This window comes from Epinephelus lanceolatus, chromosome 16, assembly GCF_041903045.1.
Source record: "Epinephelus lanceolatus isolate andai-2023 chromosome 16, ASM4190304v1, whole genome shotgun sequence".
NCBI classification, from domain to species: Eukaryota; Metazoa; Chordata; class Actinopteri; order Perciformes; family Serranidae; genus Epinephelus; species Epinephelus lanceolatus.
Genome location: NC_135749.1, coordinates 34,131,369 through 34,203,457, shown reverse-complemented (window position 1 = coordinate 34,203,457; position 72,089 = coordinate 34,131,369). Strand labels below are relative to the sequence as shown.

Sequence of the window (72,089 nt, the reverse complement as noted above, 5' to 3'; positions counted from 1 at the left end):
AAAGGGCAACTTGGAAATGGGCCGGTAGTTACTAATAACATCGGGGTCCAGATTGGGCTTTTTGAGAAGCGGCTGAACAACCGCTTGCTTGAAATGGGACGGGACACGACCAGAGACCAGTGAGCTATTGATTATGGAGAGCAGAGATGGACCAATAGTGCTGAAAACATTTTTCAGCAAAGTTGTGGGCAGGATATCCAGCGGACTAGAAGAGATCTTCATAGTGCACACAAGATCTGCTAAGTCTTGTAAGGACACAGGTGAGAAATTGTCAATAATTGACTGTTGTTTGGGAGGATCAGGAAGGGAGGAGGAGGGTGTTATACTGGCCTTGACACTGGCAACCTTATTCACAAAATACATTAAAAAATTGCTACAGTCCTCATCAGAGGACACAGGTAGAGCAGGCGGTTGCGCACCAGTAATGCTACTTATAGTGTCAAAAATGACACTGGGATTTCTCTTGTTGGAGATGATGAGATTTTTAAAATAAGAGGCTCTGGCTACCCTAACAACAGAATTGAATTCAGCTAACAGTTCTTTAAAATAAAGACGATGTACATGAAGCTTGCTTGATTTCCACAAGCACTCAACTCTCCGACATTTACGACGAAGGCAGCGGATGTCGTCGTTCAGCCAGGGAGTGGGATTAGCTGTGGGGATAGTTCGAGGCTTTAAAGGAGCAATCTTATCAAGAATAGCAGAGCAGTGTGAGTTAAAAGTTAAAACTTGGGAGTCAGCGTCAACATTAATACTAACAGGCTGCGCCACACTGTTAAAAGCGAATGACAATTTCTCAGCAGAGAGGTTATTTAACATACAGGTGAGTTTTGTACGCTTGCTGGTTGAACAATCAGAAATAACAGACAAATTAAACAGAATGCAGTTGTGATCAGTGACGGGCAGCTCCTCAGAGACGATACAACCAATGTCCAAACCAAGTGTAAAAACAAGGCCCAGCGTGTTTCCCTTAATGTGTGTCGGGCCATTGACATGTTGCACAAAATGAAAAGATTCGGTGAGATTTATAAAATTATTAGCAAAGGAGTTTGTGGTGTCATTTACAGGCACATTAAAATCCCCAAGCATTAAAATTCCTTGAAATTTAGTGATGGAAGCCAAAAAGTCACTGAATTCAGCCAGGAAGGCGCCATTAATACCAGGAGGGCGATAAATTAAAATACAATAAAACGGGTTAGAGCGGCCAACTTTAGAAATAAGCAGTTCAAATGAGGTAAAAGTTCCACAATTCACTCTCCTTGAGGAGAAACTGTCTTTGTACAACAAAGCAAGGCCACCACCGCGGCCAGTGGTCCTTGGGGCACAAATGAATGCGCAATCAGGCGGGCATAGCTCCTTCATGGACACATAATCTTCATCCCTTTGCCAGGTCTCGGTGAAAAACATGAAATCTAAATCTCTAGCGATGAAAAAATCATTCAGCGTGAATGATTTGTTATTGATCGAGTGAGCATTCAACAATGCCAGCTTAAGAGACTTGGGACCAGCTTTGCAGACAGATTGTGATTGTGACAGTGGTTGCAGATACCGGAAATTGTGGGTTGTGTGGTTTTGATGTTTGTGATGTCTGTTGTTCATTACTACGGGTATGAAGGTGGGAGATTGTGGGACAGTAGAGACTAGCCCAGTAGTTGGGGCAATAGGAAAGCAGGAGGGATTGTCTGTAGAGGTTAGTGGCAGCTGGAGCCTGTAGGGGGAGCTACGGGAGGCAATGTCTATAGAATGCTCCGTAGAAGAAGAGGCAGGCACTGAGAAGGGGGTGTGGCACGTAAACAGTCACGCATGTGTGAGTGGCGTTGTGTGTACGGTATGCTGTGTGTTGGCTGCTAACACGCAGCTTCCGCGGGTGAAGTCCGTCATGTCGATAAAAGGAGGGGCGATTCCAAAATAAGTTAAAATTGTCTACAAAATAAAAACTGTGGATAGTACAGGCAGCCCGGAGCCAAGAATGGAGCTGGAGGAGCCGACTGAACTGCTCTGCGCCGAGGCCGAGTGTGGGAAGAGGGCCGCTGATGAAGATTGACATCCCGCAGTCTTTTAAGACTGACTCTCAGACTGACCCCGGACCACGTCGTTGGTTCCGATGTGCAAGATCAGACGTTTAATGGAGTGTGGAAATGTTTGCAGTAGGTCCGGGAGTTTACCTCTGATTTTTGTGACGGTGGCTCCTGGAAAACAGTGGGTGGTGGAATTAAAAAAGCGAATGTTCCTGGTTATGGAGTCACCCACTATGGCGGTGGTTGGGGGGAACAGTGGCCGAGGATGAGGGGGCGAGCGCCGCTGCTCTGTGGGGACTGTTTGCAGAGGTTGCGGAGAGGTCACAACCTCAGCAGTGGCTGGGGGCTCACACGACCCTTCACGGCATGGAAGACCGCCGGAACGTCTCGCCCTGAGAGCAGCCTCCTTCACGATCCTGCGCCTGGAGGAGGAGGTCGCGGACCTGAACGGGGGTCCCGAAACAGACCCCACAACCCCCCGGGCTGCTGGCAGTGAATCAGTCGAAGGGCAAACAGGAGGAGAATGGACAGTTTGCAGCAGAGGGAATTCCTCAACACTCAACCTGCCTCTCTGCTCCCAGCTGTTAAGAGACCAGTGTTGATCAGTGGCTGTCCAGGCCTTTCAGAGCCACTGACACGCTGACAGCACAATGATGATGTCACTGATTCTACTGCTGGCCACCCTGGGGCTCCTTGTTCAGGGTGAGACTCTCTTCTGAAAACTTTGCTTCAGGATGCAACCAGGTTCACCTCAATGATGTTCTGCTATGACGGAGAAACACTGAAACAAGCAGCATTTACCTTCTTCCATCTGTTCTCCATGTTAAAGAAATGATACTCTTCTATCTGGATGTTGATCATCTTTCTCCAAACTGGATTTGTCTCAATAACCCTTCTGCTCTTTTTCATGTTTTCCAGATTCATCAGGAGAAATCATCCTGACTCAGTCTCCTGGATCTCAGTCTGTTGTTCCAGGACAGACTGTCTCTATCAGATGTAAAAGCAGTACACTTATAGGTGATGATATTAACCGGTACCTTCAGAAACCTGGAGAAGCTCCTAAACTCTTAATTTATGATACAACAGCCCGCCAGTCCAGAGTTTCAGATCGTTTTAGTGCAACGGCACGTCAGACTGACTTCACTCTGACCATCAGAGAAGTTAAGACTGAAGATGCAGGAGTTTATTACTGTCAGCAGCATAACAGTTGCCCGTTCACACAGTGATACAACGGCGTACATAAACCTCCGACAGCTAAAGAGGAACTGATCTGACTGACAATCTTCTTTGTCAAAGTTTTACTCAAACACGGTCAGAGGTTGATGTCAGCTCTTCAACAGGCAGGTTAATATAGATGATCTTACATCAATACATTTTTTCCCCAATTATTTGCTCAGGGTTTTGTGAGATTATTTTCTTGATGTGTCTGAAAAACATAAACAGTGTTGAACTGTATTGCTGAATTTATACTCAATTGTGACTCTTTTATAGGGTTAGGAAAATGGATCCTGACATTTTCTTTCAAGTTTCTTGCAAAATGTTTCCATCCAGTTTATAAACAGTAACCAATGAGGTCTCCACCTTTGTCATCTTCTTGTTTTTCCTCTCAGCCTCAGGTTTTGCAAAAACACTTGAATGTGAATATTTTCTATATTAAAGTTAATCAAAAGCATTTAAGATGGCATTGATGCTCTAAAAGAATGTTCAGGCTGCTGTAGATTCATCAAAGGTCATTTTAACATGAACTCCACTGAATCTTATTGCTCACATTAAGTCAGTCAGAGCATTTCCATAGAGAGCCACTTTGCATCAGCAGCACCATGCTCCAGTGCTCTGGGAGAGTTGGATGACTGACAGCTGTCCTTCATGACAACAGAAGCCACAGAAATCCTCCTCATCAAAAACATGACTTTGATCTCCGTCCTCATCTGGACTCTCCTCTGCTGCTGCTTCACAGGTAAAGTCCAGAGAATCAAACTCCTCTCCTCTATCAACATCTGTCCCTCTGAAATGAAGCTGACAAAACCATGATGCTGCTTTATGTTTGTGTCTCTGTATCCTCAGAGTCCAGAGGTCAGGTCACAGTGACTCAGCCTGGAGCAGTGAGCTCTGCTGTGGGAGGCTCCGTCACCATCACATGTAGGACCAGTCAGGATGTTTATGAGTCTCACTTAGCCTGGTACCAACAGAGAGATGGAGAAACTCCTAAACTGCTCATATACTATGCCAGCACTCAAGAATCAGGGATTCCAGGTCGTTTTACAGGCAGTGGATCAAACTCTGACTTCACTCTGACCATCAGTGGAGTCCAGACTGAAGATGCAGCAGTTTACTACTGTCAGAGTGAACACTACATCAACAGTCAGTGGTTGTTCACACAGTGAAAAAGCGCTGTACAAAAACCTCCCTCAGTCAGACTGAACAGAAACTGAACTGACTGCTGCAGCTGGAAGCTACTGCAGAGACTGATACACTTCACTGAGGACACACACACACACACAGACAGAGAGAGAGAGAGAGAGAGAAAGAGAAAGACACAATGTCAAGTGAAACAAAAAATGATCTTGGTGGAAATCAAATTAATTTCTCGATCACAGCTTCTAACCCAGTATAATCTCCTGACAGTTAATGAGAAGAGACTTGGTCATGACCTTTGACCTCAGCTTCATACTGCATCACAGCTATTTGAACTTTATCAAATTAAAAGGAATCACAAATACACAGATCAGCATCAGAAACATTCATGATCAAAAGTCATCCAAATTGGAAAATTCATTTTTTTCACTCTGTTGTTATTTTACAGATTTCACACACACACACACACACACACACACACACACATACACACACACACACACATACATTAATGGAGAGATGTCACATCGAGGGGGTTGCCCATGGACAGGCATTCCTAGCAGTTAAAGGTTTTGTGCCTTGCTCACAACAGCTCTTCAGCTCCCAGTCCCCACTCCTTGTTCAGTCCGTAGAGGACTTCAGCTGGGGACCCTCTGGTTCCCAAGCCAAGTCCCCACAGACTGAGTGACTAACTCTCATGTAAATGTAAACATATGTTATGAAAAAAAGCTTTATATCACCTAGAATCATAAAAATACAAAAGACATAAATGACCCACTTAATGTAACCACATTCATACAAGTGTATGTGTGTTACATAAGTGTTAAATCGGCTGGCAGACAGCAAGAGACAGAGACTGTCCTCTCATCTCTTTCATGTCATTGGTGACACAGGCATGCATCAACGTGTTGCTTGCCTGCCAGAAAAGCTCTGTCAAAATTGACATTTTATCCTCTTATAAGACATACTTTTATGTTGCATTTTTAGACATTTGTCGATTTTACCTGCTTATCTGACCCGGTTAAACAATTTCAGTCATCGGACGTCTAGATTTGGTATAAATAGAGTCATTGAAACATTTCTATGCCTGGCGGACACCATCATCACTGAAAACTTGTCCAATTCCCATTCATCTCAGTGGGCCAAGTCTTGGGCTCCTGCCAGTAAGTTTCACTCTTTGGAGGACCTAAATCTGCTCTGATCTCTGCCCAAGCCAGGATATATGATAATGAAGATAACGCTGTGGAGTCCTCACATGTAAGCTTTTATCCTGTGCCTCTGCTAATCAATAGCTAAACCTGGAGTAGCTTGATTTCAACACACACTACGTCTTTGCTGCTGTAGCCATTTCTCTCTGTTTCCCCAGCTTCCATCTGAACCCAGCATGCCACCACTCACCATGCCATCCGGGTGTGACCGCTGCCTTCATCTGAGTCAAAAAGTTGCCAAGCTGGAAGGACACATTTCCAACCTTTACCAACTCTATTTTCCCAGCTGCCCAGGGAAATAGGCTCCCCTGCATCCTCCTCCTCCCAGTGAAATTCAGTTCACAAACCGGTTCAATATCCTGGATGAAGAGAACTTCCCCCTGCTTTCAGAACACCATCGCAGCTCGTCCCTGATGCCATTACCCCGACGTGCACCAGTGTCCCCTGTTCCAGGTGCTCTGTCAGGCTGTCAGGTTACTTCCTACAGCCACTGACCCAACCTGGCTGCCACTCCCCCAAAATCAGCTGTCTATAGACTTGTCTAAGGTATTTGACACAGTTGACTATTTGTTACTTTTAAATAAACTGTCCCAAATTGGTTTTGATTTTGTCAGCTGCCTGTCTTTTGAAAACTACCTCTCCAATAGACTGCAATGTGTAAAGATGTGTGATGTTCATTCCAATTTTTTAAATATTAAAGGTGTCCCACAGAGCTCAGTGTTTGGGCCAATATTGTTTTGAATCATGTAAATGTTAGCTGTATGCAGACGACACAAATTTATATTGTATTGCAATATCTGCTCAATCAGCCATTCAAAGTCTACAATTGTCTTTTGATTCACTTCAATTTCAGTTACGTAACTATAAGTTAGTACTTAACCTAGACTAAACCAAATGGATGCTATTCACCAAGGCTACTCGTACTGAGTCTTTCAATATTCATTCTGCAAACGGCTCATCCATAGAGGGAGTCAAACACTACAAATACTTTGGTATCTGGCTGGATGACAGTCCTAATTTTAAGCACCATACCGAAATTTTGACTGCCAAATTGAAGATAATACTTGGCTTTCTGTACAGAAACAAGAGCCATTTTCCTTTAGTACATAGGAAAAGAATTGTAGAGTGTATTTTGGTCTGTTTTGGATGTTATATATGGAAAAGCTGCTGTCTGTACACTAAAATCACTAGACGTTGCCTACCACTCAGCCCTAAGGTTCATATCAGGTGATTGTTACAGCACCTACCACTGCCAAGTTTACCAGAAGGTTGGCTGGCCACATTTGGCTGTGAGGCGGTAACAGTTCTGGTATTTGTTCATTTATAAAGCTTGGTTTCAGATGTTTCCACCCTACGAGTCATCACTCTTAACTCTGTCCTCACAAATTCTTGGTACTCATTCAGAGAATAGGTTGTTGTCTCACACTCCTTTAATCAGAACAGAACTAGAAAGAATGTTATTTTCTTACAGTTCACCTTATACATGGAATAATCTACAAAAGACCTTAAACTTGGACACTCTGCCACCTTTTGACTGTATAAGTGCCTTATTTCTGATCTTGTTTTAATTGAGCGCACATGCTTTTATCTACGCCTTAGCAGGTCATCACCCTGTATTTCTACTTTACGAGCTCATTCATTATTGTTGTTTTGAATGATTTCATTTCTGTTTTAATTGATATGCATGATAGTTATGTGTTTGCTTATTGATTGTTTTATGTCTTTATTCATGCTCAGCATCATTGAAAATATGGGTCTCCATCAATTCATCTCCTGAATCTTGAATAAAGGCTTAAATGATTGAATGAATGAATGTCCTTTGCTGAAGTTGATCAGTCTCACTTAAATTTATTTTGGTGGAAAATCTTTAATTGGATTCATGTTGTGTCACTTTATGCAGCTGATAGACTGCTTGTTATTTCTAATCCCCAATACTTTCTTACTATTAAGACTTTTGAATTTAAATCAGAATAATTTCCAGGTAGAATTTAACAACACACAAACTTAACAGGTGAAATTTCTTCAAGTACAGACATCAGTAATAACAGAGAGCTTTGTGTTTTACTATTAAAATGGTGTTACCATGTGTATTGTCACCAAAATAAATGAACTGATCTATAATGGGAACTCATATCCACAGTGTGAAGCCCATTAAAAAATACTTATTACTGTTGTGGCTTCAGTGCATTACTTTGAGTAATGTTCCTAATATATAACATATGATAAAATCTTTATTGCTTTGAGATATTGAAACCATCAACACAAGCAAGAACATGTTCACACTGAAACGTCATGAGAGAGACAGAGAGCAGACTGAGAGCAGTAGCAGAGTAAAACCAGCACTGGTCTCTCCTCAGTGTCTCTGAGAGTGGAGTCTGGGAGCCCTGGGTGGCCTCACAGGTCACAGAGCCCACCTTCCTCCACTGGTCTGCAGGGAGCCTCAGGGTGCTGCTCCAGCTGTAGAGGCCGTCCTTCTCCAGCACCCCAGGGCTCCTGCTCTCCTCCCAGCTGCTGCTGCTGCTGCTGCTGCTGCCGTCCACCTTCCAGGCCAGACTCCAGTCTGAGGGGAAGCCCTTGTTGGCCAGACACATGAGCGTGGCCTTCCCCTGCTGCAGCTCCTCACTGGAGGGGGGCAGCACCGTCAGGGTGGGACGGACATCACCTAGGAGACACCAATCAGCTTAGAGGACAGGGACCACACAGCTGTCAATCAACCATCAGACACTTGGACACCTTTACTGTGTGAGAGTTGATTTTCTCCTTTAAGGAGTTTCTGTCAGATGGTTTTTCTGCTCCATCAGTCACTCACTCACACATTGTTTCACTTCCCTTTAAGAAGCCTCTCATGCAAATCAGCACAGAGAGAATCATCATACAGAATGACCTCAAATATATCAAACTACACTGGACAGAAAATATCAGAATTTAGACAAATTATTAAATGTTTTTCTTCCAAACATTGACAATACATTACTTTAGTAAAATGCATTTTACTTTTTTTTTGTGCTTAAAAAATGCATATATTACTGCACTTCCTACAATCAAATGTTCTTTATGTTGATGTCAGTTCTCATTAAAACTGTTCAAAAGATTTTCAAAATTTGAAACCACATGAATCAATCAATTAAGAATATAATCTTGATAAACATTTGTAAAACTGGTTTGCAGTTTTATCTCTTTTTGACATTTCAATCTGTTTGACTTCAAGTATGATGAAAATGTACAAAGAAATGTTGATTAAAGCTGCTCTGACTTAGTCTCCATGATAAAGAAGTAGAGACAAAAAAAATTAAGTTTTACAATTAAAACATTTTTATCGACTGCAGACATTACAAAACAGACTTCTAAACAAAACTTTAAAACAGTTTATCTGGTGTTTGTGCAGAAACTTACTTCCAACATCCAGTCTGGTTCCTCCACCAAAAGTCCACCACAGTGATACAAACTCATTGAGCCGCCGTACAAAAACCTCTCACTGTAGAGAGACACGGCTCTCTGACTTTGACACACTGAAGTAAACCTACAAGCCCTCAAGATGAAACTTAACCATTAAAGTAAGAAATAAAGATTTATCTTCTAGCTTCATGTTTTATTTTCATTACAATGGACTTTTGATTTTCTCATTCAAAAGCTAACTTTGTCCTTTAATGCAAAATATGTCTAAAAACAAAATGGAAAGGCGACTACTATTTCTTGCCTGTTAAATATATAATATATAGAAAACATGGCTGCTGAAAAAATAAACATTTTAAACATTTGACGTACTTCCAACTGACTGACAAACTTTGAATATATACACAGCATTTTCTATGTGAAACTTCAAACATCTACAAGCAGTATTAATTTCTCCTCCAGTAAAACAAATTCAAATAAATGTTAAAATTCCAAAGGAAAACTGTCCTATAAATCCTGCCATTAATAATCCTGATATATATAATTATCATGAACCTATGTTTATCGTAGATTATGATAAATGAAAATACATTTTGTCTGAATACATCCCACAGTGATGGTGATTTGTGTGGCTGTGAATAAGTGGGAATTCACAATAATATTCTGCAAGTAAATCAGCTCATCCAACTCGAACCAAAGCTTTTTATAAAAAGGAAGTAACACATTCCTAATCAATACTCTGGTAAAGTGATTGATAGTCAGCATCATCAGAGTAATCCAAGTCCCTGTTGGAGTCAGTCAGAGCATTTCCATAGAGAGCCACTTTGCATCAGCAGCACCATGCTCCAGTGCTCTGGGAGAGTTTATAGTCCTGAGAGTTGAACACTGGATGACTGACAGCTGTCCTTCATGACAACAGAAGCCACAGAAATCCTCCTCATCAAAAACATGACTTTGATCTCCGTCCTCATCTGGACTCTCCTCTGCTGCTGCTTCACAGGTAAAGTCCAGAGAATCAAACTCCTCTCCTCTATCAACATCTGTCCCTCTGAAATGAAGCTGACAAAACCATGATGCTGCTTTATGTTTGTGTCTCTGTATCCTCAGAGTCCAGAGGTCAGGTCACAGTGACTCAGTCTGGAGCAGTGAGCTCTGCTGTGGGAGGCTCTGTCACCATCACATGTAGGACCAGTCAGAATGTTTATAACTCTAACTACTTAGGCTGGTACCAACAGAGAGATGGAGAAACTGCTAAACTGCTCATATACTCTGCCAGCACTCGAGAATCAGGGATTCCAGGTCGTTTTACAGGCAGTGGATCAAAGTCTGACTTCACTCTGACCATCAGTGGAGTCCAGACTGAAGATGCAGCAGTTTACTACTGTCAGAGTGCACATTACATCAGCAGTCAGTGGTTGTTCACACAGTGAAAAAGCATCGTACAAAAACCTCCCTCAGTCAGACTGAACAGAAACTGAACTGACTGCTGCAGCTGGAAGCTACTGCAGAGACTGATACACTTCACTGAGGACACACACACACACACACACAGGCCCAAAATACACACACATACACAAACAGGACCCATACATATGCATTAATCGGGAGATGAGGGGACTGTCCATGGATAAGTGCCCGAAGCAGTCGAGGCTTTGGTGCCTTGCTCAATGACAGCTCTTCAGCTCCCAATCCCCACTCTGTGTTCAGTCAGTACAGGCACTTGAACTGGGGACCCTCTGGTTCCCAAGCCAAGTCCCAACAAACTGAGCTCCTGCCACTCATGTAAATATAAACAGGCTTTATATGACCTGGAATTATAAAAATACAAAAGACGTCATTGACACTTTAACTATATCTACACATATAAGTGTGTTACATAAGTGTCAAATCTGCTGGCAGACACTAAGAGACAGAGACTGTCCTTTGATCTCTCTCATGTCATGTCCTTTGTTGAAGTTACTCTGTCTCATTTAAATGTGATTTGGTGGAAAATCTCAAATTAGATTCATGTTATGTGACTTTTTGCAGATGATACACTGTTCCTCTTATTATTAAGAGTTTTGAATTAAAATCTGCACAATAATTTATAGGCAGAATTTAACAACACACAAACTTAACTGGAGAAATTTCTTCCAGGACAGACATCAGTAATAACAGAGAGCTTTGGGTTTTACTATTAGAAATGTCTTACCATGTGTATTCTTACCAAAATAAATTGATTGATCTATCATGGGAACTGCAGTAGAACATTATCCACAGTCTGAAACCCATTAAAATTAGTCTGAAAAAAAGAGTCACTGCTGTTGTGGCTTTTGTGCATTAGTTTGAGTAATGCTCCTGATATATTACATATGTCCTAGAAATGAAGTCACATGAAACTCATATGATACATTTGATCAAATCTTTATTGCTTTGAGATATTGAAACCATCAACACAAGCAAGAACATGTTCACACTGAAACGTCATGAGAGAGACAGAGAGCAGACTGAGAGCAGTAGCAGAGTAAAACCAGCAGCAGAGTCCCAGTGAGTCAGGTCAGGACTGGGAACACTGGTCTCTCCTCAGTGTCTCTGAGAGTGGAGTCTGGGAGCCCTGGGTGGCCTCACAGGTCACAGAGCCCACCTTCCTCCACTGGTCTGCAGGGAGCCTCAGGGTGCTGCTCCAGCTGTAGAGGCCGTCCTTCTCCAGCACCCCAGGGCTCCTGCTCTCCTCCCAGCTGCTGCTGCTGCTGCTGCTGCTGCCGTCCACCTTCCAGGCCAGACTCCAGTCTGAGGGGAAGCCCTTGTTGGCCAGACACATGAGCGTGGCCTTCCCCTGCTGCAGCTCCTCACTGGAGGGGGGCAGCACCGTCAGGGTGGGACGGACATCACCTAGGAGACACCAATCAGCTTAGAGGACAGGGACCACACAGCTGTCAATCAACCATCAGACACTTGGACACCTTTACTGTGTGAGAGTTGATTTTCTCCTTTAAGGAGTTTCTGTCAGATGTTTTTTCTGCTCCATCAGTCACTCACTCACACATTGTTTCACTTCCCTTTAAGAAGCCTCTCATGCAAATCAGCACAGAGAGAATCATCATACAGAATGACCTCAAATATATCAAACTACACTGGACAGAAAATATCAGAATTTAGACAAATTATTAAACATTTTCCTCCCAAACATTGACGATACATTACTTTAGTAAAATGCATTTTACATTTTTTTCTTTGTGCATAAAAAATGCATATATTACTGCACTTCCTACAATCAAATGTTCTTTATGTTGATGTCAGTTCTCATTAAAACTGTTCAAAAGATTTTCAAAATTTGAAACCACATGAATCAGTCACCGTTAGTTTATTCCTAAAAAGTTGATGCTGAAGTTATTAGAAAAAAATAGTTATCACTGAGGTGGAACATTAAGAAAATACTCTTGATAAACATTTGTAAAACTGGTTTGCAGTTTTTTTTACATTTCAACCTGTTTGACTTCAAGTATGATGAAAATGTACAAAGAAATGTTGATTAAAGCTGCTCTGACTTCAAACATAAGAAATAACATGAATACTGCAGACATTACAAAACAAACTAAACAGTTTATCTAGTATTTGTGCAGAAACTTACTTCCAACATCCAGTCTGGTTCCTCCACCAAAAGTCCACCACAGTGATACAAACTCATTGAGCCGCTGTACAAAAACCTCTCACTGTAGAGAGACACGGCTCTCTGACTTTGACACAAACAAACTCACCAAAAATATTCCCAGTTTACCCAGATTGTGTAATAACTGGTTTAACTGTTTAGAGACTGATTCACAAACTTTGAATATATACACAACATTTTCTGTGTGAAACTTCAAACATCTACAAGCAGTATTAATTTCTCCTCCAGTAAAACAAATTCAAATAAATGTAAAAATTCCAAAGGAAAACTGTCCTATAAATCCTGCCATTAATAATCCTGATATATATAATTATCATGAACCTATGTTTATTGTAGATTATGATAAATGAAAATACATTTTGTCTGAATACATCCCACAGTGATGTTGATTTGTGTGGCTGTGAATAAGTGGGAATTCACAATAATATTCTGCAAGTAAATCAACTCATCCAACTCAAACCAAAACTTTTTATAAAAAGGAAGTAACACATTCCTAATCAATACTCTGGTAAAGTGATTGATCCATTGATAATCAGCATCATCAGAGTAATCCAAGTCCCTGTTGGAGTCAGTCAGAGCATTTCCATAGAGAGCCACTTTGCATCAGCAGCACCATGCTCCAGTGCTCTGGGAGAGTTTATAGTCCTGAGAGTTGAACACTGGATGACTGACAGCTGTCCTTCATGACAACAGAAGCCACAGAAATCCTCCTCATCAAAAACATGACTTTGATCTCCGTCCTCATCTGGACTCTCCTCTGCTGCTGCTTCACAGGTAAAGTCCAGAGAATCAAACTCCTCTCCTCTATCAACATCTGTCCCTCTGAAATGAAGCTGACAAAACCATGATGCTGCTTTATGTTTGTGTCTCTGTATCCTCAGAGTCCAGAGGTCAGGTCACAGTGACTCAGCCTGGAGCAATCAGCTCTACTGTGGGAGGCTCCGTCACCATCACATGTAGGACCAGTCAGAATGTTTATAGCTCTAACCGCTTAGCCTGGTACCAACAGAGAGATGGAGAAACTGCTAAACTGCTCATATACCTTGCCAGCACTCGACAATCAGGGATTCCAGGTCGTTTTACAGGCAGTGGATCAAACTCTGACTTCACTCTGACCATCAGTGGAGTCCAGACTGAAGATGCAGCAGTTTACTACTGTCAGAGTTATCATTACATCAACAGTCAGAACGTGTTCACACAGTGAAAAAGCGTCGTACAAAAACCTCCCTCAGTCAGACTGAACAGAAACTGAACTGACTGCTGCAGCTGGAAGCTACTGAAGAGACTGATACACTTCACTGAGGACACACACACACACACACACACACACACAAAGCAGTGGCAGCTGCTGGTCTTTCAAACAGAGAAAGCTAACTTTAAGTTTACATCATAAAATTTGTCATATTGTAGCGAGGCAGTAACTTTTAAAAGGAACATTTAATTGAAGCAGTTTTTCAACCACACTCATGCCATAGAACCACAGCAAAACACACCTCAAAGATTTTATATGGGTTTAAACACCTGAACTGTGTACAAACGGTGAAAATGAGCTATATCGCTTATGGAAATAAGCAACTCCAGATGGCACTCTGTCAGAAGACTCCACTCGCAAATATCTGCATGGGACTGAGCTCGAGATGTGAAGTGCTGTCAGTCACAAAGGGGTTCAGCCTTGTAGACAATTCCTCCAATCATCATGCATACACCGAGCGTCCTCTCACGCATACCGTTCCATTAGGACCCAGGGAAGCTGAGCCTCCCTGGAAGTGACGATTTTGTTGCATTTATCCAATGACCGTCTCGCTTTGCTGCATGAAAAAAACCTGCTCAACGCTGTGTCATAGAAATGCATGAAGCATCCGCGTCCGCTGTGCTGACACGAGAATGTATAAAAGGGAGGTCGCGTTTGAAAACTGGTGATAAACAGCTGACGTTTGAACATCATAGTCATGGTGTTCAACGCATCCTAGAGCACATTTAATGCAATATAAATTCTTATTTTAATGTAAATTCAATAGTGCATATTTGACCATTTCTTCTATGAAATTTTAGGGGAAGTTCAACCTCCCTTGTTGTCTCAGAGCAATCGCCCCTGACACAAACTGTGCACACACAATTTTAATTAAAATCTCTTTTCCTTATTTGATTGATTTGCCAGTTAATAAAGAGGAAACAAGTTCAGACTTTAAATTAGAAAAGACTTGGTCACGACCTTTGACCTCATACTGGATTGCAGCCATCTCAACTCTGTCCAGTTACAAGAAAACATCGACACACAGAGCAGCATCAGAAATATTCATGATAAAATGTAGTCCAAACAGAACTTGTGAATGAATGAATGAACTTTGTTAAATCTCTGCTTAACATAGTACGGAGCAACAACCCAATGCTGCAGGGATGCAGACACTCAGCAATCTCATTCGAAGTCACTTCTTGTGAGCTGTTTGGTATATGCATTTATTTTTCTATTTTCATTCAATAATATGTAATGCAGAAATACACCTTGATTAAACATAATGCTGTAGATTAGAATACGAGTGCTAGTGTGACCCAATAAACTGCAGTGCATTGCAAAGTTAAGCAAATCAACTTTTACTGAAAAAAAAGATGATTGAAATCACTTTCTAGATTCCAAACATTATTATCAAACGAAATACTCAGTCTCATTAACGTCTAATTATGTTAAGCCACGCAACATCATATTAAAGACACATTGTTTCAGTCACAAAATATATTAGGCTATAGCTCTAATATTTATCGTGGCAAAAAAACAAAAATAAACAGTTCTTTATGGTATAGCCTGTTTTACACAAAATGAATATTCACAGCCAATATAAGAAAACTTAAACGTGACAATTGAGTGTATTATTTGTGTTTCCTTTTACGCAGGTGGAACTTGCCCACCGTGCGCACCTCTCCTCCCTCTCCGGTCCCTGGCTGTTGGTCACAGATTTCTTCCCATGTAGCGTTCCTTTGTGAGACAGTCAGGTTTCTTTGCTGTAGCTCATTTAAGTGTTTATTGGCCTCATCTACCAACACCTCTAATTCCATAGGGTCGAATTTCACTTTGCGCTCTCTCTCCAAACTCACAATGCTGCAAACCATAAAACATGCAAAACCCTCATTTAAATAGGGTGTCTCCAACATGTTTGCACCTCTTGTCATTTACGCAATCACTCTTAGTAAATCACCTGCAAACCGCAGTTCAGCCCTACACGCAAAATTCTAGATTGCGCAGGCAAATTAGCACACGCACATTAGGATCTTAGTAGATCCGGCCCTAAGTTGTTAGATATGATAGAAAACATTGTTTGTGCATTTTCCCAAGAAATCCACCAAACTCTTGTATTACGATACGTTGAAAACCAACAAGCCCTGATCATAAAACGTTTCTGACCTCCTTGTGTCATAGGCCTGCATGGCATCATTAATGTAGGAGGGTGCCTGACTGTGTAGACCTCTAAAAGTGAAAACTAGTTTAAACTAGATTTTTTATTGAATGGGAAGTGGGCAACAAAAATGAAGACAAGTGTGATGTGAGATCTTTTTAAGGACCTGGTCAAAGGCCATATGACAGTCCACTGGACCACTGGTTAGTGATGCATGGATGTGAAAGACATGGCAAAACAAAGTTACAACAGAGTAATTGGACAAAATATATCGGTGTATTAGAATCTTGATTTTACCTCCAGGCACACCAGCACAACATTGTACGATGTATCTTGACTGGAAAATACAGAAGTGGATCAGACACTTCAAATGCTGCTCAAGAGTCAATGCCTGGTCAAAAGTGACACCTATATTTCTGAGGGCAGATTGAACAGATGAAAAAAATAGAAACATCAGAACACTTTAACAATTAAACTTTGATAAGATGTTAGAAACATATCAGCATATAAAGCATCTTCTTAAAGTAACACCACAGTCACATCATCTTCTACACTGATGATATTACATTGAACATGAAAAAACCTGCGTCTTGTCTCTTTAAGTAAATAATGTGAATATTTATTGAAGCAGTTTTTTGTTTATTCTGTTCTGCTTTTAAATTTACAAAAAACGATCAGTTACAGACTGTGGAGTTTACATTTTCTCTAAGGTGTTTAAATTAACGTAGATCCCTTTGCCAAAAGAATTAACAGGACATCTAGCAAAATAAAACGGATGTCATGGTATGAAACCTTTTCTGTCACACTCTCTTAAGAGTGTGGTGAATATTTTTTTGGTCATTATTTTCTCTTTCACACCTGTAAAACAAAGACCCCACTATAAATATTATAACAATTTTATGAACAGAATCAACTGCATTAACGTGGAGGAAGCCAAATGAAAATTTTACCGTCCTTTCATACCCTATTATATTAAGAAACACTGATATTACCAATGCTGTCACCACTGTGCAGGGCAGGAATTTCACGAGGGCCACGAGGGCCATGGCTCTTGTGCCCTCCTCATTTGGCCCTGTGCCCTTGAAAAAAATATCTGCCCTAAGGCCACAGTGGCCTTGATGCCCCGCCCGCACTGCCCCAGGTGATTTTGCGGTTTTCTCCTGTGCCTCTTTCCTGTCAACACGGCTTTGACACCTGCTCTGTTGAGAAAAAAAATGCGATGACATTGTGGACTCTTATTGAGCAACATCAAATGAGACGATGCCTACATCACCAGTGGTGAGTTTGATTCGAGCCTGGCATGAACGGGCTGTAAAGACAGCTTGACACCAGTCTATCACCGGCCGACCAGGAGACTTCATCAAACGCCTGAGCAGGGATCGGTACCGAGACCCGGTATTAAACAACCCAAGGCAAGTTTAATCAACACCGTAATAACAGTAAGCTCCGGTATTATCTGCGTCACTTTTTAAAGTTTCGGTTTCATGTATCATCATTGTGCAGCAGTACAGATGAAGAGAATATAACTTCAAGATGACTCTAGTTAACGACAGCTACACTTGTTATTGTGAGTAAGTGCAATAAAACCTCTGCCAGCCAAGCCAATACTTTATCAATACATGTGATCAGCATGTAGAAAGCCACATTTCAGTCTGCTCTGTCCGCAGTCTCTCATTCACCGCTATTATGATTTACGATCGCGGTCGACACAAGCACATCGCGCTCGTGGTGCTAACAGCAAAGTGTTAAAGACAAACTAAATGAAAGCTGTCTGTGTGTAGGCTAACACTTTATCTGAACATGTACCTGAGGCAGCCGACCTGCAGACAGTGAGTGTCCTCAGTAGAGGAGGGACAGAGAGCAGGATGAATGACTGATACTGATGTTTGTCTTCATGCTGAGATAACGTGACTTTCTTCACTCAGTATTGTGATGTCAGGAGGAATATTTATATTCCAGTCAGATATTATTGGGTTTTAAATAGTGACTTTGGTGTTGTAAACATGACTGTTGCTGCCATGGACTGTATAAAACTATATCCTGTGTAACTGGCCTATAAGGAAAGCATCAGGAGGTGAGGTGTGTGCATGTGTGCGTGTGTGTGTGTGGAGGAAAGGGGAGAGTGAGATGCTGGTAGAGATAGTGTGTGTTATTAGATACTGTTAATGTCACTTATTATGCTTCTGTGCATTGATAGCTCTTTTTAGTCTGTTTCTGCATCATGTTGAGGAGGGCCATGCCTGTAAATGTATGCAAAAAAAAAATAAAAAGAGGATCGGTTGCTCGCTGCTAAAAATGTGGCCCGTTGACATTATCTGGTTTTGAAATGCGGCCCAGTTGAAATAGCAGCCTAATTGAATAGCCCTGCTGTAGTTTGCTTGTTTGTTTGTTAGCTATCTAACAACACATCAAAAATAATTGTAAGCCAGTCTTGTTCAGTGAATCAGTTTATCATGTACATTCAAAAAATATTTAGGCCTAATATTTAAGATTGTTTGCTTATAAATACATGAACCTGGTTGTTCTATATTTAAAACACATTGGGTTTATTGGTGCTATTAAATAAATCACATTATTACTTTTTATACTCATTATTATTAATAGCATTAGCAGTTGAGGCTTTGGTGCCTTGCTCAATGACAGCTCTTCAGCTCCCAGTCCCCACTCTGTGTTCAGTCGGTACAGGCACTTGAACTGGGGACCCTCTGGTTCCCAAGCCAAGTCCCAACAAACTGAGCTCCTGCCACTCATGTACGAAAGAAACATCGATTCACTACCCCATTTCAAATCACAACTCAAAACACATCTGTTTAAAACTGCCTATTCCATCTGATGCCAATTGCTCTGTCACTTTCTATTGTTTTTTTTTTTGTTTTTTTGTTTTTGTTTTTAAATTGTTGTTTCTTTTTAATGTCTTTTTGATGTCATTTTGTGTATCTGTACGGTGTCCTTGAGTGCCAAGAAAGGCGCCTTCAAACAAAATGTATTATTATTATTATTAAAAGACATAATTGACACTTTAAGTATATCTATACATATAAGTGTCAAATCTGCTGGCAGACACTAAGAGACAGAGACTGTCCTTTGATCTCTCTCATGTCATGTCCTTTGTTGAAGTTACTCTGTCTCATTTAAATATGATTTGGTGGAAAATGTCAAATTAGATTCATGTTATGTCAATTTATGCAGATGATACACTGTTCCTCTTATTATTAAGAGCTTTGAATTAAAATCTTCTGTATAATTTATAGGCAGAATTTAACAACACACAAACTTAACTGGAGAAATTTCTTCCAGGACAGACATCAGTAATAACAGAGAGCTTTGTGTTTTACTATTAGAAATGTCTTACCATGTGTATTGTTACCAAAATAAATTGATTGATCTATCATGGGAACTGCAGTAGAAGAATATCCACAGTCTGAAAAATTAGTCTGAAAAAGAGACTCACTACTGTTGTGGCTTTTGTGCATTAGTTTGAGTAATGCTCCTAATATATTACATATGTCCAAGAAATGAAGTCACATGAAACTCATATGATACATTTGATCAAATCTTTATTGCTTTGAGATATTGAAACCATCAACACAAGCAAGAACATGTTCACACTGAAACGTCATGAGAGAGACAGAGAGCAGACTGAGAGCAGTAGCAGAGTAAAACCAGCAGCAGAGTCCCAGTGAGTCAGGTCAGGACTGGGAACACTGGTCTCTCCTCAGTGTCTCTGAGAGTGGAGTCTGGGAGCCCTGGGTGGCCTCACAGGTCACAGAGCCCACCTTCCTCCACTGGTCTGCAGGGAGCCTCAGGGTGCTGCTCCAGCTGTAGAGGCCGTCCTTCTCCAGCACCCCAGGGCTCCTGCTCTCCTCCCAGCTGCTGCTGCTGCTGCTGCTGCTGCTGCCGTCCACCTTCCAGGCCAGACTCCAGTCTGAGGGGAAGCCCTTGTTGGCCAGACACATGAGCGTGGCCTTCCCCTGCTGCAGCTCCTCACTGGAGGGGGGCAGCACCGTCAGGGTGGGACGGACATCACCTAGGAGACACCAATCAGCTTAGAGGACAGGGACCACACAGCTGTCAATCAACCATCAGACACTTGGACACCTTTACTGTGTGAGAGTTGATTTTCTCCTTTAAGGAGTTTCTGTCAGATGGTTTTTCTGCTCCATCAGTCACTCACTCACACATTGTTTCACTTCCCTTTAAGAAGCCTCTCATGCAAATCAGCACAGAGAGAATCATCATACAGAATGACCTCAAATATATCAAACTACACTGGACAGAAAATATCAGAATTTAGACAAATTATTAAATGTTTTCCTTCCAAACATTGACGATACATTACTTTAGTAAAATGCATTTTACATTTTTTTTTGTGCATAAAAAATGCATATATTACTGCACTTCCTACAATCAAATGTTCTTTATGTTGATGTCAGTTCTCATTAAAACTGTTCAAAAGATTTTCAAAATTTGAAACCACATGAATCAGTCACCGTTAGTTTATTCCTAAAAAGTTGATTCTGAATTTTGTTAGAAAAAAATAGTTATCACTGAGGTGAAACATTAATAAAATACTCTTGATAAACATTTGTAAAACTGGTTTGCAGTTTTTTTTTTACATTTCAACCTGTTTGACTTCAAGTATGATGAAAATGTACAAAGAAATGTTGATTAAAGCTGCTCTGACTTCAAACATAAGAAATAACATGAATACTGCAGACATTACAAAACAGACTAAACAGTTTATCTAGTATTTGTGCAGAAACTTACTTCCAACATCCAGTCTGGTTCCTCCACCAAAAGTCCACCACAGTGATACAAACTCATTGAGCCGCCGTACAAAAACCTCTCACTGTGGAGAGACACGGCTCTCTGACTTTGACACACTGAACTAAACCTACAAGCCCTCAAGACGAAACTTAACCATTAAAGTAAGAAATAAAGATTTATCTTCTAGCTTCATGTTTTATTTTCATTACAATGGACTTTTGATTTTCTCATTCAAAAGCTAACTTTATCTTTTAATGCAAAATATGTCTAAAAACAAAATGGAAAGGCAACTACTGTTTCTTGCCTGTTAAATATATAATATAAAGAAAACATGGCTGCTGAAAACATCAACATTTTAAACATTTGACTTACTTCCAACATCCAGTCTGGTTCCTCCACCGAACGTGCACCACAGTGATACAAACTCATTGAGCCGCCGTACAAAAACCTCTCACTGTAGAGAGACACGGCTCTCTGACTTTGACACAAACAAACTCACCAAAAATATTCCCAGTTTACCCAGATTGTGTAATAACTGGTTTAACTGTTAAGAGACTGATTCACAAACTTTGAATATATACACAACATTTTCTGTGTGAAACTTCAAACATCTACAAGCAGTATTAATTTCTCCTCCAGTAAAACAAATTCAAATAAATGTAAAAATTCCAAAGGAAAACTGTCCTATAAATCCTGCCATTAATAATCCTGATATATATAATTATCATGAACCTATGTTTATCGTAGATTATGATAAATGAAAATACATTTTGTCTGAATACATCCCACAGTGATGGTGATTTGTGTGGCTGTGAATAAGTGGGAATTCATCATAATATTCTGCAAGTAAATCAACTCATCCAACTCAAACCAAAGCTTTTCATAAAAAGGAAGTAACACATTCCTAATCAATACTCTGGTAAAGTGATTGATCCATTGATAATCAGCATCATCAGAGTAATCCAAGTCCCTGTTGGAGTCAGTCAGAGCATTTCCATAGAGAGCCACTTTGCATCAGCAGCACCATGCTCCAGTGCTCTGGGAGAGTTTATAGTCCTGAGAGTTGAACACTGGATGACTGACAGCTGTCCTTCATGACAACAGAAGCCACAGAAATCCTCCTCATCAAAAACATGACTTTGATCTCCGTCCTCATCTGGACTCTCTTCTGCTGCTGCTTCACAGGTAAAGTCCAGAGAATCAAACTCCTCTCCTCTATCAACATCTGTCCCTCTGAAATGAAGCTGACAAAACCATGATGCTGCTTTATGTTTGTGTCTCTGTATCCTCAGAGTCCAGAGGTCAGGTCACAGTGACTCAGCCTGGAGCAGTGAGCTCTGCTGTGGGAGGCTCCATCACCATCACATGTAGGACCAGTCAGAATGTTTATAACTCTAACTACTTAGCCTGGTACCAACAGAGAGATGGAGAAACTCCTAAACTGCTCATATACTATGCCAGCACTCGAGCATCAGGGATTCCAGATCGTTTTACAGGCAGTGGATCAAACTCTGACTTCACTCTGACCATCAGTGGAGTCCAGACTGAAGATGCAGCAGTTTACTACTGTCAGAGTTTTCATTACATCAACAGTCAGAACGTGTTCACACAGTGAAAAAGCGTCGTACAAAAACCTCCCTCAGTCAGACTGAACAGAAACTGAACTGACTGCTGCAGCTGGAAGCTACTGCAGAGACTGATACACTTCACTGAGGACACACACACACACACACACACACACACACACAAAGCAGTGGCAGCTGCTGGTCTTTCAAACAGAGAAAGCTAACTTTAAGTTTACATCATAAAATTTGTCATATTGTAGCGAGGCAGTAACTTTTAAAAGGAACATTTAATTGAAGCAGTTTTTCAACCACACTCATGCCATAGAACCACAGCAAAACACACCTCAAAGATTTTATATGGGTTTAAACACCTGAACTGTGTACAAACGGTGAAAATGAGCTATATCGCTTATGGAAATAAGCAACTCCAGATGGCACTCTGTCAGAAGACTCCACTCGCAAATATCTGCATGGGACTGAGCTCGAGATGTGAAGTGCTGTCAGTCACAAAGGGGTTCAGCCTTGTAGACAATTCCTCCAATCATCATGCATACACCGAGCGTCCTCTCACGCATACCGTTCCATTAGGACCCAGGGAAGCTGAGCCTCCCTGGAAGTGACGATTTTGTTGCATTTACCCAATGACCGTCTCGCTTTGCTGCATGAAAAAAACCTGCTCAACGCTGTGTCATAGAAATGCATGAAGCATCCGCGTCCGCTGTGCTGACACGAGAATGTAGAAAAGGGAGGTCGCGTTTGAAAACTGGTGATAAACAGCTGACGTTTGAACAACATAGTCATGGTGTTCAACACATCCTAGAGCACATTTAATGCAATATAAATTCTTATTTTAATGTAAATTCAATAGTGCATATTTGACCATTTCTTCTATGAAATTTTAGGGGAAGTTCAACCTCCCTTGTTGTCTCAGAGCAATCGCCCCTGACACAAACTGTGCACACACAATTTTAATTAAAATCTCTTTTCCTTATTTGATTGATTTGCCAGTTAATAAAGAGGAAACAAGCTCAGACTTTAAATTAGAAAAGACTTGGTCACGACCTTTGACCTCATACTGGATTGCAGCCATCTCAACTCTGTCCAGTTACAAGAAAACATCGACACACAGAGCAGCATCAGAAATATTCATGATAAAATGTAGTCCAAACAGAACTTGTGAATGAATGAATGAACTTTGTTAAATCTCTGCTTAACATAGTACGGAGCAACAACCCAATGCTGCAGGGATGCAGACACTCAGCAATCTCATTCGAAGTCACTTCTTGTGAGCTGTTTGGTATATGCATTTATTTTTCTATTTTCATTCAATAATATGTAATGCAGAAATACACCTTGATTAAACATAATGCTGTAGATTAGAATACGAGTGCTAGTGTGACCCAATAAACTGCAGTGCATTGCAAAGTTAAGCAAATCAACTTTTACTGAAAAAAAAGATGATTGAAATCACTTTCTAGATTCCAAACATTATTATCAAACGAAATACTCAGTCTCATTAACGTCTAATTATGTTAAGCCACGCAACATCATATTAAAGACACATTGTTTCAGTCACAAAATATATTAGGCTATAGCTCTAATATTTATCGTGGCAAAAAAACAAAAATAAACAGTTCTTTATGGTATAGCCTGTTTTACACAAAATGAATATTCACAGCCAATATAAGAAAACTTAAACGTGACAATTGAGTGTATTATTTGTGTTTCCTTTTACGCAGGTGGAACTTGCCCACCGTGCGCACCTCTCCTCCCTCTCCGGTCCCTGGCTGTTGGTCACAGATTTCTTCCCATGTAGCGTTCCTTTGTGAGACAGTCAGGTTTCTTTGCTGTAGCTCATTTAAGTGTTTATTGGCCTCATCTACCAACACCTCTAATTCCATAGGGTCGAATTTCACTTTGCGCTCTCTCTCCAAACTCACAATGCTGCAAACCATAAAACATGCAAAACCCTCATTTAAATAGGGTGTCTCCAACATGTTTGCACCTCTTGTCATTTACGCAATCACTCTTAGTAAATCACCTGCAAACCGCAGTTCAGCCCTACACGCAAAATTCTAGATTGCGCAGGCAAATTAGCACACGCACATTAGGATCTTAGTAGATCCGGCCCTAAGTTGTTAGATATGATAGAAAACATTGTTTGTGCATTTTCCCAAGAAATCCACCAAACTCTTGTATTACGATACGTTGAAAACCAACAAGCCCTGATCATAAAACGTTTCTGACCTCCTTGTGTCATAGGCCTGCATGGCATCATTAATGTAGGAGGGTGCCTGACTGTGTAGACCTCTAAAAGTGAAAACTAGTTTAAACTAGATTTTTTATTGAATGGGAAGTGGGCAACAAAAATGAAGACAAGTGTGATGTGAGATCTTTTTAAGGACCTGGTCAAAGGCCATATGACAGTCCACTGGACCACTGGTTAGTGATGCATGGATGTGAAAGACATGGCAAAACAAAGTTACAACAGAGTAATTGGACAAAATATATCGGTGTATTAGAATCTTGATTTTACCTCCAGGCACACCAGCACAACATTGTACAATGTGTCTTGACTGGAAAATACAGAAGTGGATCAGACACTTCAAATGCTGCTCAAGAGTCAATGCCTGGTCAAAAGTGACACCTATATTTCTGAGGGCAGATTGAACAGATGAAAAAAATAGAAACATCAGAACACTTTAACAATTAAACTTTTATAAGATGTTAGAAACATATCAGCATATAAAGCATCTTCTTAAAGTAACACCACAGTCACATCATCTTCTACACTGATGATATTACATTGAACATGAAAAAACCTGCGTCTTGTCTCTTTAAGTAAATAATGTGAATATTTATTGAAGCAGTTTTTTGTTTATTCTGTTCTGCTTTTAAATTTACAAAAAACGATCAGTTACAGACTGTGGAGTTTACATTTTCTCTAAGGTGTTTAAATTAACGTAGATCTCTTTGCCAAAAGAATTAACAGGACATCTAGCAAAATAAAACGGGTGTCATGGTATGAAACCTTTTCTGTCACACTCTCCTAAGAGGTGGTGAATATTTTTTTGGTCATTATTTTCTCTTTCACACCTGTAAAACAAAGACCCCACTATAAATATTCTAACAATTTTATGAACAGAATCAACTGCATTAACGTGGAGGAAGCCAAATGAAAATTTTACCGTCCTTTCATACCCTATTATATTAAGAAACATTGATATTACCAATGCTGTCACCACTGTGCAGGGCAGGAATTTCACGAGGGCCACGAGGGCCATGGCTCTTGTGCCCTCCTCATTTGGCCCTGTGCCCTTGAAAAAAATATCTGCCCTAAGGCCACAGTGGCCTTGATGCCCCGCCCGCACTGCCCCAGGTGATTTTGCGGTTTTCTCCTGTGCCTCTTTCCTGTCAACACGGCTTTGACACCTGCTCTGTTGAGAAAAAAAATGCGATGACATTGTGGACTCTTATTGAGCAACATCAAATGAGACGATGCCTACATCACCAGTGGTGAGTTTGATTCGAGCCTGGCATGAACGGGCTGTAAAGACAGCTTGACACCAGTCTATCACCGGCCGACCAGGAGACTTCATCAAACGCCTGAGCAGGGATCGGTACCGAGACCCGGTATTAAACAACCCAAGGCAAGTTTAATCAACACCGTAATAACAGTAAGCTCCGGTATTATCTGCGTCACTTTTTAAAGTTTCGGTTTCATGTATCATCATTGTGCAGCGGTACAGATGAAGAGAATATAACTTCAAGATGACTCTAGTTAACGACAGCTACACTTGTTATTGTGAGTAAGTGCAATAAAACCTCTGCCAGCCAAGCCAATACTTTATCAATACATGTGATCAGCATGTAGAAAGCCACATTTCAGTCAGCTCTGTCCGCAGTCTCTCATTCACCGCTATTATGATTTACGATCGCGGTCGACACAAGCACATCGCGCTCGTGGTGCTAACAGCAAAGTGTTAAAGACAAACTAAATGAAAGCTGTCTGTGTGTAGGCTAACACTTTATCTGAACATGTACCTGAGGCAGCCGACCTGCAGACAGTGAGTGTCCTCAGTAGAGGAGGGACAGAGAGCAGGATGAATGACTGATACTGATGTTTGTCTTCATGCTGAGATAACGTGACTTTCTTCACTCAGTATTGTGATGTCAGGAGGAATATTTATATTCCAGTCAGATATTATTGGGTTTTAAATAGTGACTTTGGTGTTGTTGTAAACATGACTGTTGCTGCCATGGACTGTATAAAACTATATCCTGTGTAACTGGCCTATAAGGAAAGCATCAGGAGGTGAGGTGTGTGCATGTGTGCGTGTGTGTGTGTGGAGGAAAGGGGAGAGGGAGATGCTGGTAGAGATAGTGTGTGTTATTAGATACTGTTAATGTCACTTATTATGCTTCTGTGCATTGATAGCTCTTTTTAGTCTGTTTCTGCATCATGTTGAGGAGGGCCATGCCTGTAAATGTATGCAAAAAAAAAATAAAAAGAGGATCGGTTGCTCGCTGCTAAAAATGTGGCCCGTTGACATTATCTGATTTTGAAATGCGGCCCAGTTGAAATAGTAGCCTAATTGAATAGCCCTGCTGTAGTTCGTTTGTTTGTTTGTTAGCTATCTAACAACACATCAAAAATAATTGTAAGCCAGTCTTGTTCAGTGAATCAGTTTATCATGTACATTCAAAAAATATTTAGGCCTAATATTTAAGATTGTTTGCTTATAAATACATGAACCTGGTTGTTCTATATTTAAAACACATTGGGTTTATTGGTGCTATTAAATAAATCACATTATTACTTTTTATACTCATTATTATTAATAGCATTAGCAGTTGAGGCTTTGGTGCCTTGCTCAATGACAGCTCTTCAGCTCCCAGTCCCCACTCTGTGTTCAGTCGGTACAGGCACTTGAACTGGGGACCCTCTGGTTCCCAAGCCAAGTCCCAACAAACTGAGCTCCTGCCACTCATGTACGAAAGAAACATCGATTCACTACCCCATTTCAAATCACAACTCAAAACACATCTGTTTAAAACTGCCTATTCCATCTGATGCCAATTGCTCTGTCACTTTCTATTGTTTTTTTTTTTGTTTTTGTTTTTAAATTGTTGTTTCTTTTTAATGTCTTTTTAATGTCATTTTGTGTATCTGTACGGTGTCCTTCAGTGCCAAGAAAGGCGCCTTCAAATAAAATGTATTATTATTATTATTAAAAGACATAATTGACACTTTAACTATATCTATACATATAAGTGTCAAATCTGCTGGCAGACACTAAGAGACAGAGACTGTCCTTTGATCTCTCTCATGTCATGTCCTTTGTTGAAGTTACTCTGTCTCATTTAAATATGATTTGGTGGAAAATGTCAAATTAGATTCATGTTATGTCAATTTATGCAGATGATACACTGTTCCTCTTATTATTAAGAGCTTTGAATTAAAATCTTCTGTATAATTTATAGGCAGAATTTAACAACACACAAACTTAACTGGAGAAATTTCTTCCAGGACAGACATCAGTAATAACAGAGAGCTTTGGGTTTTACTATTAGAAATGTCTTACCATGTGTATTCTTACCAAAATAAATTGATTGATCTATATTGGGAACTGCAGTAGAAGATTATCCACAGTCTGAAAAAGTATTCTGAAAAATAAAGACTCATTACTGTTGTGGCTTTTGTGCATTAGTTTGAGTAATGCTCCTAATATATAACATATGTCCAAGAAATGAAGTCACATGACGGAACTCATATGATACATTTGATCAAATCTTTATTGCTTTGAGATATTGAAACCATCAACACAAGCAAGAACATGTTCACACTGAAACGTCATGAGAGAGACAGAGAGCAGACTGAGAGCAGTAGCAGAGTAAAACCAGCAGCAGAGTCCCAGTGAGTCAGGTCAGGACTGGAAACACTGGTCTCTCCTCAGTGTCTCTGAGAGTGGAGTCTGGGAGCCCTGGGTGGCCTCACAGGTCACAGAGCCCACCTTCCTCCACTGGTCTGCAGGGAGCCTCAGGGTGCTGCTCCAGCTGTAGAGGCCGTCCTTCTCCAGCACCCCAGGGCTCCTGCTCTCCTCCCAGCTGCTGCTGCTGCTGCTGCTGCTGCTGCCGTCCACCTTCCAGGCCAGACTCCAGTCTGAGGGGAAGCCCTTGTTGGCCAGACACATGAGCGTGGCCTTCCCCTGCTGCAGCTCCTCACTGGAGGGGGGCAGCACCGTCAGGGTGGGACGGACATCACCTAGGAGACACCAATCAGCTTACAGGACAGGGACCACACAGCTATTTTCTCCTTTAAGGAGTTTCTGTCAGATGGTTTTTCTGCTCCATCAGTCACTCACTCACACATTGTTTCACTTCCCTTTAAGAAGCCTCTCATGCAAATCAGCACAGAGAGAATCATCATACAGAATGACCTCAAATATATCAAACTACACTGGACATAAAATATCAGAATTTGGAAAAATTCTTTCTTATCCAAAACCTTGACTAACCATTACGTATTAATGGCATATTTAGTGGAAACAGAACCAAAATTAGAAATTAAACAGATTACAATCAAATGTTCTTCATGTGGATTTCAGTCATCATTAAAAAAAAGTGTTAAAAAGATTTTCAAAATCTAAAACACTAGATGACAAGATGAAGTGATCTTGCACATTTTCTAATACCCACTTTTATCTTCACTCTGTTCAACAATATTTAACAACTGATTCTTAATTTGTTCTAAAAACAGGTATTATTTAGCAGGAACATTTAGATATAATCTCAGAAAACATTTGGAAAACAGTTTTGTGAGTTTGCAGTTTTATCATCTCTATATTTCAAGCTTTTTTTTTTAAATCCCAGTGTGATGGAATTTTGTGAAGCCACTGTGAGTCACTCTCCATGGTTAAGGAGGAGAAATAAAAACATGAATAATAAACTCAGTTTTTTTTAATCTATTGCAAATATTACAAATCAGAATTTAAAACATAACAATATGGTATCTAGTATTTGTGAAGAAACTTACTTAACCTAATCAATACTCTGGTAAAGTGACTGATCCATTGATAATCAGCATCATCAGAGTAATCCAAGTCCCTGTTGGAGTCAGTCAGAGCATTTCCATAGAGAGCCACTTTGCATCAGCAGCACCATGCTCCAGTGCTCTGGGAGAGTTTATAGTCCTGAGAGTTGAACACTGGATGACTGACAGCTGTCCTTCATGACAACAGAAGCCACAGAAATCCTCCTCATCAAAAACATGACTTTGATCTCCGTCCTCATCTGGACTCTCCTCTGCTGCTGCTTCACAGGTAAAGTCCAGAGAATCAAACTCCTCTCCTCTATCAACATCTGTCCCTCTGAAATGAAGCTGACAAAACCATGATGCTGCTTTATGTTTGTGTCTCTGTATCCTCAGAGTCCAGAGGTCAGGTCACAGTGACTCAGTCTGGAGCAGTGAGCTCTGCTGTGGGAGGCTCCGTCACCATCACATGTAGGACCAGTCAGGATGTTTATACTTGGAGCAGCAACCATGCCTTAGCCTGGTACCAACAGAGAGATGGAGAAACTCCTAAACTGCTCATATACCTTGCCAGCACTCGAGCATCAGGGATTCCAGGTCGTTTTACAGGCAGTGGATCAAACTCTGACTTCACTCTGACCATCAGTGGAGTCCAGACTGAAGATGCAGCAGTTTACTACTGTCAGAGTTATCATTACATCAACAGTCAGAACGTGTTCACACAGTGAAAAAGCGTCGTACAAAAACCTCCCTCAGTCAGACTGAACAGAAACTGAACTGACTGCTGCAGCTGGAAGCTACTGCAGAGACTGATACACTTCACTGAGGACACACACACACACACACACACACACAAAGCAGTGGCGGCTGCTGGTCTTTCAAACAGGGGAAGCTCACTTTAAGTTTACATCATAAAATTTGTCATAGTGTAGCGAGGCAGTAACTTATAAAAGGAACATTTCATTGAAGCAGTTTTTCAACCACACTCATGCCATAGAACCACAGCAAAACACACCTCAAAGATTTTCAGATGGGTTTAAACACCTGAACTGTGTACAAACGGTGAAAATGAGCTATATCGCTTATGGAAATAAGGAACTCCAGATGGCACTCTGTCTGAAGACTCCACTCGCAAATATCTGCATGAGACTGAGTTCGAAATGTGAAGCACTGTCAATCACAAAGGGGTTCAGCCTTTTAGACAATTCCTCCAATCATCATGCATACACCGAGCGTCCTGGCCACCGCTCCATTAGGTCCCACGGAAGTTAAAGGGAAATTTCAGTTTATTTCAACCTGTCTCCTCTCGTCCTAAATTTGTTTCAAGTGACTAGTGCCATAGAAATAATAGTTAGCATGTTAGCCGTTAGCCTAGATACAGCCGGGGCGCATAGTAGCGTCAGACCTGTTAAAATGTAAGTGAAAGGGCAACCTTCAAGTGCAAAGTTAGTCCACTAAACAAGCTTTTTTCCCACAAAGACCGCCTCATATCGTTAGGATAAATGTCAGAGAACATATAGAAAACAACATGTAAACGTGTTGTCTTACCTTACCGGTGTGCTGCCATGTTTGTTTACCATTTAGCTCTGCTTTCCAAAGCGCGGCCGAAATATTGCGACAACAAGTAGCGATCTCATAGCGTGCCTGAAATCTCGCGAGCTCTAGATAAAGCCCAGCTGGATACTACTCCAGGTGGAGGTGTCTCGTAGAGCCCTGCACGGGACTGTTTTCTTCAACCCGCTCCTGCCCGCTCCCGCTGAATTTCTGACCATTACCGCCCGCAACCGCAACGTGTGTATTACACTCCTGCCTGCTCCCGCAATGTGTATGTCCACTGCTGCCCGCACCCACAAAACTCTGAGAATTTATGCCCGCACAATAATAGAGATCGATGATTTTGTGTCTTCTCCCGTCCCGCAGCACAAAACATGTCATTTTATAGGCTATTAATAAAGAGATTCATGGGGTTGTTTGTATCGTTTCCCTGGTCTGCATGTCTTTTGACGCACTGGTCAGGAGTAGTGCTCCTATTTCATTGTTTTCATTTAGTTTTTAATGAAATAAAGGCTGTTTCATATTCTATTCTCCTCCTCTGTATTTTATTTATTTTTCTACCTTTATATAATCACGCAGTGATTGAGGTTAAGGCAGGCCTGGCGCCAGGATGAAGTTACTGAGGGGGCGGTTAAAAATTACGAGGGGGCAAATCTTTATTATGCAACATAGGTTCACACAGTGAGTTATAAAGAGCACGCAGATGGGCGTAATGACAGCTCGTCGCCGGTGAAACACAATAAACTGCACGTCTTCTTTCATGTTTGTCTCATGACAGATGGAGCTTACAGACAGACACACAGACAGGTGGAGCAAGCGGCAAATTGGTATGAAAGCTGGTTCAGGGCATATTTGTCCATTTATGAATAAATATAGAGTGGAAACGCTCATGCATGTGCACCAAGATCCCACAGTGTTTTTTTTTAGCCGCCTGTTCCCGCCCGCAGCAAAGTCCCAATGCAGCCCTCTAGTGTCTCGTCCTCGGTCACATCCAGACCTTGAAAATAAGGCTGCAACCGGTCCCATTCCTTGCAACAGAGGCATTCCTCTTCTGTGGGCACTGGGGCACAGCATTCACAGGTACACCACCAATCTCCAGAGCTACACAGCCTTGCAGCAGCCATTTCTCCTCTCTCGTCCTCTACCTGTTGCGCCTCTCTCTCTCTCCTCCTCCATTCTTCAATTTCACAAAGCTCTTCCTCAGTGTATTCTGGCTCAAATAAATAAGGGTGGCCATCAAACTCTGCAAAATCTAATTCCTCCTCCACAAAGTTGAAGTCTGGCAAAAAGTCAGCCATTATTCTATAAATCTTTCATAAAATAAATGAATGAACTTTTCAGGCTACTGTCCGGTTCTGTCTTCCAGCTGTTGCTGTTTGTTCTCGCGATATTTCAGGCACGGTATGAGATCGCTGCTTGTTCTCGCGATATTTCGGCCGCGCTTTGGAAAGCAGAGCTAAATGGTAAACAAACATGGCAGCACACCAGTAAGGTAAGACAACACGTTTACATGTCGTTTTCTATAAGTTCTCTGACATTTATCCTAACGATATGAGGCGGTCTTTGTGGAGAAAAAGCTTGTTTAGTGGACTAACTTTGCACCTGAAAGGATGCCCGTTCACTTACGTTTTAACAGGTCTGACGCTACTATGCGCCCCGGCTGTATCTAGGCTAACGGCTAACATGTTAACTATTATTTCTATGTCACTAGTCACTTGAAACAAATTTAGGACGGGAGGAGACAGCTTGAAATAAACTGAAATTTCCCTTTAACTTCCGTGGGACCTAATGGAGCGGTGGCCAGGAGAGGACGCTCGGTGTATGCATGATGATTGGAGGAATTGTCTAAAAGGCTGAACCCCTTTGTGATTGACAGTGCTTCACATTTTGAACTCAGTCTCATGCGGATATTTGTGAGTGGAGTCTTCTGACAGAGTGCCATCTGGAGTTGCTTATTTCCATAAGCGATATAGCTCATTTTCACCGTTTGTACACAGTTCAGGTGTTTAAACCCATCTGAAAATCTTTTAGGTGTGTCTAACTATTATTTTTATGTCACTAGTCACTTGAAACAAATTTAGGACGAGAGGAGACATCTGACCATCAGTGGAGTCCAGACTGAAGATGCAGCAGTTTACTACTGTCAGAGTTATCATTACATCAACAGTCAGTATTCGTTGACACAGTGAAAAAGCGTCATACAAAAACCTCCCTCAGTCAGACTGAACAGAAACTGAACTGACTGCTGCAGCTGGAAGCTACTGCAGAGACTGATACACTTCACTGAGGACACACACACACACACACACACACACAGAGGCCCAAAATACACACACATACACAAACAGGACCCATACATATGCATTAATGGACAGATGAGGGGACTGTCCATGGAAAGTGCCCGAAGCAGTTGAGGCTTTGGTGCCTTGCTCAATGACAGCTCTTCAGCTCCCAGTCCCCACTCTGTGTTCAGTCGGTACAGGCACTTGAACTGGGGACCCTCTGGTTCCCAAGCCAAGTCCCAACAAACTGAGCTCCTGCCACTCATGCAAATGTAAATGTAAATAGGCTTTATATGACCTGGAATTATAAAAATACAAAAGACACGTCATTGACACTTTAACTATATCTACACATATAAGTGTGTTACATAAGTGTCAAATCTGCTGGCAGACACTAAGCGACAGAGACTGTCCTTTGATCTCTCTCATGTCATGTCCTTTGTTGAAGTTACTCTGTCTCATTTAAATGTGATTTGGTGGAAAATCTCAAATTAGATTCATGTTATGTGACTTTTTGCAGATGATACACTGTTCCTCTTATTATTAAGAGCTTTGAATTAAAATCTGCACAATAATTTATAGGCAGAATTTAACAACACACAAACTTAACTGGAGAAATTTCTTCCAGGACAGACATCAGTAATAACAGAGAGCTTTGTGTTTTACTATTAGAAATGTCTTACCATGTGTATTGTTACTAAAATAAATTGATTGATCTATCATGGAAACTGCAGTAGAAGAATATCCACAGTCTGAAACCCATTAAAATTAGTCTGAAAAAAAGACTCACTGCTGTTGTGGCTTTTGTGCATTAGTTTGAGTAATGCTCCTAATATATAACATATGTCCTAGAAATGAAGTCACATGAAACTCATATGATACATTTGATCAAATCTTTATTGCTTTGAGATATTGAAACCATCAACACAAGCAAGAACATGTTCACACTGAAACGTCATGAGAGAGACAGAGAGCAGACTGAGAGCAGTAGCAGAGTAAAACCAGCAGCAGAGTCCCAGTGAGTCAGGTCAGGACTGGGAACACTGGTCTCTCCTCAGTGTCTCTGAGAGTGGAGTCTGGGAGCCCTGGGTGGCCTCACAGGTCACAGAGCCCACCTTCCTCCACTGGTCTGCAGGGAGCCTCAGGGTGCTGCTCCAGCTGTAGAGGCCGTCCTTCTCCAGCACCCCAGGGCTCCTGCTCTCCTCCCAGCTGCTGCTGCTGCTGCTGCTGCTGCTGCCGTCCACCTTCCAGGCCAGACTCCAGTCTGAGGGGAAGCCCTTGTTGGCCAGACACATGAGCGTGGCCTTCCCCTGCTGCAGCTCCTCACTGGAGGGGGGCAGCACCGTCAGGGTGGGACGGACATCACCTAGGAGACACCAATCAGCTTAGAGGACAGGGACCACACAGCTGTCAATCAACCATCAGACACTTGGACACCTTTACTGTGTGAGAGTTGATTTTCTCCTTTAAGGAGTTTCTGTCAGATGGTTTTTCTGCTCCATCAGTCACTCACTCACACATTGTTTCACTTCCCTTTAAGAAGCCTCTCATGCAAATCAGCACAGAGAGAATCATCATACAGAATGACCTCAAATATATCAAACTGCACTGGACAGAAAATGTCAGAATTTAGACAAATTATTAAACGTTTTCCTTCCAAACATTGACGATACATTACTTTAGTAAAATGCATTTTACATTTTTTCTTGTGCATAAAAAATGCATGTATTACTGCACTACCTACAATCAAATGTTCTTTATGTTGATGTCAATTCTCATTAAAACTGTTCAAAACATTTTCAAAATTTGAAACCACATGAATCAATCACCGTTAGTTTATTCCTAAAAAGTTGATTCTCAATTTATTAGAAAAAAATAGTAATCACTGAGGTTGAACATTAAGAAAATACTCTTGATAAACATTTGTAAAACTGGTTTGCAGTTTTTTTTTACATTTCAACCTGTTTGACTTCAAGTATGATGAAAATGTACAAAGAAATGTTGATTAAAGCTGCTCTGACTTCAATAACATAACATAAATACTGCAGACATTACAAAACAGACTTCTAAACATAACTTTAAAACAGTTTATCTAGTATTTGTGCAGAAACTTACTTCCAACATCCAGTCTGGTTCCTCCACCAAAAGTCCACCACAGTGACACAAACTCATTGAGCCGCCGTACAAAAACCTCTCACTGTAGAGAGACACGGCTCTCTGACTTTGACACACTGAAGTAAATCTACAAGCCCTCAAGATGAAACTTAACCATTAAAGTAAGAAATAAAGATTTATCTTCTAGCTTCATGTTTTATTTTCATTACAATGGACTTTTGCTTTTCTCATTCAAACACTAACTTTGTCCTTTAATGCAAAATATGTCTAAAAACAAAATGGAAAGGCAACTACTGTTTCTTGCCTGTTAAATATATAATATAAAGAAAACATGGCTGCTGAAAAAATAAACATTTTAAACATCTGACTTACTTCCAACATCCAGTCTGGTTCCTCCACCGAACGTGTACCACAGTGATACAAACTCACTGAGCCGCCGTACAAAAACCTCTCACTGTAGAGAGACACGGCTCTCTGACTTTGACACAAACAAACTCACCAAAAATATTCCCAGTTTACCCAGATTGTGTAATAACTGGTTTAACCGTTTAGAGACTGATTCACAAAGTTTGGAGAACAAATTCAAATAAATGTAAAAATTCCAAAGGAAAACTGTCCTATAAATCCTCCCATTAATAATCCTGATATATATAATTATCATGAACCTATGTTTATTGTAGATTATGATAAATGAAAATACATTTTGTCTGAATACATCCCACAGTGATGGTGATTTGTGTGGCTGTGAATAAGTGGGAATTCATCATAATATTCTGCAAGTAAATCAACTCATCCAACTCAAACCAAAGCTTTTTATAAAAAGGAAGTAACACATTCCTAATCAATACTTTGATAAAGTGATTGATCCATTGATAGTCAGCATCATCAGAGTAATCCAAGTCCCTGTTGGAGTCAGTCAGAGCATTTCCATAGAGAGCCACTTTGCATCAGCAGCACCATGCTCCAGTGCTCTGGGAGAGTTTATAGTCCTGAGAGTTGAACACTGGATGACTGACAGCTGTCCTTCATGACAACAGAAGCCACAGAAATCCTCCTCATCAAAAACATGACTTTGATCTCCGTCCTCATCTGGACTCTCCTCTGCTGCTGCTTCACAGGTAAAGTCCAGAGAATCAAACTCCTCTCCTCTATCAACATCTGTCCCTCTGAAATGAAGCTGACAAAACCATGATGCTGCTTTATGTTTGTGTCTCTGTATCCTCAGAGTCCAGAGGTCAGGTCACAGTGACTCAGCCTGGAGCAATCAGCTCTACTGTGGGAGGCTCTGTCACCATCACATGTAGGACCAGTCAGGATGTTTATAACTCTAACTACTTAGCCTGGTACCAACAGAGAGATGGAGAAACTCCTAAACTGCTCATTTACCGCACCAGCACTCGAGCATCAGGGATTCCAGGTCGTTTTACAGGCAGTGGATCAAACTCTGACTTCACTCTGACCATCAGTGGAGTCCAGACTGAAGATGCAGCAGTTTACTACTGTCAGAGTTTTCATGTCATCAACAGTCAGTGGTTGTTCACACAGTGAAAAAGCGTCGTACAAAAACCTCCCTCAGTCAGACTGAACAGAAACTGAACTGACTGCTGCAGCTGGAAGCTACTGCAGAGACTGATACACTTCACTGAGGACACACACACACACACACACACAGGCCCAAAATACACACACATGTACCCATACACATGCATTAATGGAGTGATGAGGGGACTGTCCATGGATAAGTGCCCGAAGCAGTTGAGGCTTTGGTGCCTTGCTCAATGACAGCTCTTCAGCTCCCAGTCCCCACTCTGTGTTCAGTCGGCACAGGCACTTGAACTGGGGACCCTCTGGTTCCCAAGCCAAGTCCCAACAAACTGAGCTCCTGCCACTCATGTAAATGTAAACAGGCTTTATATGACCTGGAATTATAAAAATACAAAAGACATAATTGACACTTTAACTATATCTACACATATATGTGTGTTACATAAGTGTCAAATCTGCTGGCAGACACTAAGAGACAGAGACTGTCCTTTGATCTCTCTCATGTCATGTCCTTTGTTGAAGTTACTCTGTCTCATTTAAATATGATTTGGTGGAAAATCTCAAATTAGATTCATGTTATGTCAATTTATGCAGATGATACACTGTTCCTCTTATTATTAAGAGCTTTGAATTAAAATCTTCTGTATAATTTAAAGGTAGAATTTAACAACACATAAACTTAACAGGTGACATTTCTTCCAGGACAGACATCAGTAATAACAGAGAGCTTTGTGTTTTACTATTAGAAATGTCTTACCATGTGTATTGTTAACAAAATAAATTGATTGATCCATAATGGCAACTGCAGTAGAAGATTATCCACAGTCTGAAAAATTAGTCTGAAAAAAAGGCTCACTACTGTTGTGGCTTTTGTGCATTAGTTTGAGTAATGCTCCTAATATATAACATATGTCCAAGAAATGAAGTCACATGACGGAACTCATATGATACATTTGATCAAATCTTTATTGCTTTGAAATATTGAAACCATCAACACAAGCAAGAACATGTTCACACTGAAACGTCATGAGAGAGACAGAGAGCAGACTGAGAGCAGTAGCAGAGTAAAACCAGCAGCAGAGTCCCAGTGAGTCAGGTCAGGACTGGGAACACTGGTCTCTCCTCAGTGTCTCTGAGAGTGGAGTCTGGGAGCCCTGGGTGGCCTCACAGGTCACAGAGCCCACCTTCCTCCACTGGTCTGCAGGGAGCCTCAGGGTGCTGCTCCAGCTGTAGAGGCCGTCCTTCTCCAGCACCCCAGGGCTCCTGCTCTCCTCCCAGCTGCTGCTGCTGCTGCTGCTGCTGCTGCCGTCCACCTTCCAGGCCAGACTCCAGTCTGAGGGGAAGCCCTTGTTGGCCAGACACATGAGCGTGGCCTTCCCCTGCTGCAGCTCCTCACTGGAGGGGGGCAGCACCGTCAGGGTGGGACGGACATCACCTAGGAGACACCAATCAGCTTAGAGGACAGGGACCACACAGCTATTTTCTCCTTTAAGGAGTTTCTGTCAGATGGTTTTTCTGCTCCATCAGTCACTCACTCACACATTGTTTCACTTCCCTTTAAGAAGCCTCTCATGCAAATCAGCACAGAGAGAATCATCATACAGAATGACCTCAAATATATCAAACTACACTGGACATAAAATATCAGAATTTAGACAAATTATTAAACGTTTTCCTCCCAAACATTGACGATACATTACTTTAGTAAAATGCATTTTACAGTTTGTTTTGGGCAGCCATAACAAATGCATATATTACTGCACTTCCTACAATCAAATGTTCTTTATGTTGATGTCAATTCTCATTAAAACTGTTCAAAAGATTTTCAAAATTTGAAACCACATGAATCAGTCACCGTTAGTTTATTCTTAAAAAGCTGATTCTGAATTTATTAGAAAAAAATAGTTATCACTGAGGTGAAACATTAAGAATATAATCTTGATAAACATTTGTAAAACTGGTTTGCAGTTTTATCTTTTTACATTTCAACCTGTTTGACTTCAAGTATGACGAAAATGTAAAAAGAAATGTTGATTAAAGCTGCTCTGACTTCAATGACATAACATAAATACTGCAGACATTACAAAAAAGACTTTTAAACATAACTTTAAAAACAGTTTATCTAGTATTTGTGCAGAAACTTACGTCCAACATCCAGTCTGGTTCCTCCACCAAAAGTCCACCACAGTGATACAAACCCATTGAGCCGCCGTACAAAAACCTCTCACTGTAGAGAGACACGGCTCTCTGACTTTGACACAAACAAACTCACTAAAATCAGTCTCTGTTTGTAAGATCTTGCCAAAAACATGAAAACTGACAATAACACAGAGCCACAGAATTCCAGAATGCATGTTTTTGATATGTTTTTTTAATTTCAAATGCAATTTTTGTTAATTTTCTCCAGCAGTTAATTAAAATAATACAAAAAATTTTAGACTTGATAAGATTAGAATGATGTCATTGGCAACCTGCGTAGAATTTCTATTTGGCTTCTAGTGCACCAAAGGTAGATACAATGCACACAGCACACCTTTAAAAACATACAGAGTGTTCAGCATACAATATACAGTCGTGCAAATGGATGAGGTAGCAGAAAATAAGTTCTATAATAATGCAAGAAAGCAGTTCTTATTAAATAAATGTTCCCTGATGCAGCTGTTCTGTGTTCAATGCCTGCATGGAACAGGGAATAAATGACTTTTTGAAATGTTCCAGCTGGCCCTTAGGTGCCTAAATCAAACATTTTGAAACAAAAGTCATCAAGTCGTTAAAATTTTATCAAATTGGAGATATTTCTAACTACACTCTGGTAAAGTGATTGATCCATTGATAGTCAGCATCATCAGAGTAATCCAAGTCCCTGTTGGAGTCAGTCAGAGCATTTCCATAGAGAGCCACTTTGCATCAGCAGCACCATGCTCCAGTGCTCTGGGAGAGTTTATAGTCCTGAGAGTTGAACACTGGATGACTGACAGCTGTCCTTCATGACAACAGAGGCCACAGAAATCCTCCTCATCAAAAACATGACTTTGATCTCCGTCCTCATCTGGACTCTCCTCTGCTGCTGCTTCACAGGTAAAGTCCAGAGAATCAAACTCCTCTCCTCTATCAACATCTGTCCCTCTGAAATGAAGCTGACAAAACCATGATGCTGCTTTATGTTTGTGTCTCTGTATCCTCAGAGTCCAGAGGTCAGGTCACAGTGACTCAGCCTGGAGCAGTGAGCTCTACTGTGGGAGGCTCCGTCACCATCACATGTAGGACCAGTCAGGATGTTTATAACTCTAACTTCTTAGCCTGGTACCAACAGAAAGATGGAGAAACTCCTAAACTGCTCATTTACTCTGCCAGCACTCGAGCATCAGGGATTCCAGGTCGTTTTACAGGCAGTGGATCAAACTCTGACTTCACTCTGACCATCAGTGGAGTCCAGACTGAAGATGCAGCAGTTTACTACTGTCAGAGTTATCATGAAATCAACAGTCAAGCTGTGTTCACACAGTGAAAAAGCGTTGTACAAAAACCTCCCTCAGTCAGACTGAACAGAAACTGAACTGCTGCAGCTGGAAGCTACTGCAGAGACTGATACACTTCACTGAGGACACACACACACACACACACACACACACACACACACACACACACACACACACACAGATACACACACACACAGTGGCAGATGCCAGTCTTTCAAACAGGGGAAGCTCACTTTACGTTTACATCATAAAATTTGTCATAGTGTAGCGAGGCAGTAACTTATAAAAGGAACATTTCATTGAAGCCATTTTTTAAACCACACTCATGCCATAGAACCACAGCAAAACACACCTCAAAGATTTTCAGATGGCTTTAAACACCTGAACTGTGTACAAACGGTGAAAAAGAGTTATATCGCTTATGGAAATAAGGAACTCCAGATGGCACTCTGTCAGAAGACTCCACTCGCAAATATCTGCATGGGACTGAGTTTGAACTGTGCCATGTTTGTTTACCATTTAACTCTGCTCTCCAAAGCGCGGCCGAAATATCACAAGAACAAGCAGCAACAGCTGGAAGGCAGAACCGGACAGTACAGTACAGCACAACATTGTACGATATCTTGACTGGAAAATACAGAAGTGGATCAGACACTTCAAATGCTGCTCAAGAGTCAATGCCTGGTCAAAAGTGACACCTATATTTCTGAGGGCAGATTGAACATATGATAAAATGAAAACATCTGAACACTTATACAATTAAACTTTTATAAGATGTTAGAAACATATCAGCATATAAAGCATCTTCTTAAAGTAACACCACAGTCACATCATCTTCTACACTGATGATATTACATTGAACATGAAAAAACCTGCGTCTTGTCTCTTTAAGTAAATAATGTGAATATTTATTGAAGCAGTGTTTTGTTTATTCTGTTCTGCTTTTAAATTTACAAAAAAAGATCAGTTACAGACTGCGGAGTTTACATTTTCTCTAAGGTGTTTAAATTAACGTAGATCCCTTTGCCAAAAGAATTAACAGGACATCTAGCAAAATAAAATGGGTGTCATGGTATGAAACCTTTTCTGTCACACTCTCTTAAGAGTGCAGTGAATATTTTTTGGTCATTATTTTCTCTTTCACACCTGTAAAACAAAGACCCCCAGGGGCACCGTCAGGAATTTTGGGCCCCATGAAAAAAAATCACATTGGGCCCCTGCTGCGCAGCTGTTGTCACCACATCTCTAGGACCTAACTGATGCATTAAAAGCTTTACATAACTCTAACTTTGAAGGCTTGCAACTGTCTTGCTTCTTGTAGTTCAATAGTACCAGTACAATATGTACTGCTAGTGAGTTGTACATGCAACAGTCTGCATACAGTATGCAATTCACTATTTGATGCAAGATAAAAAGCTGCCATAAAAAATGTGCTGATGGCCATCTTTTACAGTCTAAATGCAATTTTTATTGTAAAATCCCAAAATGGAAAATTTCTTAACATTAATGAAAGACTTAAAACAAATAACTTAAATATACATTAACTTTTCAATCAAAATAAATTAAGATCATCATCTCAAAATAATGAAAACAGCAGATTTTTGATAAGTCTGTATCTATTATCTATATTTTTAATTGTGTTAGAGGCGATGTATGTATTGTTGGAGATGTTCCTCACCATGATGGTGTGGTTATTAGACTGGATGAGGTATTGTATGCTATAGAGAAATTATCACTGAATAAAGCATGTGGCCTTGATCAAATAGCAGCAGAGCATCTAAAATATGCTAGCAGTAGAGTCTCAGTGTTGATTGCTTTATGTTTTACTGGATTATTAATGCATGGAATATTACCAGACTCTATGCTTGCTGTAGTATTAGTTAGGCATGTAACAATATATCGAATTTAGCGGTGTCGCGATAAAATAAATTCTCCATACCGTTGTGGAAATGCCACGGTAGTTATATAGCTGCGTTCTCCTACAGAGCCAGTAATATGACTGTGCGACTACATTCCCCATAATCCTTTGCATGCAACTGCGCGCGCAGGTGAGAGCAGACTCGTGCAGCTCAGCCTCTCAGCCTCCGACTCTGACCCGTGCGTGACCGGAGGAAACAGCGAATAAAAGTAAAGAGATTGATTGTTCTTCTCTGTGGATTTTCTCCGCGACCGTAGCCTGTTTGTTCTAAGCCACACATATCACGTGAAACAGCGGAATCATGGCTTTCCGACAAGACCAAGCACTTGTCGGTAGTCCAATGTTTCCACAGCGAAAAAAAAAGATAAAGTTACACTAAAATGATGTATAACAAAGCATTCATACAGCTTTGCACACACATTACTTTTGGATGGATTACTTGCGAAAGCAGGGTCGCACAGAAATGCCACGCATATCACATGAAAGTGCACAAGCAGAGCTTTCCTCTCCTCATCTCCTGTTCTGAGAAAGTGTTAGGGTCCCCTTGATGTCAAGATTATCAACCTGGCGTGAACAAACTGAGTGAATGTGTGTTTTTGAGTTTTTCTATGACTTCCAGGGAAATGGCTGGGCTTTATTTATTTTGGTTTTCTTTTACACACATCTCTACCCACCTCTCTCTCTCTCTCTCTGTCTCTCTCTCTCTCTGTGTCTCTCTGTGTATCTGTGAGTGAGGGAATGTGTGTTACTGAGTTTACATTATTTCTGATTTGTTAATTTTGTTGTTGTTGCAGGGTCCGATTGTTCTAAGTTCTGTATATTTGATGAATATTAAGACTACTCTATCCTCATAATTTGATGTCATTCAGATGGCTTTCTAGTAGTAGTACTGCACTACTTTTGTTCAGAGCAGGTTAAAAAATACTGAATGTTTCCATTTTCATATTCTGTCACTATAGTTTTAATTGACATGACTTTGTTATGGCACTTTAATGTCTGCCTGCCTAGCAGTAATAGGCAAGGCAAGGCAAGTTTATTTGTATAGCACAATTCAACACAAGGTCATTCAAAGTGCTTTACAGAGACATTAAAAGCAACAAGACACAATTTAAAACAATAAAAACAGTCAATTAAAAATGGAAATAGAAATTGAGAATGATAGTGATAATAAAATATAGTAACATAAAATAAAAACAGGCTCAATACATTGCATCTAAGAGCACTGCATACACAGTCATTATCGTTAACATTTGTATAGCTGCCTAAGCTATACGGCCAAGGGTCCAGGCCGTGATGACCTATATCACTCCTGCTACTCCTTGCCACCAAAAAGTGCTCTTTGACAACATTTAAGTTTAATTTCAAAAACCGGCTCTGTCAGAGATTTCAGCTAGGATCTCTTGTCCCTGGCTCTGAACCATCTTGAATTTGGTTGGTCGGGTCTGTTTTTTAATGAGTGTATAGGACGTCTCCCTTAATAATACACCCAATGCGCGCCCACTATTTGCTCTTGAGTCCTTCACTCAGAGTCTTACCGTCCCGCCAGACACAGGTTCCACACACTGGTCTTATTCAGATCTTAATGAACTCTAAAGATCCATCACAGGACGTCTCCCTTCTAGATCTGAATTCACAGCATGCTCCCCAGTGTCGAGTCACAGCAGTAGCTGACTCAGACTTCCCGATCACCCCCACAGGGATGCCGACAGCCCAATTATTACATTACGGCTTTGATCAGCGAATATAATGTGACTTGGGATGTACGCCAAATGCTGGCTCCGTTATGCAATAGATCCAGTTGTGCCGCCGTCATCATAAAAGGACGTCACTTTACGTGACGCTTCAGAGTAAGGCCGTCTCATGTCTCTTATCAGCAATCCTCGCTCCTCACTCCTAACTCCTGACTTCTTAAATGTTTCCCTAAGTGGGAGGGGACTAACAGTTAGGTAAGGTGGCTAGGTTAGGTGGTTAGCAGTAAATTTAAGGGATTTGGGATGCACCCATGGTATATGCTGACGATCTGGTCATTATGTCTCCCTCTAGTGTTGGTATGCAGCAATTGCTTAGAATCTGTTCCTGCTACGGTGTGCAGTATGATATTATGTTTAATTCGACAAAGAGTGTTAATTGTGAAAACCAAGGAGGATAAGAAGTCACACTTTGCTTCATTTGTTCTAGCAGACCAAGTGCTTGGAGTTGTGAACAAATTTAGATATCTTGGCCACATAATCAGAGATGATTTATGTGACGATGATGACATCCAGCGTCAGTGCTGCAAACTCTATGCACAAGCCAACATGCTTGCATGAAAATTAACAAGTGTACTGATGATGTCAAGATAGCTTTGTTTAGGTCATATTGTACTTCAGTGTATACTGCACACCTGTGGTGCAGGTACAGTGCTGCAAAAATGAAAAAAATCCAGGCATATAATGATGCATTTAGGATTTTACTCAGGCATCCAAGATGGATAAGTGCAAGCCATATGTTTGTAAGCAGTGATGTGCCCACTTTTCATGCTGTTCTTAGAAAGTTTATTTACAGTTTTATGTGTCAACTTAGCCAGTCAAAGAATGGAGTCATTATGGCCCTAGCGGTGCCTGCACAAGTGACACAGAATATTTGTCATACTTCTGGAAGCACTGGAATAGATGCCTGTATGTGTTTTAAACCTACTTGTTGTGTTGTTTTTATTGTATTGTCTGTGTTTTTGTATGTATTTTATATGGACTGAATCTGGAATGAAGTCTATCTATCTATCTATCTATCTATCTATCTATCTATAGATGTCATTTAACAGCCATAATTCAATCTAAATGAAAGCATCTAACTGGATTATTTTAATATTGGCTACTTAATGTTTCCAACTGTCCAGCATCCAGTACAGACAGGTGTAGGCTGTTTTTGTTTCATAATAATCATTATGTGGAAAAATAATTTGTTTCAATTTCTGTCATTAAAAAATGTTTCGTTTTCTTTTTTGTAATGGTAAAAAAGAGCAAGAGAAAGAGAGAAATTCCCACAGACTCCCTGCAATGGTGCTAACTGGCATGTCATTCAACACAATGTTGCTCACCTTCACTGGGACGGGGAGGGGTAAAGTTATGGGGAAACAGGGCTGCTGCTTCTGACTCATCTGTTGTTGAGTCTGGTAAAAGGGGCAGGGACAACTGATTTAATATTGATTTTAAATGTACGTTAAAAAGGAGTGAAATGTAGGCTAACACTAGTCTGTAGCTAGCTTATTTCACTATGGGCATTAAGCTAACAGGTTCATTTCTACCACTCACAGACTACAGGCTACCCACCTTTCTTGGAGAAAAACTGGCTCACATATTGACACCCTCTCCGGATTTTCTTGTAGTACTAGGTAGCATGATGATGACTGTAGCGTTCTAGCGCAAATGCTGACTGCTACTAGGGACCGTCACCGTCAGTTCGCTAACGCAGGACCAAACCATTTCATGCAGATACAGGGGGGTGGTCAGTCAATATGGATGTTTACTTTTTGGTCAATGGGGAAATTAATCTTTTACTTTTAATTTAAAAATCAGTTTGTTTACATGAAAGTTGTTTAGTTGTCAACAATCCTATACAGATATGTTTTAAATGACCATGTGTTCATAGGAAAAAACATTACTTATGTTATATTTTTGAGATTACACTGCTGAGACTGATACTATGATGATATAATATGCTGATGATATCCTACTTCATATTCCGAATGCAATTCATTCTTCTCAGAATTTGTAGTTTACTCAGATTCATTGAACTTTAAAGACATTTCTAAAACCATTTCTACAGTTAGTATAATAATACAGTTTCTGCAGTAACAAAAGCTTTAAGGAATCTGGAATAAAGACTGAATTTACTTCTACCATGTGTGGGTCATAATTTGATAATGATTACCAGATGAATATTTTGTTACTATCGTGTTAATATTGTGGCATAACATTCACTCATAGTTTAAAGACACTTCCAAGCAATATTTACATCTTAAACTCAGCTGAGATAAATCTTTTTGTATTTTAGGGTACTGTTTAGACAGCAAGTCTGTTCTTGTACAAGAACACACGAAAACCATTGATTTGATGAAAAGGTCTTTATCATTTTGATATAATAAGTTACAACATACAGCAAAACTTTATCAATGAAACATTTTATGATAAGCCCCTTTTCCACCAATATTTCCAGGAACTTTTATTACCAGGAATTTGTTTACCTGGATAAAATAATTCCTGGTAATCTGTGTGGTTTGCGTTTCCACAGCACCTCAAAGTTCTGGGAAATTTATTTAAATTGGCGTGATGACGTAGATGATTTAGTGTGTGCCCTGTATTTGGCTCCTCCAGCTTGGCTGGTTACGTGCTGGTAGAGAGTTGGGGCTGTTTGTTTAAAAGTATTTTACGATAAGTTTCAAAGTAAGTTAGTCTACATACAGACAGCTGTCATTTGAGCTTATAACTAACAATTGACTATCAGCCAAACTAGCGTGCTGTCCTTGTGTAAGACTTAGTGTTGGTGGATGAGAGACTGTGGGCGGAGCATATTGAATATCGCTGTCTACATGTTTACGCTTGCTGAACACATGTGTTGATAAATTATTGGCTTGTTACTCACTAAGGGTTAATGTCACTTAAAGTAACGAGTGTAGCTGCCGTCAACTCGAGTCATTTTCAAGTTATCTTCACTTTGTTTCCACCGCGGCCGCTCAGCTGTTCATCGGTTACCGTGTCACGTCAGTGTGTGTGTGTATGTGTGTGGAGGAGATCAGGCCCAAAAGAATCGGTACTGTTAGTGCTGATCAATACTACGGTCTTTAATAATTTAGCTCCGGGGCTAATTTAGTACCGGGTTTCGGCAGAGAGATTAATAAGGATTTTATGAGATAAACTAAACTCTGTCTTTTTGGTTGTAGCAGAAGTGACTACTAGTTCTGCTGGTCTCCCTCAGACTGGATGAAACTGGTCTTTAATGTTTCAATTCCCTCTTGGAGCTCAGTAACCATGGCAACAGACAGGCGTCACTGCTGAACCATGACAGCAGGTTACAGTACTAATAAAAAAAAAGGTACTGATGCAATTTGCACGGTTGATGCCACAACTTCCTTGGCTGTGTCGAGTTCAGACAATAAAGTGTAGGTTCCAGTTGCAGAACAACCATCATGTTTATTCATTTCAACAAAACACAGGTTCAATAAATGTCCATTTGTTTATCCTTTATTCAAACTGAACAGACAGCACATTGTACACTGTACTGCACAACAGTGGTCAAAAGCCTTTTGCTCCTTCCGGGCTGAAACACCTGACAGAAACAATGTTGTTCCTACCTTTATACACTAGTGCTCCAAGTGCCAACACAGCGCCACCAGTGTACATCCATAGTAAATACAATTCATGTCTGCTGAGTGGAATGACATATTTGGCTCTTACATTAACTTTGAGATATTTTAAGGCACATTGTCAACATATTTATTTTCCTAAACCTAATCTACATAACTTTACTTTTCTAAACCTAATGTACATAACTTAACATTAAGCACTAAGTTGTTAGATATGATACAAACCATCATATGTGAGTTTTCACAAGACACCACACAAACTGTTGAATAACGATACTTTGAAAACCAACAAGCCCTGATCATGAGACATTTCTGACCTCCTAGTGTTAAGGCCTGTATAACATCATTAATATACTGTAGGAGGGTGGGACGAAGCGAGCAACAAAAATGAAGACAGTGATATAAGATCTTTTTAAGGACCTGGTCAAAGGCCATATGACAGCCCACTGGACCACTGGTTAGTGATGCATGGATGTGAAAGACATGGCAAAACAGTAACAACAGAGTAAATGGACAAATACGTAAGTACATTGAAATCTTCATCTAAGCTTGAGGCACACCTGCACAACATTTTATATTGTATCTTGACTGAAAAATACAGAGGTGTATCAAACACTTCAAATGCTGCTCAAGAGTCAATGTCTGTTCAAAAGTGACACCTATATTTCTGAGGGCAGATTGAACAGATGATAAAATAGAAACATCTGAACACTTAAACAATTAAACTTTAAAAAGATGTAAAACATATAAAAATCTCAAACATCCTCTTCAAGTAACACCATAGTAAAATCATCTTCTACATAGATGATATTCAATTATACATGAAAAAACCTGCAGCTTTCCTTCCTCAAGTTAATAATGTGGACAGTAACTGAAGCAGCTCTTCCGTGTACTCTCCTCTGCTTTTCAAATTTACGACAAGTATTAATTTCAGACATTAGAGCTTTCCATTATCTCAAAAGTGTTTAAATTAATGTTAATCCCTTCACTAAGAGAATGAACATGATGCCTAGCAAAACAAAATCAGTGTCCTGGTGTGAAACCTTTTTATGTCACACTATAAATATTAGAAAAATCTCACAAACAGTAACAACTGTATTTACTTGGAGGAAGCCAAATGAATTTTTTTTTTCAGTGACAAAATTGTACCGTTCTTTCATGGACCACTATGTAGAGAAACATAGAAATAATCAATGCTGTCACCACTGTGTGATAAGTAAGTAAGTAAGTAAGTAAATTTATTTATATAGCACTCCTCACAGAGAGGACTCACAAAGTGCTTCACAAGATAAAATACAAAAAATACAATAACAGAAACAATGCAAAATACACAAAAACAAATAAAAAGTAAAGTGCAGCGAAATACAGAGATGATACAATGGACAATTAATGGAACGCAAGCCTAAACAGATGTGTTTTTAACTGCTTTTTAAAAATGTCCACGGAAGAGGCCGTTCTCAGCTCATGAGGTAGTGCATTCCACCATTTTGGTGCAACAGCCTTAAAGGCTCTATCACCTTTCGTCTTTAATCTTGTGTGAGGGACAGTAAGTAGGTGGCCTTCAGTGGACCGCAGTGACCTGACAGGACAGTGAAAGGACACCAGATCTGTCAAGTATGCAGGTGCTTGACCATGAAGGGCTCTGTAAGTGATGGTTAGAATCTTGTGCTGGATCCTGAAATTAACAGGGAGCCAATGCAGGGATGCCAGGACTGGAGTGATGTGAGTGAACTTATGAGATCTGGACAGAAGCCTGGACAGGTGAAAAGAGAATTACAGTAATCCAGACGTGAGGAAATAAAAGCATGGATGATCATTTCTAGCTTGGAATAAGTTAACATGGATCTGAGTTTGGAAATGTTTTTGAGGTGGAAAAAGCAGGAGCGAGTGACAGTTTTGATGTGGTCATCGAAGAGCATGGCCTGATCAAATGTGACCCCAAGGTTTCTCAACTTGGGGCGCACATTTGCACTGAGGGACCCTAAGCAGCTGGCCACTTTAGATGCTGAGGCATCAGGTGCAATAATTAAAATCTCAGTTTTAGCTGCGTTCAACTGAAGGGAGTTAGAAGACATCCAGTCCTTAATTACATTCATACAATCGTACAGTGAGTCAATTCCATCGGTCCTATCAGGGTTAAAAGAAAAATATAACTGGAGGTCATCTGTATACATATTGTATGAGATACCTTCAAAATTGCTGATGACATCTCTGAGAGGGAGCATGTATAGCGTAAAGAGGATAGGCCCAAGCACTGAACCTTGGGGCACCCCGCAAGAAAGGTGGGCAAACTCTGATTTATGAGGGCCAACAGCCACAGAAAAGGATCGATCAGACAGATAGGATTTAAACCAATGAAGAGCGGTCCCTGAGATTCCTACCCTGTCCCTCAGCCTGTCTAAAAGGATGTGGTGATCAACAGTGTCAAAGGCTGCACTGAGATCAAGCAAAACCAGGATAGTGGATTTACCGGCATCGGAGGCCATCATGATGTCATTGGAGACCCTGAGAAGAGCAGTTTCTGTGGAATGTAACTGACGATAACCGGACTGATATCTTATCTAAGATATTGTAACTGTTCAATGCTGTCACTAACTGGTTTGCAACTGCTTTTTCTAGAATCTTAGATACAAAGGGCAACTTGGAAATGGGCCGGTAGTTACTAAGAACATCGGGGTCCAGATTGGGCTTTTTGAGAAGCGGCTGAACAACCGCTTGCTTGAAATGGGACGGGACACGACCAGAAACCAGTGAGCTATTGATTATGGAGAGCAGAGATGGACCAATAGTGCTGAAAACATTTTTCAGCAAAGTTGTGGGCAGGATATCCAGCGGACTAGAAGAGATCTTCATAGTGCACACAAGATCTGCTAAGTCTTGTAAGGACACAGGTGAGAAATTGTCAATAATTGACTGTTGTTTGGGAGGATCAGGAAGGGAGGAGGAGGGTGTTATACTGGCCTTGACACTGGCAACCTTATTCACAAAATACATTAAAAAATTGCTACAGTCCTCATTAGAGGACACAGGTAGAGCAGGCGGTTGCGCACCAGTAATGCTACTTATAGTGTCAAAAATGACACTGGGATTTCTCTTGTTGGAGATGATGAGATTTTTAAAATAAGAGGCTCTGGCTACCCTAACAACAGAATTGAATTCAGCTAACAGTTCTTTAAAATAAAGACGATGTACATGAAGCTTGCTTGATTTCCACAAGCACTCAACTCTCCGACATTTACGACGAAGGCAGCGGATGTCGTCGTTCAGCCAGGGAGTGGGATTAGCTGTGGGGATAGTTCGAGGCTTTAAAGGAGCAATCTTATCAAGAATAGCAGAGCAGTGTGAGTTAAAAGTTAAAACTTGGGAGTCAGCGTCAACATTAATACTAACAGGCTGCGTCACACTGTTAAAAGCGAATGACAATTTCTCAGCAGAGAGGTTATTTAACATACGGGTGAGTTTTGTACGCTTGCTATTTGAACAATCAGAAATAACAGACAAATTAAACAGAATGCAGTTGTGATCAGTGACGGGCAGCTCCTCAGAGACGATACAACCAATGTCCAAACCAAGTGTAAAAACAAGGCCCAGCGTGTTTCCCTTAATGTGTGTCGGGCCATTGACATGTTGCACAAAATGAAAAGATTCGGTGAGATTTATAAAATTATTAGCAAAGGAGTTTGTGGTGTCATTTACAGGCACATTAAAATCCCCAAGCATTAAAATTCCTTGAAATTTAGTGATGGAAGCCAAAAAGTCACTGAATTCAGCCAGGAAGGCGCCATTAATACCAGGAGGGCGATAAATTAAAATACAATAAAACAAGAAATAAGCAGTTCAAATGAGGTAAAAGTTCCACAATTCACTCTCCTTGAGGAGAAACTGTCTTTGTACAGCAAAGCAAGGCCACCACCGCGGCCAGTGGTCCTTGGGGCACAAATGAATGCGCAATCAGGCGGGCATAGCTCCTTCATGGACACATAATCTTCATCCCTTTGCCAGGTCTCGGTGAAAAACATGAAATCTAAATCTCTAGCGATGAAAAAATCATTCAGCGTGAATGATTTGTTATTGATCGAGTGAGCATTCAACAATGCCAGCTTAAGAGACTTGGGACCAGCTTTGCAGACAGATTGTGATTGTGACAGTGGTTGCAGATACCGGAAATTGTGGGTTGTGTGGTTTTGACGTTTGTGATGTCTGTTGTTCATTACTACGGGTATGAAGGTGGGAGATTGTGGGACAGTAGAGACTAGCCCAGTAGTTGGGGCAATAGGAAAGCAGGAGGGATTGTCTGTAGAGGTTAGTGGCAGCTGGAGCCTGTAGGGGGAGCTACGGGAGGCAATGTCTATAGAATGCTCCGTAGAAGAAGAGGCAGGCACTGAGAAGGGGGTGTGGCACGTAAACAGTCACGCATGTGTGAGTGGCGTTGTGTGTACGGTATGCTGTGTGTTGGCTGCTAACACGCAGCTTCCGCGGGTGAAGTCCGTCATGTCGATAAAAGGAGGGGCGATTCCAAAATAAGTTAAAATTGTCTACAAAATAAAAACCGTGGATAGTACAGGCAGCTCGGAGCCAAGAATGGAGCTGGAGGAGCCGACTGAACTGCTCTGCGCCGAGGCCGAGTGTGGGAAGAGGGCCGCTGATGAAGATTGACATCCCGCAGTCTTTTAAGACTGACTCTCAGACTGACCCCGGACCACGTCGTTGGTTCCGATGTGCAATATCAGACGTTTAATGGAGTGTGGAAATGTTTGCAGTAGGTCCGGGAGTTTACCTCTGATTTTTGTGACGGTGGCTCCTGGAAAACAGTGGGTGGTGGAATTAAAAAAGCGAATGTTCCTGGTTATGGAGTCACCCACTATGGCGGTGGTTGGGGGAACAGTGGCCGAGGACGAGGGGGCGAGCGCCGCTGCTCTGTGGGGACTGTTTGCAGAGGTTGCGGAGAGGTCACAACCTCAGCAGTGGCTGGGGGCTCACACGACCCTTCACGGCATGGAAGACCGCCGGAACGTCTCGCCCTCAGAGCAGCCTCCTTCACAATCCTGCGCCTGGAGGAGGAGGTCGCGGACCTGAACGGGGGTCCCGAAACAGACCCCACAACCCCCCGGGCTGCTGGCAGTGAATCAGTCGAAGGGCAAACAGGAGGAGAATGGACAGTTTGCAGCAGAGGGAATTCCTCAACACTCAACCTGCCTCTCTGCTCCCAGCTGTTAAGAGACCAGTGTTGATCAGTGGCTGTCCAGGCCTTTCAGAGCCACTGACACGCTGACAGCACAATGATGATGTCACTGATTCTACTGCTGGCCACCCTGGGGCTCCTTGTTCAGGGTGAGACTCTCTTCTGAAAACTTTGCTTCAGGATGCAACCAGGTTCACCTCAATGATGTTCTGCTATGATGGAGAAACACTGAAACAAGCAGCATTTACCTTCTTCCATCTGTTCTCCATGTTAAAGAAATGATACTCTTCTGTCTGGATGTTGATCATCTTTCTCCAAACTGGATTTGTCTCAATAACCCTTCTGCTCTTTTTCATGTTTTCCAGATTCATCAGGAGAAATCATCCTGACTCAGTCTCCTGGATCTCAGTCTGTTGTTCCAGGACAGACTGTCTCTATCACATGTAAAGCCAGTTCAGATATGAGCACCTACCTTCACTGGTACCTTCAGAGACCTGGAGTCTCCCAAACTTTTGATTTATTACGCTACAACTCGTCAGTCTGGTGTTTCAGATCGTTTCAGTGGAAGTGGATCTGGGACTGACTTCACTCTGACCATCAGTGGAGTTCAGACTGAAGATGCAGGAGTTTATTACTGTCTACAGAGTGGTTACAGCTACCCGTTCACACAGTGATACAACGTCGTACAAAAACCTCCTCACTTGGAGAGGAACTGATCTGACTCAACAGCTGCACAGACACTGAAACACTAGTTATATATTAATAGTTCTAATGACTGTTGTTGTGTAAATAAGATACATACTCAAAAAAGTAAGATGGAGAAATATAGATTGTGTAATATAAACACAAATAATTAATACATTTCTGAAAATTAATGATATTTCTCTCTAAGTTGTAAGATAAATAAAAACATAATACCAATTTTAATTCAACTTTTTAGGTTAAAAGTTTTAAAGTTATATTTCAGTGAAACACACTGAGAGGTTTCCAACAAACTAAGACTTTTTCCAATGACACATGAAAACAGAATGTAGTACAATAAGACATTAGCAGTTCCATCAGTTTCATTTTATTTAAGATTGAGGGCCCTATTTAGATGGTCTAAAGTGGACGGCGGAGGGCGCATAATCCATGTCGCAAGTGTCATTGCTATTTAGATGCAGGCACAGTTGTCATTTTCACGCCCTGCACCCTCATCGTCCTAACTAGCAAATGAACTTGCGCTTCTCTGGGTGTGTTGGTCTAAAAATGAGGAGTGGTCAGGTGCAGTCATGGCGCGTTGCTAGTTAGATGGCGTAAAAAGCAAAAACGCCAGTGACCAACAAAAACCTGGTCTAAAGCAGGCAGTATTTAGCTGTTAAACAAGTTAGTAATATGCGTCTCTAGGCGGGTGCACAACGCACGTGCACTCTGCTCAGACACACACGGAGCAGCCACACATATGCAAAAGATAACAAATAAAAATATGATTACAATGTGAAAGGTTATTATTGTGCACATTAAAATATTTATCAGAAACACGTCTTAATGGTCAGTCATTAATCAGAACGATCTAATCGCAGTAATAATGATCATCATAATCTGTAATAATGACAAATGAAATTGTGAAATTATCTGACCAATCAATCATTTTTTTGATTGAAAACCAAAGCCCACACATTGCATTTATTTAACATGTTATACTAGGCTACATTATATACTTGGCTACATTATATTATATTATTATATTGTTATCTGAGTGTAGAGAGGACACACATGCAAATAAGAGGCAGAACACAGCTCTAGGAAACATGTGAAAACAATTAACAAACATGGGTGGGGGAGAAAACGCTGAACAGGTCCTTGCTGCAGGATCAGCACCTTGGGAAGCTCTGCGGCAGTCCTGACAGCTGTGCTCTGTTATATGATGAAAACAGGTTTGAATAATATTCCACAGATATTTAGTAAAATCTTTCTTGTATTAGTGATCCCACGCCTGCTTTACCTCAGGGAGCTTGGGTGCCTGTCTGCTGTCCCCGTAGATCTGGTTCTGACAGGCCTTCACCTCCCGCACGAGGAGATCCGTCTCCTCAGTTGTAAAACGCTCACTCTTTCCAGTTGGTAGGTCCGCCATCTAACTAGCTCTCCGCCATGTGCCTCTTTTAAAGGGAATGAGAGGTGACACTCTGATTGGCTTATTGAATGATATGCCAAAAACAAACCCATGACTAATTCACAGAGTAAGTCCAGCCCTTTTAGACTGTCTGCCATGGCGCACAGTCTAAAAATGCGCTGTCTAACTAGCAAGTGACTGGGACACGCACATGCGCTGCACGCCTGGCGCTTCGCATTTAAGACCACCTAAATAGGGCCCTGAGTGTTTTATGTAGATTCAATGCACCCACATGTAGACTCTGAAAAATGTGACAAATGTTATTTTTATATACTCTTTATTTTTCTCATTGATGGGGTTTTTATTTCAGACCTCAACATCTTTTTAGTTAAAATCTTTGGAGATGTATTTTAAGGACTGACTATATTGTCTTGATGCAAATGAATGTTCATGAAACAGGAATCCTCATTCACCTCAGGGTGAAGATATACCTGGGTGACTTTACATTGAATGGGTAATGTTCTAAAAAAAAACAGCAACACCAGGATTAAATATTTGACATAAGAACATCATTAAATAACCATGTTATATCATCTTATGCTGATGATGATCTACAATTTGCTTCTAATCTTTAAAACTCTATAAAGTCATTTAGATTTGACACATTTTAAAATAATTTCATCAAAATGACCCTGGTCCATAATAATACTGCTAAACAGAGACACTGTCAGATGAATCTCAATGACTTAGTGGATAAGTGCCGTTACATGATTCAAGAAGTCATTAATAAAACCATCACCAGCAGTGAGAAAAACTAACTGTGACATGGGTTATAATCTTGTATCTCTTAACATGTGGGAGAAGGGAACTGTTGCAATAACAATATTCAGACAATGTTTTTATTTGCTTATGTTTTATTAAACAGCATTAACAGCATAAGCACTATGACAAGAATAAAAACATTGCTGTTTCAAGGTGAGAGCTGTTAAACTGGTCACATGATAGAAACACAGAGAGCAGACTGAGAGCAGTAGCAGAGTAAAACCAGCAGCAGAGTCCCAGTGAGTCAGGTCAGGACTGGGAACACTGGTCTCTCCTCAGTGTCTCTGAGAGTGGAGTCTGGGAGCCCTGGGTGGCCTCACAGGTCACAGATCCCAACCTCCTCCACTGGTCTGCAGGGAGCCTCAGGGTGCTGCTCCAGCTGTAGAGGCCGTCCTTCTCCAGCACCCCAGGGCTCCTGCTCTCCTCCCAGTTGATGCTGCTGATGCAGCCGTCCACCTTCCAGGCCAGACTCCAGTCTGAGGGGAAGCCCTTGTTGGCCAGACACATGAGCGTGGCCTTCCCCTGCTGCAGCTCCTCACTGGAGGGGGGCAGCACCGTCAGGGTGGGACGGACATCACCTAGGAGACACCAATCAGCTTACAGGACAGGGACCACACAGCTATTTTCTCCTTTAAGGAGTTTCTGTCAGATGGTTTTTCTGCTCCATCAGTCACTCACTCACACATTGTTTCACTTCCCTTTAAGAAGCCTCTCAGAGAGAATCATCATACAGAATGACATCAAATATATCAAACTACACTGGAAATAAAAGCAGCAGATTTGAAAAAACTGTAAAAATTTCAAATCAAACACATCAAAAAACCTGATCATACAATACTTTAAAGGATTTAGAGAAAACATTAATAAAGACAGAAAATGAAAGAAAAACAATCAGATGTTCTTTATGTGGATTTCAGTCATTCTTTAGCGATTATTAAAACAAACAAAAATCCAACATTATTTAGTACAATAAAAAAGATAACAGAATTTGCACCTTTTCAAATACTGATCTGTATCTTCACTCTGTTCAATTTTACTTGAATAAAGTATTTTTTACTTCATCATAACAAAAGTTATCACTGTGGAGGAAAACTAAACATTAACTTTAGAAAACATTTTTACAGTAGAATTGCAGTTTTATCTTCATCATCAAGTCATTTGAATGTCAGTATGACAGGAATCTGTGAGGAAATGCTTGTAAAGCTGCTCTGAGTGTGTCTCCATGATAAAAGAGGAGAAATAATATCAAAAATACTAAGAGCTTTATGAACAAAACAAACACTTAAAAATGAAATTTGAAACATTATTTTACAGGATGGTATTTGGTATTTCTGTATAAACTTCTTATTAAAATCTGACTTACTTCCAAACTCTAGTCTGGTTCCTCCACCAAAAGTCCACCACAGTGATACAAACTCATTGAGCCACCATACAAAAACCTCTCACTGTAGAGAGACACGGCTCTCTGACTTTGACACACTGAACTAAACCTACAAGCCCTCAAGATGAAACTTTAGCATTTAAGTAAGAAATAAAGATTTATCTTCTAGCTTCATGTTTTATTTTCATTACAATGGACTTTTGATTTTCTCATTCAAAAGCTTACTTTGTCTTTTAATGCAAAATATGTCTAAAAACAAAATGGAAAGGCGACTACTATTTCTTGCCTGTTAAATATATAATATAAAGAAAACATGGCTGCTGAAAAAATAAACATTTTAAACATCTGACTTACTTCCAACATCCAGTCTGGTTCCTCCACTGAACGTGTACCACAGTTTCCCAGTTTACCCAGATTGTGTAATAACTGGTTTAACCGTTTAGAGACTGATTCACAAACTATGAATATATACATAACATTTTCTATGTGAAACTTCAAACATCTACAAGCAGTATTAATTTCTCCTCCAGTAAAACAAATTCAAATAAATGTAAAAATTCCAAAGGAAAACTGTCCTATAAATCCTGCCATTAATAATCCTGATATATATAATTATCATGAACCTATGTTTATTGTAGATTATGATAAATGAAAATACATTTTGTCTGAATACATCCCACAGTGATGGTGATTTGTGTGGCTGTGAATTAGTGGGAATTCATCATAATATTCTGCAAGTAAATCAGCTCATCCAACTCAAACCAAAGCTTTTCATGAAAAAGGAAGTAACACATTCCTAATCAATACTCTGGTAAAGTGATTGATCCAATGATAGTCAGCATCATCAGAGTAATCCAAGTCCCTGTTGGAGTCAGTCAGAGCATTTCCATAGAGAGCCACTTTGCATCAGCAGCACCATGCTCCAGTGCTCTGGGAGAGTTTATAGTCCTGAGAGTTGAACACTGGATGACTGACAGCTGTCCTTCATGACAACAGAAGCCACAGAAATCCTCCTCATCAAAAACATGACTTTGATCTCCGTCCTCATCTGGACTCTCCTCTGCTGCTGCTTCACAGGTAAAGTCCAGAGAATCAAACTCCTCTCCTCTATCAACATCTGTCCCTCTGAAATGAAGCTGACAAAACCATGATGCTGCTTTCTGTTTGTGTCTCTGTATCCTCAGAGTCCAGAGGTCAGGTCACAGTGACTCAGCCTGGAGCAGTGAGCTCTGCTGTGGGAGGCTCCGTCACCATCACATGTAGGACCAGTCAGGATGTTTATAGCTCTAACTACTTAGCCTGGTACCAACAGAGAGATGGAGAAACTCCCAAACTGCTCATTCACTATGCCAGCACTCGAGAATCAGGGATTCCAGATCGTTTTACAGGCAGTGGATCAAACTCTGACTTCACTCTGACCATCAGTGGAGTCCAGACTGAAGATGCAGCAGTTTACTACTGTCAGAGTGGACACTACATCAACAGTCAGTGGTACAAAAACCTCCTTCAGTCAGACTGAACAGAAACTGAACTGACTGCTGCAGCTGGAAGCTACTGCAGAGACTGATACACTTCACTGAGGGGACACACACACACACACACACACACACACATTTAGATTTCAATCAATCAATCAATCAATCAATTTTATTTATAAAGCCCAATATCACAAATCACAGTTTGCCTCACAGGGCTTTACAGCATACGACATCCCTCTGTCCTTATGACCCTCGCAGCGGATAAGGAAAAACTCCCCAAAACAACCCCTTTAACAGGGAAAAAAAACGGTAGAAACCTCAGGAAGAGCAACTGAGGCGGGATCTCTCTTCCAGGACGGACAGACGTGCAATAGATGTCATACAGAACAGATCAGCATAATAAATTAACAGTAATCCACATGACACAATGAGACAGAGAGAGAGACAGAGAAAGAGATGCAGGTAATGACAGTAGCTTACAACAACATTATTGAAAGTAATAATATTATAGTTATAGTTCTGGCTACTGTGGTACAATATGTTGAAAGTATGTATTAATATCTGGCAGTATACATGTGTGACAATAGTCATATGTGTATAATAACAGTAGAAGTATGACTAATGACTAATGATGGCAGCAGCAGCAGGAGGCATCTGGCAGGACCACGGCAGCAGCACAACCACACACGTCACACTGTCCAGGCACCGCTGCGATATGAGTTAATCTAAGAGACAGTGGAGCACAAGGGCTCCGGAGAAGAAGCCGAGTTAGTGACATCCAGAATGGCCAAGTTAGCAAGATGCAGTAATAGAATACGAGAGAGAGAGAGAGAAGGAAAGAAGGTGCCCGATGTATTATGGGGGGGGGGTCCTCCGGCAGACTAGGCCTAAGTCAGCCTAACTAGGGGCTGGTACAGAGCAAGCCTGAGCCAGCCCTAACTATAAGCTTTATCAAAGAGGAAAGTCTTAAGTCTAGTCTTAAATGTGGAGACGGTGTCTGCCTCCCGGACCGTAACAGGAAGATGATTCCACAGGAGAGGAGCCTGATAGCTGAAGGCTCTAGCTCCTGATCTACTTTTGGAGACTTTAGGGACCACGAGTAACCCTGCGTTCTCAGAGCGCAGCGGTGCCTGGACAGTGTGACGTGTGTGGTTGTGCTGCTGCCGTGGTCCTGCCAGATGCCTCCTGCTGCTGCTGCCATCATTAGTCATTAGTCATAATGACTAATAATAATAGTCGCTTTTTTAAGTTAACAGTAGGATTTTAAATTCAGTTCTGGATTTTACAGGAAGCCAGTGCAGAGAAGCTAAAACAGGAGAAATATGGTCTTGTTTCTTAGTTCCTGTTAGTACACGTGCTGCTGCATTCTGAATTAGCTGGAGAGTTTTTAAGGACTTACTAGAGCTACCTGATAATAGAGAGTTACAGTAATCCAGCCTTGAGGTAACAAAAGTGTGCACCAATTTTTCTGCATCTTTTCGGGTCAGGATAGGCCTAATTTTCGCAATATTACGCAGATGAAAAAATGCAGTCCATGAGGTTTGTTTTAAATGAGAATTAAAAGACAAATCTTGATCAAATATTACTCCGAGGTTTCTTACGGTAGTGCTAGAGGCCAGAGCAATGCCATCTAGAGAAACTATGTCATCAGATAAAGAGTCTCTGAGTTGTTTGAGGCCAAGAACAATAACTTCAGTTTTGTCTGAATTTAACATCAGGAAATTGGTGCACAAGTTTTTATGTCTTTAAGGCAGTTATGGAGTTTAGTTAATTGATTACTTTCTTCTGGCTTCATCGATAAATACAACTGAGTATCATCCGCATAACAATGGAAATTTATAGAGTGATTTCTAATGATGTTACCTAAAGGAAGCATATAGAGAGTAAATAGGATTGGTCCGAGCACAGAACCTTGCGGAACTCCAAAACAAACTTTGGTACGTAAGGATGATTCATTATGAACGTCAACAAACTGAAAACGATCAGATAAATAAGATTTAAACCAGCTTAGTGCAGAACCTTTTAGGCCAATTAAGTGATCCAGTCTTTGCAGTAGAATTTGATGGTCAATTGTGTCAAACGCCGCACTAAGATCTAATAAAACAAGTACAGAGACAAGTCCTTTGTCTGAAGCAATCAGAAGGTCATTTGTAATTTTAACTAGTGCTGTCTCAGTGCTATGATGCACTCTAAATCCTGACTGAAATTCCTCAAATAAATTATTATCATGGAGAAAATCACACAGCTGGTCTGCGACTACTTTCTCAAGGATCTTTGACATAAAGGGAAGATTAGATATTGGTCTATAGTTGGCTAACACCTCTGGATCCAGGGTGGGCTTTTTTAGTAGAGGTTTAATTACAGCTACCTTAAAAGACTGTGGTACATAGCTTGTTAATAAGGATATATTGATCATATCTAATATATGAGTGTTAACTAAAGGAAAGACCTCCTTAAGTAGCCTAGTTGGGATGGGGTCTAAGAGACACGTTGGTGATTTAGATGAAGAAATCACTGTTGTCAATTCTTGAAGAGAAATTGGGGAGAAGCAATCTAAATATATATTAGGTCTTACAGCTGTGTTTGAGGTTAGATAGGTACTATCTGAGGACAGGAGGTCATGAATTTTGCCTCTAATAGTTAGAATTTTGTCATTAAAAAAGCTCATAAAATCATTACTGCTAAGGGCTAAAGGAATACAAGGCTCAATAGAGCTTTGACTCTCAGTCAGCCTGGCTACAGTGCTGAAAAGAAACCTGGGGTTGTTCTTGTTTTCTTCTATTAATGCTGAGTAATAGTTTGCTCTGGCATTGCGGAGGCCCCTCTTATAAGTTTTGAGACTGTCTGTCCAGATTAAATGAAATTCTTCCAGTTTGGTCAATTGCCAATTCCTTTCAAATTTTCGCGATATTTGTTTTAACGGGTTTGAGAGTTATACCAAGGAGTGAACTTTCTTTGCTTTTTTAACTTCTTTTTAAGAGGAGCTACAGAGTCAAGTGTTGTTCGCAGCGAGCCTACGGCGCTATCGACAAAATGATCAAAGTCGGTACAGGAAACCTCTGTTACTGAGGGACTTGGTATTGAATTTAACAACGGAGTAATCTTTTCCTTAAATTTTGCGACAGCACTATCTGATAAACATCTAGTATAGTAACTGTTGCTGAGTGGCGTGTAATCGGGTAAAAAGAAATCAAAAGTAATCAGATAATGATCCGATAGCGAGGGATTCTGTGGAAAGACTTTTAGGTTATCAATTTCAACTCCATACGTCAGAACTAGATCAAGGGTATGGTTAAAACAATGAGTGGGTTCATGTACACCCTGACTGAAGTCAATGGAGTCTAATAATGAGATAAACGCGGTAGCCAGGGAGTCATTATCAACGTCGACATGAATGTTAAAATCGCCTACAATAATAACTTTACCTGATTTAAGAACTAAACTGGATAAAAACTCTGAGAATTCAGATACAAATTCAGAATACGGGCCAGGAGCACAGTACACTATAACAAATAGAAGTGGCTGCGAGGTTTTCCAGGTCGGATGTAAAAGACTAAGAACGAGGCTTTCAAATGAATTATAATCTAGTTTAGGTTTAGGGCTGATTAACAGACTAGAGTTAAAAATGGCTGCAACTCCCCCTCCTCGGCCGCTGCCTCGAGGAATGTGGGTATTATTATGACTGGGAGGAGTGGATTTATTGAGACTGACATATTCATCTTGACACAGCCAGGTTTCAGTGAGACTGAGTAAATCAATATGATTATCTGATATTAATTCGTTTACTAACACTGCTTTAGACGATAGAGACCTGATATTTAACAGTCCGCATTTAATTCTCCTGTTTTGTCTTTCTGTCACAGAAGAGGTTTTAATTTTTATGAGGTTGTTATGCACAACTCCTCTTTGTTTAATTTTAGATTTAAATAATTTAGGTGGTCGGGGGACAGACACCGTTTGTATAAAACTATGGAAACTATGGCTGGGTAACTGAACTAGAAGCTCAGAGAGGCGTATAGGACTGCGTCTCCGAGTCCTGGTCTCAACTCTGGGTTGTCAGGAATTTGATTTACTAATAAAGTTTGCCAGGTTCCTAGAAATGAGAGCAGCTCCATCCAAAGTGGGATGAATGCCGTCTCTCCTAATAAGACCAGGTTTTCCCCAGAAAGTTTGCCAATTATTAACAAAACCCACATCGTTTGCTGGACACCACCTGGACAGCCAGCGATTAAATGATGACATGCGGCTAAACATGTCATCACTGGTCAGATTTGGGAGGGGTCCAGAGAAAACTACGGAGTCCGATATCGTTTTTGCATATTCACACACCGAGGCAATATTAATTTTAGTGACCTCCGATTGGCGTAACCGGGTGTCATTGCCGCCGACGTGAATAACAATCTTACTGAATCTACGTTTAGCTTTAGCCAGCAGTTTTAAATTTGACTCAATGTCACCCGCTCTAGCCCCAGGGATACATTTGACTATGGCCACTGGTGTTGCTAACTTCACGTTCCTCAGAATAGAGCTGCCAATAACCAGAGTTTTATCCTCAGCGGGTGTGTCGCTGAGTGGGGAAAAGCGGTTGGAAACGTGAACAGGCTGGTGGTGAGCCGTGGGCTTCGGCTTGGAGCTGCGCCTCTCACGAACAGTTACCCAGCCTCCCGGCTGCACGGGAGTTGCTGGAGGACAGTTAGCAGAGGCTAAGGCTATGCTATGTGGCTCCGCACCGGCTACAGGGGGCTGGCTAACTACCGCAGCTACTGAATGGTTTTCCATGGTGTGGAGCCGCGCTTCTAATTCACTAAGCCTCGCCTCCAACACAGCAAATAAGCTACACTTATTACAATTACCACTGTTGCTAAAGGAGGCAGAGGCATAACTGAACATTTGGCACACCGAGCAAGAAAGAGCAGAAGGAGAAGCCATCGCTAACTGTAAAGCTAATGTAGCTACCAAGGCTAGTAACGTGCTAATAACAGCTAAGAGATTAGCGAGAAAGTCGTAGAAAGGAGGAGAGCTATAAGTGCTTAAACAGAACCACTGTGGGTTAAGACTTGAAGTAGACGTTAAAGCAACTGAAGTGAGAAAGCAGGCTAGCAGAATTCACCAGAGCAGTACAGAGACGCTGTCACAGAAACACCGGAAATGACACAACTCGCTTAGCGCAATACGTCAGCACGTCAGATCCTCCGTACACTGTACACTGACGATACACTTAAAACCGTAACTTTCCTAAATCTTTTCACATGGCACTTTTCTTTTTCAAGCAAATGAAACCTATATAGCACTACAAATACACTTATTTTTAAACTGGTCCTCCAGGAAACCAGTGTTCAGTATCATGTGAAACCAAGTGAACTGTAGGAGCTAAATGGATGTTTCACCTGGCTTGACCTGGCTGACGTGCTTTGCACAGTTGATGCCACAACTTACCTGTGTCGAGTTCAGACAATAAACTGCAGGTTCCAGTTGCAGAACAACCATCGTATTTATTCATTCCACCAAAACACAGGTTCAATAAATGTCCATTTCTTTATCCTTTATCCAAACTGAACACACAGCAAGTTGTACACTGTACTGCACAACAGTGGTCAAAAACCTTTTGCTCCTTCAGGTTGAAACACCTGACAGAAACAATGTTGTTCCTACCTTTATACACTAGTGCTCCAAGTGCCAACACAGCGCCACCAGTGTACATCCATGGTAAACACAATTCATGTCTGCTGAGTGGAATGACATATTTGGCTCTTACATTAACTTTGACATATTTTAAGGCACATTGTCAAACATGTTTCTTTTTCTAAACCTAACCTACAAAACTTTACTTTTCTAAACCGAATATACATAACTTAACTTTAAGCACTAAGTTGTTAGATATGATACAAACCATCATATGTGAGTTTTCACAAGACACCACACAAACTGTTGTATAACGATACTTTGAAAACCAACAAGCCCTGATCATGAGACATTTCTGACCTCCTAGTGTTAAGGCCTGTATAACATCATTAATATACTGTAGGAGGGTGCGTGACTGTGTAGACCTCTAAAAATGATGAAGTTTCTTGACCTGGATTTTTTCTGTAGGACGAAGCGAGCAACAAAAATGAAGACAGTGATATAAGATCTTTTTAAGGACCTGGTCAAAGGCCATATGACAGCCCACTGGACCACTGGTTAGTGATGCATGGATGTGAAAGACATGGCAAAACAGTAACACTGTTGATGGCTCCTCAATCTCGCCGTCCTCTGAGGTTCGCAACCTGGGTGTCACCTTGGACTCCGCTCTTTCTTACGACACACACATCAAATCCGTCACCAAATCAGCTTTTTTCCACCTCGGGAACATCTCCAGACTCCGACCTTCACTCCCCGACTCCGTTGCTGAGACTCTTATACACGCCTTTATCACCTCACGTCTGGATTATTGTAATGCCGTTCTGTACGGGGTCACCAATAAAACTCTTGGCAGACTCCAACATGTTCAAAACTCAGCTGCCAGGGTTCTCACTCGCACTAAACCTTGGCAGCACATCACCCCTACTCTCAAACAACTGCACTGGCTTCCTGTTAAGTTCCGGATCACCTTCAAACTTCTCCTGCTCACCTACAAATCTCTGCACACCCTTGCCCCTCAGTATTTAACAGACCTCCTTCATGTTCACCACCCGTCCCGGAACCTGCGATCTGCGGACTTGGGCCTCCTTTCAATTCCTCGTACTGGAAGGCAAACCTTTGGGAGCAGGGCCTTCAGTGTGGCAGCACCCACCCTCTGGAACTCACTTCCGCTGGAGATTCGCCAGGCACCAACTCTGGACTCTTTTAAATCTCAGCTAAAGAGGCACCTTTTCCTGCTGGCTTTCGCCAGCTAGTTGTGTTTTCTGTTTGTTCATGTCATGTGATTTTGTGGTTGTCTGTGTGATTTTGTGGTTGTTTGCAATTGTGAAGCGACCTTGGGTTTCTTGAAAGGCGCCATATAAAATTGATTTATTATTATTATTATTATTATTATTATTATTATTATTATTATTATTAACAACAGAGAAAATGGACAAATACATAAGTGCAGTGAAATCTTCATCTAAGCTTGAGGCACACCTGCACAACATTTTATATTGTATCTTGACTGAAAAATACAGAGGTGTATCAAACACTTCAAATGCTGCTCAAGAGTCAATGTCTGTTCAAAAGTGACACCTATATTTCTGAGGGCAGATTGAACAGATGATAAAATAGAAACATCTGAACACTTGAACAATTAAACTTTAAAAAGATGTAAAACATAAAAATCTCAAACATCCTCTTCAAGTAACACCATAGTAAAATCATTTTCTACATAGATTATATTCAATTATACATGAAAAAACCTGCAGCTTCCCTTCCTCAAGTAAATAATGTGGACAGTAACTGAAGCAGCTCTTCCGTGTACTTTTCTCTGCTTTTCAAATTTACGACAAGTATTAATTTCAGACATTAGAGCTTTCCATTATCTCAAAAGTGTTTAAATTAATGTTAATCCCTTCACTAAGAGAATGAACATGATGCCTAGCAAAACAAAATCAGTGTCCTGGTGTGAAACCTTTTTATGTCACACTATAAATATTTAAAAATTTCTCACAAACATTAACAATTGTATTTACTGAGAGGAAGCCAAATGATTGTTCAATGACAAAATGTTACCATTCTTTCATGCCCCACGATGTAGTTCACACAGTGAAAAAGCATCATACAAAGACCTCCCTCAGTCAGACTGAACAGAAACTGAACTGACTGCTGCAGCTGGAAGCTACTGCAGAGACTGATACACTTCACTGAGGACACACACACACACACACACATACACTGTCATCAATTAGATTGAACATTTAACTGTTGTTACTTTAACATCAAATGAAACATTTGTCAAAACAAGTGAAACAACAAAAAATGATCTTGGTGGAAATCAAAGTAATTCCTCGATCACAGCTTCTCACCATCATTTATAACCCATTATAATCTCCTGTTCTCATCTGATTTTCCAATAAATCAAGAGGAGCCAAGCTTGGACAGTTAATGAGAAAAAGATTTGGTCATGACCTTTGACCTCAGCTTCATACTGAATCACAGCTATTTCAACTTGATCCAGTTGAACAGAAACACAAAGACACAGATCAGCATCAGAAACATTTATGATCAAAAGTCACCCAAATATTACCTACACATCTGTCCAATATGAAGCATTCCTTTATTAGTCCCCCACTGGGAAATTCAATTTTTTCACTCTGTTGTTATTTTACAGATCACACACACACACACACACACACACACAGACACACACACACACACACACACACATTAATGGAGAGATGAGGGGGCTGCCCATGGACAGGTGCTGGGAGCAGTTGAGGATTTGGTGCCTTGCTCAGTGGCACCTCCTGAGCTCCCAGTCCCCACTCCATGTTCAGTCCGTACAGGCACTTGAACTGGGGACCCTCTGGTTCCCAAGCCAAGTCCCAACAAACTGAGCTCCTGCCACTCATGTGATTGTAAACAAATGTTATGAAAAGAAAAGCTTTATATCACCTGGAATTGTAAAAATACAAAAGACAGAATTGACACTTTGAACTATATCTACACATATATGTGTGTTATATAAGTGTTAAATCTGCTGGCAGACAGCAAGAGACAGAGACTGTGCTCTCATTTCTATCCCATCATGTCCTCTGTTGAAGTAACTCTGTCTCGATTTGGTGGAAAATCTCAAATTAGATTCATGTTGTGTGACTTTATGCAGGTGATACACTGAAACACTCGAGTAATGCTCCTAATATATAACATATGTCCAAGAAATGAAGTCACATGACGGCACTCATATGATATATTTGATCAAATCTTTATTGCGTTGAGATATTAAAACCATCAACGCAAGCAAGAACATGTTCACACTGAAACGTCATGAGAGAGACAGAGAGCAGACTGAGAGCAGTAGCAGAGTAAAACCAGCAGCAGAGTCCCAGTGAGTCAGGTCAGGACTGGGAACACTGGTCTCTCCTCAGTGTCTCTGAGAGTGGAGTCTGGGAGCCCTGGGTGGCCTCACAGGTCACAGAGCCCACCTTCCTCCACTGGTCTGCAGGGAGCCTCAGGGTGCTGCTCCAGCTGTAGAGGCCGTCCTTCTCCAGCACCCCAGGGCTCCTGCTCTCCTCCCAGCTGCTGCTGCTGCTGCTGCTGCTGCTGCTGCCGTCCACCTTCCAGGCCAGACTCCAGTCTGAGGGGAAGCCCTTGTTGGCCAGACACATGAGCGTGGCCTTCCCCTGCTGCAGCTCCTCACTGGAGGGGGGCAGCACCGTCAGGGTGGGACGGACATCACCTAGGAGACACCAATCAGCTTAGAGGACAGGGACCACACAGCTGTCAATCAACCATCAGACACTTGGACACCTTTACTGTGTGAGAGTTGATTTTCTCCTTTAAGGAGTTTCTGTCAGATGTTTTTTCTGCTCCATCAGTCACTCACTCACACATTGTTTCACTTCCCTTTAAGAAGCCTCTCATGCAAATCAGCACAGAGAGAATCATCATACAGAATGACCTCAAACATATCAAACTACACTGGACAGAAAATATCAGAATTTGGAAAAATTCTTTCTTATCCAAAACCTTGACTAACCATTACGTATTAATGGCATATTTAGTGGAAACAGAACCAAAATTAGAAATTAAACAGATTACAATCAAATGTTCTTCATGTGGATTTCAGTCATCATTAAAAAAAAGTGTTACAAAGATTTTCAAAATCTAAAACACTAGATGACAAAATGAAGTGATCTTGCACATTCTCTAATACCCACTTTTATTTTCACTCTGTTCAACAATATTTAACTGATTCTGAATTTGTTCTAAAAACAGGTATTATTTAGGAGGAACATTTAGATATAATATCAGAAAACATTTGGAAAACAGGTTTGCAGTTTTATCATCTTATATTTCAAGATTTTTTTTAAAATCCCAGTGTGATGGAATTTTGTGAAGCCACTGTGAGTCACTCTCCATGGTTAAGGAGAAGAAATAAAAACATGAATAATAAACTAAACAAAACAAGAGTTTTTTTTTAATCTATTGCAAATATTACAAATCAAAATTAAAAACATAGCAATATGGTATCTAGTGTTTGTGAAGAAACTTACTTCCAACATCCAGTCTGGTTCCTCCACCAAAAGTCCACCACAGTGATACAAACTCATTGAGCCGCCGTTCAATAACCTCTCACTGTAGAGAGACACGGCTCTCTGACTTTGACACAAACAAACTCACCAAAAATATTTCCAGTTTACCCAGATTGTGTAATAACTGGTTTAACTGTTTAGAGACTGATTCACAAACTTTGAATATATACACAGCAATTTCTATGTGAAACTTCAAACATCTACAAGCAGTATTAATTTCTCCTCCAGTAAAACAAATTCAAATAAATGTAAAAATTCCAAAGGAAAACTGTCCTATAAATCCTGCCATTAATAATCCTGATATATATAATTATCATGAACCTATGTTTATTGTAGATTATGATAAATGAAAATACATTTTGTCTGAATACATCCCACAGTGACGGTGATTTGTGTGGCTGTGAATTAGTGGAAATTCACAATAATATTCTGCAAGTAAATCAACTCATCCAACTCGAACCAAAGCTTTTCATAAAAAAGGAAGTAACACATTCCTAATCAATACTCTGGTAAAGTGATTGATCCATTGATAATCAGCATCATCAGAGTAATCCAAGTCCCTGTTGGAGTCAGTCAGAGCATTTCCATAGAGAGCCACTTTGCATCAGCAGCACCATGCTCCAGTGCTCTGGGAGAGTTTATAGTCCTGAGAGTTGAACACTGGATGACTGACAGCTGTCCTTCATGACAACAGAAGCCACAGAAATCCTCCTCATCAAAAACATGACTTTGATCTCCGTCCTCATCTGGACTCTCCTCTGCTGCTGCTTCACAGGTAAAGTCCAGAGAATCAAACTCCTCTCCTCTATCAACATCTGTCCCTCTGAAATGAAGCTGACAAATCCATGATGCTGCTTTATGTTTGTGTCTCTGTATCCTCAGAGTCCAGAGGTCAGGTCACAGTGACTCAGCCTGGAGCAGTGAGCTCTGCTGTGGGAGGCTCTGTCACCATCACATGTAGGACCAGTCAGAATGTTTATAGCTCTAACTACTTAGCCTGGTACCAACAGAGAGATGGAGAAACTCCTAAACTGCTCATATACTTTGCCAGCACTCGAGCATCAGGGATTCCAGGTCGTTTTACAGGCAGTGGATCAAACTCTGACTTCACTCTGACCATCAGTGGAGTCCAGACTGAAGATGCAGCAGTTTACTACTGTCAGAGTGCACATTACATCAACAGTCAGTGGTCGTTGACACAGTGAAAAAGCGTCGTACAAAAACCTCCCTCAGTCAGACTGAACAGAAACTGAGCTGACTGCTGCAGCTGGAAGCTACTGCAGAGACTGATACACTTCACTGAGGACACACACACACACACACACACACACACACACACAAAGCAGTGGCGGCTGCTGGTCTTTCAAACAGGGGAAGCTCACTTTAAGTTTACATCATAAAATTTGTCATAGTGTAGCGAGGCAGTAACTTATAAAAGGAACATTTCATTGAAGCAGTTTTTCAACCACACTCATGCCATAGAACCACAGCAAAACACACCTCAAAGATTTTCAGATGGGTTTAAACACCTGAACTGTGTACAAACGGTGACAATGAACTATATCGCTTATGAAAATAAGGAACTCCAGATGGCACTCTGTCAGAAGACTCCACTCACAAATATCTGCATGGGACTGAGTTTGAAATGTGAAGCACTGTCAATCACAAAGGGGTTCAGCCTTTTAGACAATTCCTCCAATCATCATGCATACACCGAGCGTCCTCTCCTGGCCACCGCTCCATTAGGTCCCACGGAAGTTAAAGGGAAATTTCGGTTTATTTCAACTTGTCTCCTCTCGTCCTAAATTTGTTTCAAGTGACTAGTGACATAGAAATAATAGTTAGCATGTTAGCCGTTAGCCTAGATACAGCCGGGGCGCATAGTAGCGTCAGACCTGTTAAAACGTAAGTGAACGGGCAACCTTCAAGTGCAAAGTTAGTCCACTAAACAAGCTTTTTCTCCACAAAGACCGCCTCATATCGTTAGGATAAATGTCAGAGAACTTATAGAAAACGACATGTAAACGTGTTGTCTTACCTTACTGGTGTGCTGCCATGTTTGTTTACCATTTAGCTCTGCTTTCCAAAGCGCGGCCGAAATATCGCGAGAACAAGCAGCGATCTCATACCGTGCCTGAAATATCGCGAGAACAAGCAGCAACAGCTGGAAGGCAGAACCGGACAGTAGCCTGAAAAGTTCATTCATTTATTTTATGAAAGATTTATAGAATAATGGCTGACTTTTTGCCAGACTTCAACTTTGTGGAGGAGGAATTACATTTTGCAGAGTTTGATGGCCGCCCTTATTTATTTGAGCCAGAATACACTGAGGAAGAGCTTTGTGAAATTGAAGAATGGAGGAGGAGAGAGAGAGAGGCGCAACAGGTAGAGGACGAGAGAGGAGGAATGGCTGCTGCAAGGCTGTGTAGCTCTGGAGATTGGTGGTGTACCTGTGAATGCTGTGCCCCAGTGCCCTCAGAAGAGGAATGCCTCTATTGCAAGGAATGGGACCGGTTGCAGCCTTATTTTCAAGGTCTGGATGTGACCGAGGACGAGACACTAGAGGGCTGCATTGGGACTTTGCTGCGGGCGGGAACAGGCGGCTAAAAAAAAACACTGTGGGAACTTGGTGCACATGCATGAGCGTTTCCAGTCTATATTTATTCATAAATGGACAAATATGCCCTGAACCAGCTTTCATACCAATTTGCCGCTTGCTCCACCTGTCTGTGTGTCTGTCTGTCTGTGTGTCTGTAAGCTCCATCTGTCATGAGACAAACATGAAAGAAGACGTGCAGTTTATTGTGTTTCACCGGCGACGAGCTGTCATTACGCCCATCTGCGTGCTCTTTATAACTCACTGTGTGAACCTATGTTGCATAATAAAGATGTGCCCCCTCGTAATTTTTAACCGCCCTCAATAACTTCATCCTGCCGCCAGGCCTGCCTTAACCTCAATCACTGCGTGATTATATAAAGGTAGAAAAATAAATAAAATACAGAGGAGGAGAACAGAATATGAAACAGCCTTTATTTCATTAAAAACTAAATGAAAACAATGAAATAGGAGCGCTATTCCTGACCAGTGCGTCAAAAGACATGCAGACCAGGGAAACGATACAAACAACCCCATGAATCTCTTTATTAATAGCCTATAAAATGACATATTTTCTCCTGCGGGACGGGAGAAGGCACAAAATCATTGATCTCTATTATTGTGCGGGCATAAATTCTCAGAGTTTTGTGGGTGCGGGCAGCAGTGGACATACACATTGCGGGAGCGGGCGGGAGTGTAATACACACGTTGCGGTTGCGGGC

The 72,089-nt window shown here is 41.0% G+C and overlaps 8 pseudogenes across 3 annotated transcripts; 1 reads left to right on the top strand and 7 right to left on the bottom strand.

The window, feature by feature from the left end:
- Window positions 1–11,361: 11,361 nt before the first annotated feature.
- On the bottom strand, window positions 11,362–11,831 carry LOC144467380 (Ig kappa-b4 chain C region pseudogene; annotated as a pseudogene).
- Window positions 11,832–19,552: 7,721 nt separating this feature from the next.
- LOC144467314 (Ig kappa-b4 chain C region pseudogene) lies at window positions 19,553–21,183 on the bottom strand (annotated as a pseudogene). The gene is made up of 2 exons (XR_013493582.1): window positions 21,152–21,183; window positions 19,553–20,039 (listed from the first exon to the last, which is right to left on the bottom strand). The product of XR_013493582.1 is annotated as an Ig kappa-b4 chain C region pseudogene (transcript).
- A 6,941-nt stretch (window positions 21,184–28,124) lies between these two features.
- LOC144467433 (Ig kappa-b4 chain C region pseudogene) lies at window positions 28,125–28,595 on the bottom strand (annotated as a pseudogene).
- A 5,497-nt stretch (window positions 28,596–34,092) lies between these two features.
- Window positions 34,093–34,573, bottom strand: LOC144467308 (Ig kappa-b4 chain C region pseudogene; annotated as a pseudogene). The gene has a single exon (XR_013493576.1). The product of XR_013493576.1 is annotated as an Ig kappa-b4 chain C region pseudogene (transcript).
- A 3,245-nt stretch (window positions 34,574–37,818) lies between these two features.
- LOC144467389 (Ig kappa-b4 chain C region pseudogene) lies at window positions 37,819–38,302 on the bottom strand (annotated as a pseudogene).
- A 14,432-nt stretch (window positions 38,303–52,734) lies between these two features.
- LOC117263963 (immunoglobulin kappa variable 2-29-like) lies at window positions 52,735–53,955 on the top strand (annotated as a pseudogene). The gene is made up of 2 exons (XR_013493615.1): window positions 52,735–52,942; window positions 53,159–53,955. The product of XR_013493615.1 is annotated as an immunoglobulin kappa variable 2-29-like (transcript).
- A 2,001-nt stretch (window positions 53,956–55,956) lies between these two features.
- LOC144467424 (Ig kappa-b4 chain C region pseudogene) lies at window positions 55,957–56,393 on the bottom strand (annotated as a pseudogene).
- An 11,122-nt stretch (window positions 56,394–67,515) lies between these two features.
- LOC144467310 (Ig kappa-b4 chain C region pseudogene) lies at window positions 67,516–67,909 on the bottom strand (annotated as a pseudogene).
- Between the last annotated feature and the right edge of the window lie 4,180 nt (window positions 67,910–72,089).